This window comes from Salmo salar, chromosome ssa06 (genome assembly GCF_905237065.1).
Source record: "Salmo salar chromosome ssa06, Ssal_v3.1, whole genome shotgun sequence".
NCBI lineage: Eukaryota > Metazoa > Chordata > Actinopteri > Salmoniformes > Salmonidae > Salmo > Salmo salar.
Window position 1 is genome coordinate 3,886,093 of NC_059447.1, and position 72,089 is coordinate 3,958,181.

General features: G+C 41.4%; 2 protein-coding genes across 2 annotated transcripts; both read left to right on the forward strand.

Moving 5' to 3' along the window:
- Window positions 1-16,064: 16,064 nt before the first annotated feature.
- LOC106583737 (uncharacterized) lies at window positions 16,065-39,397 on the forward strand. Its single transcript, XM_045721267.1, has 6 exons — window positions 16,065-16,836; window positions 31,614-31,685; window positions 35,024-35,140; window positions 35,444-35,528; window positions 38,753-38,863; window positions 39,377-39,397. Exons 2-6 carry the CDS (start codon window positions 31,630-31,632, stop codon window positions 39,395-39,397), a joined length of 390 nt encoding a protein of 129 aa, XP_045577223.1. The 5' UTR covers window positions 16,065-16,836; window positions 31,614-31,629.
- A 762-nt stretch (window positions 39,398-40,159) lies between these two features.
- On the forward strand, window positions 40,160-55,356 carry LOC123743368 (NACHT, LRR and PYD domains-containing protein 12-like). The gene is made up of 6 exons (XM_045719563.1): window positions 40,160-41,147; window positions 46,699-46,872; window positions 47,808-47,981; window positions 53,179-53,352; window positions 53,611-53,657; window positions 53,984-55,356. Exons 1-6 carry the CDS (start codon window positions 40,216-40,218, stop codon window positions 54,535-54,537), a joined length of 2,055 nt encoding a protein of 684 aa, XP_045575519.1. The 5' UTR covers window positions 40,160-40,215; the 3' UTR covers window positions 54,538-55,356.
- Window positions 55,357-72,089: the final 16,733 nt, after the last annotated feature.

Genomic DNA, 72,089 nt, shown 5'->3' on the forward strand with positions numbered 1-72,089 from the left:
CTGCCCCCTAGCCCCAACAGGTTAATAATGTTTAAATACTGCTTTACTCATTTCATATGTATATACTGTGTTCTATTCTACTGTATTTTAGTCAATGCCACTCCAACATTGCTCATCCAAATATTTATATATTTCTTAAATCCATTATTTTACTTTTGGATTCGTGTGTATTTTTTTTTGAATGGTTAGATATTACTGCACTGTTGGAGCTAGGAACACAAGCATTTCGCTACAGCCGCATTAACATCTGCTAAACATGTGTATGTGACCAATAACATTTGATTTGATTTAATTAATCTTGAGGTAGCTAGGTGAGACAACCACATATCACAGTCAAGTATAAAGGATACAAACATTCCATTCCAGCTAAACAACGGATAAATAGCATTTTGCAAAAAAACTAACATTTTCATACACATCTACAATCTGGTACAGAACTATTGAAGGTACCAATAAGCAATCATGTCTGATGAAAAAAGACAAATGTGAATTTTCTTTGTATATCGTTTTGGTGTATAAATTCTTAAACAATATTGTCAGCTCACCTCTTAGTTTTGGTGTCACGTCCCTCAGAGATACTCATTTTAGAGGCAGGGCCCCCCTCCTCTCTCTCCCCAGAGAGACTCATTTTAGTGGCAGGGACCCCCTCATCTCTCTCCCCAGAGAGACTCATTTTAGAGACAGGACCCCCCTCCTCTCTCTCCCCAGAGAGACTCATTTTAGAGACAGGACCCCCCTCCTCTCTCTCCCCAGAGAGACTCATTTTAGAGACAGGACCCCCCTCCTCTCTCTCCTCAGAGAGACTCATTTTAGAGCACTGACCCCTAAACAGAGATCCAGCATGTTGGTTGTGGTTAACACAGTGACAACTAAACAGAGATCCAACATGTTGGTTGTGGTTAACACAGTGACAACTAATTATTGAAGGTCAATTGTTCTCTTTTATTCATTATTCATTCATTATCTCTTAGAAATAAAAAATGTACTAACAGACAAATCCAAACAGTCAGGTGATTTAATTACTTTTTGTTGCCCAATGACTACTCAAAACCTGAAAACTAGGCCAAAAAGTGTGCCCCTGATGGGCCTACATGTTATTTCAGATAGCCTACAGTAGTCTGGGCAAGAAGTAGGCAAGATGTAAGCTGAATGATTTAGCAGCTTGCTTAATTCAAATTGACAGATTCATTTATTTAACATGAATAGCAAGGTGATTTTGAGGTAAGAAGTGCTTCTGTTGCCCAGTAGCCTGCTGCAATAGGCTACTGAGGATGGGGTCATAATTTCAATCAATTAATCTAATATTAATACTATGGTAATGAACTGAACAGGTCTATGAATCTAATATTAATACTATGGTAATGAACTGAACAGGTCTATGAATCTAATATTAATACTATGGTAATGAACTGAACAGGTCTATGAATCTAATATTAATACTATGGTAATGAACTGAACAGGTCTATGAATCTAATATTAATACTATGGTAATGAACTGAACAGGTCTATGCATCTAATATTAATACTATGGTAATGAACTGAACAGGTCTATGAATCTAATATTAATACTATGGTAATGAACTGAACAGGTCTATGAATCTAATATTAATACTATGGTAATGAACTGAACAGGTCTATGAATCTAATATTAATACTATGGTAATGAACTGAACAGGTCTATGAATCTAATATTAATCCTATGGTAATGAACTGAACAGGTTTATGAATCTAATATTAATACTATGGTAATGCACTGAACAGATCTATGAATCTAATATTAATACTATGGTAATAAACTGAACAGGTCTATGAATCTAAAATTAATACTATGGTAATGAACTGAACAGGTCTATGAATCTAATATTAATACTATGGTAATGAACTGAACAGGTCGATGCTTGTCAACAACAGCCAGTGTTTTATTACCTGTAACCTGATCTGACTGTTACCTTCAATCTAATGTATTCTAACATCTGATCAGCCATTGAGACAGAACTGTTACCTTCAATCTAATTCATTCTAACATCTGATCAGCCATTGAGATAGAACTGTTACCTTCAATCTAATGCATTCTAACATCTGATCAGCCATTGAGATAGAACTGTTACCTTCAATCTAATGCATTCTAACATCTGATCAGCCATTGAGATAGAACTGTTACCTTCAATCTAATGCATTCTAACATCTGATCAGCCATTGAGATAGAACTGTTACCATGGTCACACCTGATAACTTCCAATTGAATTAACTCAACATGGACATTAATGGTTGCATAATAACACAAGGCTACAACAACAATAAACTAAAGTTACAGGCTTACTTTAATGACAATCTAAATAGTCTACCTTACAACATGTAGGCCTACTGATTAGTTTCCACTTTGAAAACTGCTGTCTGTCAGCAACTCAGTTCACGTAGTTGTTGTATTAACTAGTTATATATCATTCCAGTTATTCATTCACATACTCTGTCCTTTAGAATAGATTATTGTTCAGAAATACTTAGAAATACTTACTTTATTTTTTAGTTCTCTCCATATAGTGTTTTCAGCTCTGTCGTTTCAAAATGGATCCTGTACAAAATAACAACTTTACTTTCTGTTTCATTCAGGCATCTCTCCACGCTGATAATAAAACGTTTTATTGGCATGTTCCACTAGATGGCAGTAAACACCTGCTGTAACTAGACTTCACGTTACAACGGTGTTTAGTTTATTGGTCCTGGTGACTCCTGGGAAGTGTCTCAGAGGAGGAGTGCTGATCTAGGATCAGGCCCCCCCTCTCCATGTAATCTGATTCATTATGATCTAGGATCAGGTCCCCCCTCTCTGTGTAATCTGATTCATTATGATCTAGGATCAGGTCCCCCTCTCCATGTAATCTGATTCATTTAATCTAGGATCAGGTCCCCCTCTCCATGTAATCTGATTCATTATGATCTAGGATCAGGCCCCCCCTCTCCGTGTAATCTGATTCATTATGATCTAGGATCAGGTCCCCCTCTCCATGTAATCTGATTCATTATGATCTAGGATCAGGTCCCTCCTCTCCATGTAATCTGATTCATTATGATCTAGGATCAGGTCCTCCTCTCCATGTAATCTGAATCATTATGTTCATGGATCAGGTCCTCTTCTCCATGTAATCTGATTAATTATGATCTAGGATCATGTCCTCCTCCATGTCATCTGATTCATTATAATCTAGGATCAGGACCCTCCTCTCCATGTAATCTGATTCATTATGATCTAGGATCAGGTCCCTCCTCTCCATGTAATCTGATTCATTATGATCTAGGATCAGGTCCCCCTCTCCATATAATCTGATTCATTATGATCTACAAGGCTAAACTGATCCTAGATCAGCTCTCCTACTCTTATGAATACTGTCACAAGTGACTCCTCAAGATGAGGTTCATGATTTAGAAGTTATATTCTTTAAGAATCAATTAGTATCACTCATTGAACTGCTTTTCCATGAACTGATCTGTGAGGTCTTAATTTAAAGGTACTATATAGACCTTATGGTGATTTTAATGTGGTTGAACATCCATCCCATCAGATTGTATCAAGGATTTTATGAGTTCAGAAAAATACTGACTTTTAGTCTGATGGGCCACAGTGTCTCCTGACCCCTCCTGTCTCAGCCTCCAGTATTTATGCTGCAGTAGTTTATGTGTTGGGGGGCTAGGGTCAGTCTGTTACATCTGGAGTATTTCTCTTGTCTTATCCGGTGTCCTGTGTGAATTTAAATATGCTCTCTCTAATTCTCTCTTTCTTTCTTTCTCTCTCTCGGAGGACCTGAGCCCTAGGACCATGCCTCAGGACTACCTGGCATGATGACTCCTTGCTGTCCCCAGTCCACCTGGCCGTGCTGCTGCTCCAGTTTCGACTGTTCTGCCTGCGGCTATGGAACCCTGACCTGTTCACCGGACGTGCTACCTGTCCCAGACCTGCTGTTTTCAACTCTCTAGAGACAGCAGGAGCGGTAGAGATACTCTCAAAGATCGGCTATGAAAAAGCCAACTGACACTTACTATTGAGTTGCTGACTTGTTGCACCCTCGACAACTACTATGATTATCATTATTTGACCATGCTGGTCATTTATGAACATTTGAACATCTTGGCCATGTTCTGTTATAATCTCCACCTGGCACAGCCAGAAGAGGACTGGCCACCCCTCATAGCCTGGTTCCTCTCTAGGTTTCTTCCTAGGTTTTGGCCTTTCTAGGGAGTTTATCATAGCCACCGTGCTTCTACACCTGCATTGCTTGCTGTTTGGGGTTTTAGGCTGGGTTTCTGTAAAGCACTTTGAGATATCAGCTGATGTAAGAAGGGCTATATAAATACATTGGATTTGATTTGATTTGAATGAAGAGGTCTTATAACTTATTCCATTCAACAGGTCCATTGTTTTGTCTCATGTCTTTATATTCATATAGTCTGGGGGCTATGTAGCTGTATTGAAATGACCTTGTTTTATAACCTTCTTTGTTGCTCAGGGGTACTTCAGTTGTCCTGACCGTGCCCAATTCTTTCACACAGTAATGCTCCAGCATCCACTCAGAGCTGATCCATCTAATGCATTCCTCAAATACTGCAGAGTTGTTCAGCAAGTCCCTGAGATTGTTATGTTCAACCACATTTATTTGCTTATTTGTCAGATGGAACCTGAGGGGATCACTGTAGTGGGTCATAATGCATCAACAATGGTTCTGAAGTCCTCAACAATGTTATTCTGTACCGTAGCTGGGATTCTTTATTTTATTTATTTTATTTCACCTTTATTTAACCACGTAGGCAAGTTGAGAACAAGTTCTCATTTGCAACTGTGACCTGGCCAAGATAAAGCAAAGCAGTTCGACACATACAACAACACAGAGTTACACATGGAATAAACAAACATACAGTCAATAATACAGTAGGAGAAGTCTATATACAGTATCTGCAAATGAGGTAGGATAAGGGAGGTAAGGCAATAAATAGGCCATGGGGGTGAAGTAATTACAAAATAGCAATTAAACACTGGAATGGTAAATGTGCAGAAGATGAATGTGCAAGTAGATATACTGGGGTGCAAAGGAGAAAGATAAGTAAGTAAATACAGTATGGGGATGAGGTAGATTGGATGGGCTATTTACAGATGGGTTATGTACAGGTGCAGTGATCTGTGAGCTGCTCTGACAGCTGGTGCTTAAAGCTAGTGAGGGAGATATGAGTCTCCAGCTTCAGTGATTTTTGCAGTTCGTTCCAGTCATTGGCAGCAGAGAACTGGAAGGAAAGGCGGCCAAAGGAAGAATTGGCTTTGAGGGTGACCAGTGAGATATACCTGCTGGAGCGCGTGCTACGGGTGGGTGCTGCTATGGTGACCAGTGAGATATACCTGCTGGAGCGCGTGCTACAGGTGGGTGCAGCTATGGTGACCAGTGAGCTGAGATAACGCAGGGCTTTACCTAGCAGAGACTTGTAAATGACCTGGAGCCAGTGGGATTGGCGACGAGTATGAAGCAAGGGCCAGCCAACGAGAGCGTACAGGTCGCAGTGGTGGGTAGTATATGGGGCTTTGGTGACAAAACGGATGGCACTGTGATTGACTGCATCCAATTTGTTGAGTAGGGTGCTGGAGGCTATTTTGTAAATGACATTGCCGAAGTCGAGGATCGGTAGGATGGTCAGTTTTACGGGGGTATGTTTGGCGGCATGAGTGAAGGATGCTTTGTTGCGAAATAGGAAGCCGATTCTAGATTTAATTTTGGATTGGAGATGCTTAATGTGACTCTGGAAGGAAAGTTTACAGTCTAACCAGACACCTAGGTATTTGTAGATATCCACATATTCTAAGTCAGAACCATCCAGAGTAGTGATGCTGGACAGGCGGGACGGTGCGTGCAGCGATCGGTTGAAGAGCATGCATTTAGTTTTACTTGCATTTAAGAGCAGCTGGAGGCCACGGAAGGAGAGTTGTATGGCATTGAAGCTCGTCTGGAGGTTAGTTAACACAGTGTCCAAAGAAGGGCCAGATGTATACAGAATGGTGTCGTCTGTGTGGAGGTGGATCAGAAAATCACCAGCAGCAAGAGCGACATCATTGATGTATACAGAGAAGAGAGTCGGCCCGAGAATTGAACCCTGTTGCACCCCCATAGAGACTGCCAGAGGTCCGGACAACAGGCCCTCCGATTTGACACACTGAACTCTATCAGAGAAGTAGTTGGTGAACCAGGCAAGGCAGTCATTAGAGAAACCAAGGCTGTTGACCAGGGATGCAGTGAAACCAGGGAAAACAGGGATGCAGTGTTCTTTCCTGATTTTCTAAATAAAAATATATTGTTTTAGTGACCTTCAATTAGCTGCTCAGTGTTGATCTCTGTGGCTTGAACATATTCAGCCTCTGGCAGACTCTCTACATCACTCATGTCATCTTCAATGGGATCAGTCCCAGTCTCAAATTCATCATGAGGGCAATTCTCATCTAAGTTGTCTCTTAAAAGCTCTGTGTGGTTTTGGTAGATGTGTGACATGTAATCTTTATAACATGTGGTCTACTCCAGTTTACGAGCTTTAACCATCTTTATAAAAAAAATACTATTCAACCTGCTAAAATTGCGGGAATAAGTCAATTATAAGAAATGCATGGCATACACTTGACAACAGTTAGTAAAATAATGCATTAATATTAACCATCTTTATAACATGTGTCCGTCATTCAGTTTAGGAGCTGTAACGATCTTTATAGCATGTGTCCGTCATTCAGTTTAGGAGTTGTAACCATCTTTATAACATGTGTCTGTCATTCAGTTTAGGAGCTTTAACCATCTTTACAACATGTGTCTTGCATTCAGTTTAGGAGCTTTTGTCATAATCGTCGTAATGGACTGACCAAGGCACAGCGGGTAAAGTGCTCATCTTCTTAATTTAAAGAAAACACTTAAACAAAATAAACAAACGACGAAAACCAGTTCCATAAGGCTCCCAGGCTGCACAGAAAATAACCACCCACAAAACACAAGTGAAATTAACACAACTAAATATGGCCTCCAATTAGAGACAACGACAACCAGCTGCCTCTAATTGGAGGTCCTACCAAAAACCCAACATAGAAATAGAAAACTAGACTAAAACATAGAAATAGAAAACATAGAACATAAACAAAAAACACACAAACAAACACCCCCTGCCACGCCCTGACCATACTACAATGACAAATAACCCCTTTTACTGATCAGGACATGACAGCTTTAACCATCTTTATAACATGTGTCCGTCATTCAGTTTAGGATCTTTAACCATCTTTATAACATGTGGTCTTCATTCAGTTTAGGAGCTTTAACCATCTTTATTACATGTGGCCTTCATTCAGTTTAGGAGCTTTAACCATCTTTATAACATGTGGTCTTCATTCAGTTTAGGAGTTTTAACCATCTTTATAACATGTGGTCTTCATTCAGTTTAGGAGCTTTAACCATCTTTATAACATGTGGCCTTCATTCAGTTTAGGAGCTTTAACCATCTTAATAACATCTGTCTGTCATTCAGTTTAGGCGCTTTAACCATCTTTATAACATGTGGCCGTCATTCAGTTTAGGAGCTTTAACCATCTTTATAACATGTGTCCTTCATTCAGTTTAGGAGCTTTAACCATCTTTATAACATGTGTCCGTCATTCAGTTTAGGAGCTTTAACCATCTTTGTAACATGTGTCCGTCATTCAGTTTAGGAGCTTTAACCATCTTTATAACATGTGTCCGTCATTCAGTTTAGGAGCTTTAACCATCTTTATAACATGTGTCCGTCATTCAGTTTAGGAGCTTTAATTAACCATCTTTATAACATGTGGCCGTCATTCAGTTTAGGAGCTTTAACCATCTTTATAACATGTGGCCGTCATTCAGTTTAGGAGCTGTAACCATCTTTATAACATGTGTCCGTCATTCAGTTTAGGAGCTTTAACCATCTTTATAACATGTGGCCGTCATTCAGTTTAGGAGCTGTAACCATCTTTATAACATGTGTCCTTCATTCAGTTTAGGAGCTTTAACCATCTTTATAACATGTGTCCTTCATTCAGTTTAGGAGATTTAACCATCTTTATAACATGTGTCCGTCATTCAGTTTAGGAGCTTTAACCATCTTTATAACATGTGTCCGTCGTTCAGTTTAGGAGCTTTAACCATCTTTATAACATGTGTCCGTCATTCAGTTTAGGAGCTTTAACCATCTTTATAACATGTGTCCTACCCCACTATGAGATTTGTAGTTCATCCCAGTTCTTCAACTGGAGTTGAATTTTGTTCCTCCTTGAGGACTGTCATAGACTGTTATTGTTATTATTGACATACCTAGATAGTTATCTTTGTTATGCTACACTATTCTCACTCAATCATTTAAATCTATATGGAGGTCTGGCAGTTATCTTTGTTATGCTACACTATTCTCACTGAATCATTTAAATCTATATGGAGGTCTGACAGTTATCTTTGTTATGCTACACTATTCTCACTCAATCATTTAAATCTATATGGAGGTCTGGCAGTTATCTTTGTTATGCTACACTATTCTCACTGAATCATTTAAATCTATATGGAGGTCTGGCAGTTATCTTTGAGTGAGAATAGTGTCAGCATAACAATAATTTAAATCTATATGGAGGTCTGGCAGTTATCTTTGAGTGAGAATAGTGTCAGCATAACAATCATTTTAATCTATATGATGTCCAGCTCTGGTTTCTTCTCAGCTTTACTGGAGGTTGTAATTGTTGTTTAGCTCGTAGTACTTTCTGTTCTATATTCCACTTTGTCGTTGTCTATAGTTTCACTCAATGCTAGGGGGTTAAGAAATAATGTATAGCGCAATGACTTATTTTTATATTGCCAAACAGATTTACGTCAACTTCTGCAGATGTCAGTGGGGAAATGATTTCTGTCTCATGGTTCTGAACTCTCTGCTGGAGTCACCACTCTAAAAATAATACAATTCAGTAATGAAATATGACCGGTCTCATCAGAGATGATCCCACATTAACTGGAAGAACCTAGAAAGGTATGTTCGACAATTTAACTAAATAAATTGAATGAGGCAATGATACCCAAGCAATTCAGATTGTGGGGTTATCATAACAGTAATGTAGTAAATGTTTAGGGTACATTCACCGCTATACTTTCCCTTAAGGCCGAAGCCACATGGGATTCACTCCCGTCAGTAATGGGTTTTACTGAATGTGCTTTGCTAAAGCAGATTTTACTGATTAATCTATTTTTGATAAATCAAACCTGTATAGGCTATCTGGGAATTAACTTTCAATTAACCTGAGAGCATTGCTTCATCTAAGTTAAGTTTGGAAAAAGTTAATCATGTCTCATTGTAGACGCCCAATCAATTTGGGATATTATTTAAAAGATCCACTTGAAAAGGTAAATCTGGCAATTTCACTTGTTAGTTAAATTGAATGAGACGTCATATCCAGTCAATTGCGATTGTCTGGATATCTTACCGTGATCCACGTTTGGATTTCCCCTAGAGATGTACTGGAAATTCTTCACCACCAGGGTATAGAATGCTGGAATTAAACGGAAGTACAAAGGTCGGGACTTCCGTCGCACTAGCGGACGTGGTACGGGGAGGGTAAAATGTTCCCTCTTTGTTAGCTTGCAGTAATGCTAAGCTCTTCCTAACTTTGTTCAGGAGTATCACTTCCAAGCACCAAAATAGGGTCCTCTCACAATGGAAAGGGTGGGTTTTCTAGTGACGTCTCACCTTAACCCCATTCAGCATATTCTGCTAGCGTTTATGTTGACCGGAGCGACACGGTACTTAAATACAGATACGCATATCGGTCTGTCCACACTGCCTTAGTGCGGTAGACAAATTTTTCGGCTCGGTCACCGGACAGTTATCTTCTAATTTCTAACCTTACTCTAGAAGTTAATATTGACCGACAGAAATAGTACCGTTTGGCCTAACGGACTAAATCTGGAATTTATCCCTCACTGCTATCGACGTACGACCGGAGCCACTCTAAATAGCTTCTCCCAATGGAAAATACACAATCACTTTGTTTAGATAGCAGGCTGTTTGTACAATTTTGTTCGCACAATTGATATATAGAATTTCACAGCAAAGTCCAATTCTATCTTAGATTCCTCACACGGGGGCTCCATAAATGTCGTGTCTTTGGGGTACCATTAAACTGAAGACATGTTTATCAATTAACTCCCTGCAATTATTATCATGCGATTAAACTGATTAATCGTTTAATTGTAATTAACTAGGAGATCGGGGCACCAAGGAAAATATTCAGATTACAAAGTTATAATTTTCCTAATATAACTTTCCTATATTATAACATTATATATTATATTCTATTATAGTATAGGCCGATTATCTTCTGGTTTAAATGATGTATTTTACCTCGCGTCCAGTCTCATTCCAAACGTCGTAAATTGTTGTATCTGCACGAACCCAGTCTTTACTAAAGTCATCCATACATCAATTGTCTTAAAATCATTTATTTACTAAACTAAGTAATTCACAGAAAGCATACAAACAGTAATTATCATCACAAAGAATCGGTAGAGTAATGTGCCCTAGTGGGCTAAACAGGCATGGCGGCCTGTTGAACAAAGGGTCATAAACGGTCAGCTGAGGAGGCACACAGAGTTCATTAATATTAACAATTGATATGCTAATCCTTTGTACATGAACGCTCACTCATTCGGGAACAACTGCAATCAATATATATTTACGCTCAGTGTGTCGTCGGGATCCTTGTTGGAGCGTCGTTCTGCTGGAGAGTTCTCTCTCTCTCTCTCTCTCTCGGTTAGAATGGATCTTTCAAAGCGACATTCATTAATGTCGTTATAGATGGATGTTTCGTCGGTCTTCGCGTTCAATGATATAATTTCTAGCTGCAGACTATTAATTCATATCAAAGACTTGTTCTTATTCTGTCGGTATCGATAGTCTAAAAGTTAACCTGTTAGGGCTAGGGGGCAGTATTGACACGGCCGGATAAAAAACGTACCCGATTTAATCTGGTTACTACTCCTGCCCAGTAACTAGAATATGCATATAATCATTGGCTTTGGATAGAAAACACCCTAAAGTTTCTAAAACTGTTTGAATGGTGTCTGTGAGTATAACAGAACTCATATGGCAGGCCAAAACCTGAGAAGATTCCATGCAGGAAGTGGCCTGTCTGACAAGTTGTGTTTCATCTTGGCTCTTTTTATTGATGACTGAGGATCTTTGCTATAACGTGACACTTCCTACGGCTCCCATAGGCTCTCAGAGCACGGGAAAAAGCTGAACAATATCGAGGCAGCCTCTGGCTGAAACACATTATCACTTTTGGCAAGTGGCCGTGCCCGAGTCGACCCCATGCTTTATTTTCTTTCGTCTGTTTACCTAAACCCAGATTCCCGGTCGGAATATTATCGCTTTTTTATGAGAAAAATGGCATAAAAAATTATTTTAAACAGCGGTTGACATGCTTCGAAGTACGGTAATGGAATATTTAGAATTTTTTTGTCACGAATTGCGCCATGCTCGTCACCCTTATTTACCCTTTCGGATAGTGTTTTGAACGCACGAACAAAACGCCGCTATTTGGATATAACGATGGATTATTTGGGACCAAACCAACATTTGTTATTGAAGTATAAGTCCTGGGAGTGCATTCTGACGAAGACAGCAAAGGTAATAACATTTTTCTTATAGTAAATCTGACTTTGGTGAGTGCTAAACTTGCTGGGTGTCTAAATAGCTAGCCCTGTGATGCCGGGCTATCTACTGAGAATATTGCAAAATGTTCTTTCACCGAAAAGCTATTTTAAAATCGGACATATCAAGTGCATAGAGGAGTTCTGTATCTATAATTCTTAAAATAATTGTTATTCTTTTTGTGAACGTTTATCGTGAGTAATTTAGTAAATTCACCGGCAGTGTTCGGTGGGAATGCTAGTCACATGCTAGTCACATGCTAGTCACATGCTAATGTAAAAAGCTGGTTTTTGATATAAATATGAACTTGACATAATCTAATGTTTTGCTTTCGTTGTAAAGCCTTTTTGAAATCGGACAGTGTGGTTAGATTAACGCGAGTCTTGTCTTTAAAATGCTGTAAAATAGTCATATGTTTGAGAAATTGAAGTAATAGCATTTCTAAGGTATTTTATAACGCACCACAGGATTCCACTGGCTGTTACGTAGGTGGGACGATTTGGTGCCACCTACCCTAGAGAGGTTAACCACGTGATATAGTTCACTTTCAGTAGAGGAATTGGATGGTCAAACCTATTGGCCAACTCGCAAATTGGAGGCCTGGTCCGAAGAAAGTAAATCAGGGTGGGGTTTTATAGTGAACACAGAACAGGCTTGTCACATGACGCCTGGTCCTGTCTGTGTCCCTGGGGGCGTGCCGATGACTGATTTAATCTTTGAACATAAATACATTCTATCACATTAACATCAGTACACAGCATCTCAATGTATAACAAAATAGCTTTATCCTTATTAACCTCTATGGGACCGGCGGGACGAATTCGTCCCACCTACGTAACAGCCACTGCCAGCCTGTGGCGCGATTTTCAAAATCTTCAAAATCCTATTACTTCAATTTCTCAAACATATGACTATTTTACAGCCATTTAAAGATAAGACTCTCGTTAATCTAACCACACTGTCCGATTTCAAAAAGGCTTTACAACGAAAGCAAAACATTAGATTATGTCAGCAGAGTACCAAGCCAGAAATAATCAGACACCCATTTTTCAAGCCAGCATATAATGTCACCAAAACCCAGAAGACAGCTAAATGCAGCACTCACCTTTGATGATCTTCATCAGATGACAACCCTAGGACATTATGTTATACAATACATGCATGTTTTGTTCAATCAAGTTCATATTTATATCAAAAACCAGCTTTTTACATTAGCATGTGACGTTCAGAACTAGCATACCCCCGCAAACTTACGGGGAATTCGCTAACATTTTACTAAATTACTCACGATAAACGTTCACAAAAAGCATAACAATTATTTTAAGAATTATAGATACAGACCTCCTCTATGCACTCGATATGTCCGATTTTAAAATAGCTTTTGGTGAAAGCACATTTTGCAATATTCTAAGTACATAGCCCAGGCATCACGGGCTCGCTATTTAGACACCCGGCAAGTTTAGCACTCACCATAATCATATTTACTATTATAAAAATGTCATTACCTTTTGTTGTCTTCGTCAGAATGCACACCCAGGACGTCTACTTCAATAACAAATGTTGGTTTGGTCCAAAATAATCCATCGTTATATCCGAATAAGCGGCGTTTTGTTCGATGCGTTCCAGACACTATCCGAAATAGTAAAGAAGTGTCGGCGCTTGGCGCAATTCCTGACAATAAAATTCAAAGTATTCCATTGCCGTACGTCGAAGCATGTCAACCGCTGTTTAAAATCAATTTTTACGTCATTTTTCTCGTAGAAAAGCGATAATATTCCGACAGGGAATCTCCTTTTCGGCAAACAGAGGAAAAAATCCCAAAGGCGGGGGCGGTCGGGGTCACGCGCATAAGCTAGTGTCTCTTGATGGGCCACTTGAGAAAGGCGATAATGTGTTTCAGCCTGGGGCTGGAATGACGACATTCTCTTTTTTCCCGGGCTCTGAGAGCCTATGGACGACGTGGGAAGTGTCACGTTAGAGCAGAGATCCTTAGTAAATGATAGAGATGGCAAAGAAGTTCCAGAAATGGTCAGACAGGCCACTTCCTGTAAAGGAATCTCTCAGGTTTTGACCTGCCATTTGAGTTCTGTTATACTCACAGACACCATTCAAACAGTTTTAGAAAATTTAGGGTGTTTTCTATCCATATGTAATAAGTATATGCATATTCTAGTTACTGAGTAGGAGTGGTAACCAGATTAAATCGGGTATGTTTTTTATCCAGCCGTGTCAATGCTGCCCCCTAGCCCTAACAGGTTAATACATTCTATACAACCATTTGGATGCCAGTCCCACAGCTGAGGCTCTTATATCAACAGTTTTATGGTAATATTGCAATATTGTCTCTTCTGAGTATCACAAAGTTGTATCAAGCGGACCAGTTCGTAGCTGGATTCTTCACCAATCTTCCATACCTTCTCCAGAACATAAATGTTGTTCGGTTCCCCAATTCTGTGAGTTGGAAGAATTTCATGTGTGTCTCTATGGGCCATGTGGCAAGAGATTCTCCTCTGGAATTTTACCACCCCTTCACACAGGGACTGGGTGGGGGGAGGTAGGTTGGGGGATGGTGCAAGGGGGAGGGGGAGGGGGTCAACTGTCCTCCCTGTACTCAAAGAGGCCAACGTCATGACACCATGTGCAGTTGCAAACTGTAGTCCAGCTTTTTAATGGCGGTTTTGGAGCAGTGGCTTCTTCCTTGCTGAGCGGCCTTTCAGGTTGTGTCGATATAGGACTCGTTTTACTGTGGAAATACATACTTCTGTACCTGTTTCCTCCAGCATCTTCACAAGGTCCTTTGCTGTTGTTCTGGGATTGATTTGCACTTTCCGCACCAAAGTACCTTCATCTCTAGGAGACAAAACGCGTCTCCTTCTTGAGCGGTATGACGGCTGCGTGGTCCCATGGTGTTTGGAAATTGCTTCGAAGGATGACCAGACTTAGGGAGGTCTACATTTTTTTCTGAGGTCTTGGCTGATTAATTTGATTTTCCCATGTGTCAAGCAAAGAGAGTTTGCAGGTAGGCCTTGAAATACATCCACAGGTGCACCTCCAATTCACTCAAATTATGTCCATTAGCCTATCAGAAGCTTCTAAAGCCATTACATAATTTCTGTAATTCTCAAAGCTGTTTAAAGGCACAGTCAACTTAGTGTATGTAAACTTCTGACCCACTGGAGTTGTGATACAGTGAATTATAAGTGAAATAATCTGTTTGTAAACAATTGTTGGAAAAATTACTTGTGTCATGCACAAAGTAGATGTCTTAAACAACTTGCCAAAACTATAGTTTGTTAACAAGAAATTTGTGGACTGGTTGAAAAACGAGTTTTAATGACTCCAACCTTAGTGTATGTAAACTTCTGACTTCAACTGTATCTGTTTGACAGTAACCCTGGATGATGAATGTGTGAACGATCTTGACATCTTTTTGGGTGACCACATTGGAACATTCTAGTCTTTAAGGACACGAACTGGCAGAACAGGTTTCAGCGAAGTATGGTGTCATTGTTTTCAGGAAGGTGTACCCATGACGATAGGAGTGACTGGTGGCAGACTAAGTGCAAGGGCTGGAATGTTGTATTGTAGTATCCCTCAAATGTTGTGAATGTTGTATTGTAGTAACCAACTGTTTTTAATGGTGTTACGTAGTTGTGTTGTCATGTTGTGAATGTTGTATTGTCGTAACCAACTGTATTTAATGGTGTTACGTAGTTCTGTTGTCATGTTTTGAATGTTGCATCGTAGTAGACCTTACCCTCACCTATTTTTCAGGTGACGGAGAGACACCAGACAAGACACAGAGACAGCAACAGAAGAAAAGGATATGATGGAGAGACACCAGACAAGACACAGAGACAGCAACAGAAGAATAGGATATGATGGAGAGAGACACCAATCAAGACACAGAGACAGCAACAGAAGAAAATAAAATGATGGAGAGAGACACCAGACAAGACACAGTGACAGCAACAGAAGAATATGATATGATGGAGAGACACCAGACAAGACACGGAGACAGCAACAGAAGAATAGGATATGATGGAGAGAGACACCAATCAAGACACAGAGACAGCAACAGAAGAATAGGATATGATGGAGAGACACCAGACAAGACACAGAGACAGCAACAGAATAATAGGATATGATGGAGAGACACCAGACAAGACACGGCGACAGCAACAGAAGAATAGGATATGATGGAGAGAGACACCAGACAAGACACGGAGACAGCAACAGACGACACAGAGAAAGTGATGGAGAGAGGCAGAGGGGAGAGCACACAGCAGACTGTATCAGTAAGCTGCTATAGGGATTCTAATTACTGCACTGTGTGTGTGTGTGTGTGTGTGTGTGTGTGTGTGTGTGTGTGTGTGTGTGTGTGTGTGAGAGAGAGAGAGGGTGGTTAGGTACTGTGGGATTCTTTCATCAGTTTGGTTCATTGGACAGGTCAGAGTCTATGTTTGAAGTGGTGGAGTGGGTTTTGGCAATACAATTTAGATGTATTCATGGATTTAGCTGTTGAAATTTCGTCCCAGACCCCCCTACTGGCTGTAGGCTAAGCCACCAATGTCTTCAAATCCTGGGGGAGAGAGGAGCTACTACCCCTGGGGAGAGAGGAGCTGCTACCCCTGGGGAGAGAGGAGGTGCTACCCCTGGGGAGAGAGGAGCTGCTACCCCTGGGGAGAGAGGAGGTGCTACCCCTGGGGAGAGAGGAGCTGCAACCAGGAGAGACTGCGACCATGCTCTATAAGAGCTTAACGTTTGTTGATTGTTGTGGAACGTTTGTCAGGAGCTTCAGTGATGAAGACTGCTGAACTTGCTGATGTTTCACAATATGCCATGGCCGTCTCAGTCACCAGGTCTCAACCTAATTGAACACTTACCACCAACAAAACACCAAATGATGGAATTTCTTGTGGAAGAATGTGTCACATCCCTCCAATAGAGTTCCAGACAGTTGTAGAATGTATGCCAAGGCTCATTGTAAGAGCTGTTAAGAGAGAGGGAGTGGAGAGAGAACAGGCAGAACCTGATATGTAAATGAGCAGAGTAAACGAAAGCAACTTCGACGACCTAATGATCATTCCAGACTCTGTTTCTATTGAGAGATAAAAGGTAAGACAACAAATGTGTATTCATGTAGTTGATGATATTGTTATGTGTATTCATATAGTTGATGATATTGTTATGTGTATTCATATAGTTGATGATATTGTTATGTGTATTCATATAGTTGATGATATTGTTATGTGTATTAATATAGTTGATGATATTGTTATGTGTATTCATATAGTTGATGATATTGTTATGTGTATTAATATAGTTGATGATATTGTTATGTGTATTAATATAGTTGATGATATTGTTATGTGTATTCTTATAGTTGATGATATTGTTATGTGTATTAATATAGTTGATGATATTGTTATGTGTATTCATATAGTTGATGATATTGTTATGTGTATTCATATAGTTGATGATATTGTTATGTGTATTAATATAGTTGATGATATTGTTATGTGTATTAATATAGTTGATGATATTGTTATGTGTATTCATATAGTTGATGATATTGTTATGTGTATTCATATAGTTGATGATATTTTCGATATAAATTAGATGCGTGGGGTGAATTCGTTCTGTGCCCATCTGTGTGCCCCAGGGTGATCGCTCCTACACTATCGAGAATCTAAAAAGGTTATTTGGCTGTCCCCACAGGAGAACCCTTTGTAGAACCCTTTTTGGTACTAGGTAGAACCCTTTTGGGTTCCATGAAGAACCCTTTCCACAGAGGGTTCTACACTGAAGCCAGAAGGGTTCTACCTGGAACCCCAAATAATCTCTTATGGGGACAGCCGGAGGACCCGTATGGAACCCTTTATTCTAAGTGTGTACTGTATCATAGGTCTATAGACTTGTCTTCTCAAAACAGGCTTAAAACACAACAAGCAACAAACATTTTCTCTTTCTAGTCTAAAGTTTATGCTTTTCACTCAGGAAGGTATGTTGTGTGAAAGAGAGACAGATAAATATTGTGGAAAGACTAACAACAAATTACACTTCCTCAAAACAGATTGTGTGTATTCATTAGTGCCCACCGTAGCAAAACGTTTGGCAACAGAAACCGTTTAGTCCACATTGTACAGTGTTTGGAGTAAACTGTTAATTTAAGTAACATTTAAAACTGCTGGCTGTGGAGTAAACTAATGAATACAACCCAGGTTGTAGCCAACAACTTGGCTGTTGATGCCTACCTGATGCTGAAACCTGAACGTAGCCTGAGGGGTATATATGATGCAAGCTAGATATACTGGTTTTCTAAAGTTAGCCAGCTTCAGTTAGCTTCACATTCCAGCTCAGGCCTCATCCATCAGAATATACAGAGCTCTAGTCATCAGGAAGCTGCTCTCTCATCAGAACAGAAAATATCTCAATGACTTGACATGTTCTGGTTGTTAATTCAGGCTACTAGGTGAGAATCCTGATACTAATACTGGGTTAACCTTGTTAATACTGATACTGGGTTAACACTATTTATACTGATACTGGGTTAACCCTATTGATACTGATACTGGGTTAACACTATTTATACTGATTTCTGGGTTAACACTATTTATACTGATACTGGGTTAACACTATTTATACTGATACTGGGTTAACCCTATTGATACTGATACTGGGTTAACCCTATTTATACTGATACTGGGGTAACCCTATTGATACTGATACTGGGTTAACCCTATTTATACTGATACTGGGTTAACACTATTTATACTGATATTGGGTTAACCCTATTTATACTGATACTGGGTTAACACTATTTATACTGATTTCTGGGTTAACACTATTTATACTGATACTGGGTTAACACTATTTATACTGATACTGGGGTAACCCTATTGATACTGATACTGGGTTAACCCTATTTATACTGATACTGGGTTAACTCTATTGATACTGATACTGGGTTAACACTATTTCTACTGATACTGGGTTAACACTATTTATACTGATACTGGGTTAACACTATTTGTACTGATGCTGGGGTAACACTACTGATACTGATACTGGGTTAACACTATTGATACTGATACTGGGTTAACACTATTTATACTGATACTGGGTTAACACTATTTATACTGATACTGGGTTAATACTATTGATACTGATACTGGGTTAACCCTATTTATACTGATACTGGGTTAACCCTATTTATACTGATACTGGGTTATGTGGTGGCTAATTTAGGAACGGCTCACAAAGAAAGACTGTTTACTTTAGAAAGGAGTATCTACAGCCAGATAGCTTTCGCTATAAATTATCGTTCAGTTTGATCCCTAATGACGAGGTTCTAATCTCGTCCCTGGTACTTCATAGAACAAAAACACAACTTCATCCAATGGCATATATCAATTGTCAACTCTAGATACTTCCATCTCAAGCAAACCCCCTCTTGACCCCACTCCTGGACAAGCTCACTGAGGGGAGTGACCTGTGCATAGACATTGTAGAGACAAATAATTGGTTCCCCATTAATCACGCCATCCCTTCACATGGTTTAAGAATAGGTAAAGACATTCACATATGAAGACAGTTTCATTCTGTCCTCCTCTCTTGCTGATATTCAGCATAGCAACAGAGACATGTAAAAAACAAGTCTGACCTCTCCCCTCTCTGGGCCCCAGGTGATTGAGCCCCAGCTTAGGGAAACGTGCAACTGAAAGACACCAGAGTCCAAAGGACACTTTCTAATGACAAGTATCTCACATAAGCATATTATAATAATAAAACATCTTAATTATCTATGTTACCCAACTAATTCTGATTCATCCACCACAGTTAACACTATTGTTGCGATGCATAGGGTGTTTGCCTTTTTCACCAGCAACCTGGGTTCACTGCCCTGCCCCACTGTTTTCTACAATTTTAATAGCATAGGCTACCTGTTGAACAAAGAGACACAATAATATGAGGGAAAGTATTTTAGGATAATATTGGTAAGTTTTGATTAAGACTTGTCTTCTGTGTTCAGAATTTGGAGATAACCAGTCCCAGTTTAAATCACCATGAGAACCATTTCATTATTTCTCCAGAGCAGCAAGGGAATCTAGAGACTCAACCTTTGGAGAATTAGAATCACCTTTATTCACAAAGTACATTTTCACATACATATGTTGGATCTTAATTTGAGTCAGTTTGCTACAGCAGGAAAATGTGAATTATTATGTGAATTATAATTAATGGACGTTATTGTAGGGGTTGATACAAGTCTGAAGTCTGAAATTTCTAAGTGAGAATTACAAACTTCAGAAGCCTTTTTAAACCTCAAATACACTACAAGTGTATATGCTGCTGCTATTGACAGACAACATTTATAGAGAGAATACAGGCAGAAGAGTTTACTCAACGTTTCCATACTACATTATAAACAACTATGTAGAGTGAGCATAGAGCTATAAGAGAATGAACAGTGGATATACACATATACAGTAAAGTGGCTATACAGTGGATATACAGTAAAGTGGATATACAGTTGATATACAGTACAGTGGCTATACAGTTGATATACAGTACAGTGGATATACAGTTGATATACAGTACAGTGGCTATACAGTTGATATACAGTACAGTGGATATACAGTTGACATACAGTACAGTGGCTATACAGTTGATAAACAGTGGCTATAGACTTGATATATATATATGCATGTTAACATTAGAAGCCTCCTCCCTAAGTTTGTTTTATTCACTGCCCTAGCACACTCTGCCAACCCGGATGTCGTAGCCGTGTCTGAATCCTGGCTCAGGAAGACTACCAAAAACGTTGAAATTTCCATCCCTAACTATAACATTTTCCGACAAGATAGAACTGCCAAAGGGGGCGGTGTTGCAATCTACTGCAGAGATAGTAAGACAGAACTCTGCAGGCTATCCAGGTCTGTACCCAAACAATTCGAGCTTCTACTTTTAAAAATCCACCTTTCCAGAAACAAGTCTCTCACCGTTGCCGCTTGCTATACACCACCCTCGGCCCCCAGCTGTGACCTGGACACCATATGTGAACAGATTGCCCCCCATCTATCCTCAGAGCTCGCCTGGTACCCTGGGACATGCTTAACACCGCCAATCTAAGCTTGATGCCTAATTCTATATAACCCAATACAACCCCAATCCGTAACACGGGCACCCTCATAGATTCATCCTAACCAACTTGCCCTCCATATATACCTCTGCTGTTTTCAACCAAGATCTCAGCAATCACTGCCTCATTGCCTGCATCCGTAACGGGTCTGTGGTCAAATGACCACCCCTCATCACTATCAAATGCTCCCTGAAACACTTCAGCAACCAGGTCTTCCTAATCGACCTGGCCCGGGTATCCTGGAAGGATATTGACCTCATCCTGTCAGTAGAGGATGCCTGGTCATTCTTTAAAAGTGTCTTCCCCAACATCTTCAATAAGCATGCCCATTTCAAAAAATGTAGAACCAGGAACAGATATAGCCCTTGGTTCTCTCCAGACCTGACTGCCCTTGACCAGCACAAAAACATCCTGTGGCGTTCTGCATTAGCATCGAATAGCCCCCGTGAAATGCAACTTTTCAGGGAAGTTAGAAACAAATATACACAGGCAGTTAGAAAAGCTAAGGCTAGCTTTTTCAAGCAGAAACTTGCATCCTGTAGCACAAACTCAAAAAAGTTCTGGGACACTGTTAAAGTCCATGGAGAATAAGAGCACATCCTCCCACCTGACCACTGCACTGAGGCTAGGAAACACTGTCACCACCGATAAATCCACTATGATTGATAATTTCAATAAGCCTTTTTCTACGGCTGGCCATGCTTTCCACATTGCAACCCCTACCCCGGTCAACAGCCCTGCACTCCCCACAGCAACTCGCCCAAGCCTCCCCCATTTCACCCAAATCCAGATAGCTGATGTTCTTAAAGAACTGCAAAACCTGGACCCCTACAAATCAGCCGGGCTAGACAATCTGGACCCTCTCTTTTTAAATTATCTGCCGAAATTGTATCAACCCCTATTACTAGCCTGTTCAACCTCTCTTTCGTATCGTCTGAGATTCCCAAAGATTGGAAAGCTGCCGCGATCATCCCCTCTTCAAAGGGGGAGACACTCTAGACCCAAATTGCTACAGACCTATATCTATCCTACCCTGGATTTCTAAGGTCTTTGAAAGCCAAGTCAACAAACAGATTACCGACCATTTCGAATCATTTCGAATCCTTGCAGTCTCTATGTGGGTGCTACAGGGTTCAATTCTCGGGCCGACTCTCTTCTCTGTATACATCAATGATGTCGCTCTCGCTGCTGGTGATTCTCTGATGCACCTCTACGCAAACGACACCATTCTGTACACTTCTGGCCCTTCTTTGGACACTGTGTTAACTAACCTCCAGATGAGCTTCAATGCCATACAACTCGCCTTCCGTGGCCTCCAACTGCTCTTAAATGCAAGTAAAACTAAATGCATGCTCTTCAACCGATCACTGCCCGCACCTGCCCGTCCATCCAGCATCACTACTCTGGACGGTTCTGACTTAGAATATGTGGACAACTACAAATACCTAGGTTTCTGGTAAGACTGTTAACTCTCCTTCCAGACTCACATTAAGCATCTCCAATCCAAAATTAAATCTAGAATCGGCTTCCTATTTTGCAACAAAGCATCCTTCACTCATTCTGCCAAACATACCCTTGTAAAACTGACCATCCTACCGATCCTCGACTTCGGCGATTTCATCTATAAAATAGCCTCCAACACCCTACTCAACAAATTGGATGCATTCTGTCACAGTGCCATCCGTTTTGTCACCAAAGCCCCATATATCACCCACCACTGCAACCTGTACGCTCTCGTTGGCTGGCCATCGCTTCATACTCGTCGCCAAACCCACTGGCTCCAGGTCATCTACAAGTCTCTGCTAGGTAAAGCCACACCTTATCTCGTCTCACTGGTAACCATAGCAGCACCCACCCGTAGCACCCGCTCCAGCAGGTATATCTCACTGGTCACCCCCAAAGCCAATTCCTCCTTTGGCCGCCTTTCCTTCCAGTTCTCTGCTGCCAATGACTGGAATGAACTGCAAAAATCACTGAAGCTGGAGACCCATTTCTCCCTCACTAGCTTTAAGCACCAGCTGTCAGAGCAGCTCACAGATCACTGCACCTGTACATAACCCATCTGTAAACAGCCCATCCAACTACCTCATCCCCATACTGTATTTATTTATTTATCTTGCTCTTTTGCATCCCAGTATCTATACTTGCACATTCATCTTCTGCACATCTACCATTCCAGTGTCAAATTGATATATTGTAATTACTTCGCCACCATGGCCTATATATTGCTTTACATCCCTTATCTTACCTCATTTGTACTCACTGTAAATAGATTTTTCTTTTTTCTACTGTATTATTGACTGTATGTTTGTTTATTCCATGTGTAACTCTGTGTTGTTGTATGTGTCAAACTGCTGTGCCTTATCTTGGCCAGGTCGCAGTTGTAAATGAGAACTTCCCTGGAGTGCCTACCTGGTTAAATAAAGGTGAAATAAAAATACAAATAATAATAAATACAGAACCGTGGATATACAGTTGATATATATTATAGTGGATATACAGTTGATAAACAGTACAGTGACTATAGAGTTGATATGCAGTACAGTGGCTATGCAGTTCATAAACAGTACAGTGGCTATACAGTTGATATACAGTACAGTGGCTATACAGTTGATAAACAGTGAATGTCCACATTTACAGTATCAGTATAAATATATCTAAGAGAGATGAACAGAGATTTAATGCAGTATAGTTCAGTTATTTAGTGTCCAGTTGGCTTGATGTGGTGTGCATTGTAGAGTGCATAGTCCTTTAGTCTCTATGGGCCAGGTGGCCAGTTGGTGAGGGCCACAGCATAGTCCTTTAGTCTCTATGGGCCAGATGGCCAGTTGGTGAGGGCCACAGCCTAGTGCTTTAGTCTCTATGGGCCAGATGGCCAGTTGGTGAGGGCCACAGCATGGGGAAAGAAACTGTTCAGATGGGGGTCTATAACATCCAATCACAGAGGTTTACATTATTGCTAATAACTCAAACTGACTTATTCAGATAAAGACATAATCTCTATACCGATGTAGGATCTAAGTTTGATCACCCTGTTGCAGGAAAACGAAAATGTGTAGTGCGTTTGAGTGTATTTAAGCTTTAAAAAAAAAATCTGAAGATGATAAATTCCACTTTTCCATTTTAAAATGTTTAATTATAATCCACATAATATTTAAAAGGTCTTGTTGCTGTAGGATTATTTTCCTGCTGTAGCAAACTGGCTCAAACTAAGATCCAACGTCTTTAACCTGTTAGGGTTACACGGCTGGATAAAAAACGTACCCGATTTAATCTGGTTATTACTACTGCCCAGAAACAAGAATATGCATATAATTATTGGCTTTGGATAGAAAACACCCTAAAGTTTCTAAAACTGTTTGAATGGTGTCTGTGAGTATAACAGAACTCATATGGCAGGCAAAAACCTGAGAAGATTCTGTACAGGAAGTGCCCTCTCTGACCATTCCTTGGGCTTCTTGGCTCTGTTTATTGAAAACTTAGGATCTTTGCTGTAACGTGACACTTCCTACGGCTCCCATAGGCTCTCAGAACCCGTGAAAAAGCTGAATGATGTAATTCCAGCCCCTGGCTGAAAAACATTAGCGCCTTTGGTAAGTGGTCTATCAGAGGGCCATCAGACTGAGGCGCGTGCACGGGGCGACACCATGTTTTTATTTTCTCTCTCTTTGTACTAAAACACGATTTCCCGGTTGGAATATTATCGCTTTTTTACGAGAAAAATGGCATAAAAATTGATTTTAAACAGCGGTTGACATGCTTCGAAGTACGGTAATGGAATATTTAGAATTTGTTTGTCACGAAACGCATCGGGCGCGTCACCCTTCTTTACCCTTTCGGATAGTGTCTTGAACGCACGAACAAAACGCCGCTATTTGGATATAACTATGGATTATTTTGAACCAAACCAACATTTGTTATTGAAGTAGAAGTCCTGGGAGTGCATTCTGATGAAGAACAGCAAAGGTAATAACATTTTCTTATAGTAAATCTGACTTTGGTGAGGGCTAAACTTGCTGGGTGTCTAAATAGCTAGCCCTGTGATGCCGGGCTATCTACTTAGAATATTGCAAAATGTGCTTTCACCGAAAACCTATTTTAAAATCGGACATAGCGAGTGCATAGAGGAGTTCTGTATCTATAATTCTTAAAATAATTGTTATGTTTTTTGTGAACGTTTATCGTGAGTAATTTAGTAAATTCACCGGAAGTTTGTGGGGGGTATGCTAGTTCTGAACATCACATGCTAATGTAAAAAGCTGGTTTTTGATATAAATATGAATTTGATTGAACAAAACATGCATGTATTGAATAACATAATGTCCTAACATTGTCATCTGATGAAGATCATCAAAGGTTAGTGCTGCATTTAGCTGTGATTTGGGTTTATGTGACATTCTATGCTAGCTTGAAAAATGGGTGTCTGATTATTTCTGGCTGGGTATTCTGCTGACATAATCTAATGTTTTGCTTTCGTTGTAAAGCCTTTTTGAAATCGGACAGTGTGGTTAGATTAACGAGAGTCTTGTCTTTAAAATGGTGTAAAATAGTCATATGTTTGAGAAATTTAAGTAATAGCATTTCTAAGGTATTTGAATAACGCGACACGGGATTCCACTGGCTGTTCCGTAGGTGGGACGAAATCGTCCCACTGGCCCTAGAGAAGTTAACAATATACCTCTCTCTAATGTATATGGCTATATCAGGATTCACTTTTGACCATTTGACATCTTTTATTTAATGAGTTGCCTGTGAAAGATACTTCATCTGCAAGAAAACAGGCAGCTGCAACAGTGACTTTCAGAAGTTATATGATTTCCTCACATGAATGTGAAAGGAAGTGTGTAGCCTACGCAGTTACAAAACGGCTGTTGAAACTGTGTAGCACATGTCTCGGATGATGGCTAGATGCGTTGATATGTAGGAAAGACGGGCAGACTCTCGTACTGTAGGTCTAGGCTACCTACAAACTATTATAAGGTTAGATCGACGTCAGGCATTCAAAAGTCAGAGTAGGTTTGAGCTATGATCACTTACCATGCCGACCGACCTGATGGCCTCCATTGAAAATGTAAAACATATCAGGTCTAGCCTCTTAGTGACCCTTTAACACGCGAATCCCGTTAGCGGGATTGGTTTGACAACAGCCAGTGAAATAGCACAGCGCCAAATTCAAAAAACAAAAATCTCATAATTCAAATTTCTCACACATACAAGTATTATACATCATTTTAAAGATAAGATTCTCGTTAATCTAACCACAGTGTCCGATTTCAAAAAGGCTTTATGGCAAAAGCAAAACATTAGATTACGTTAGCACATCATTGAGCAGGCTTTCTTTCATGATTTGTTTTATTTTGACTGGAGCAAGATTGAGCTTATCCCTGATGTGGAAACTGCCTGGAAATTCTTTCATGATGGTTTTCTCCAAATAGTAAACAGACATGCTCCATTCCGCAGGTTCAGGGTTAAAGGGAGGGATAATCCATGGTTTTCGTCTGAGCTTTCTTGCATTGTTCACGACCGTAATCTAGCCTGGGCTAAAGCAAGGAAATCGTGTTCTGATGCTGGTTGGCTTGTTTTTAGGCAGTTACGAAACAAGTGTTCTTTTCTTCTTAGGAAGGCCAAGTCTGAATATTTTATGTCTGTTACCACTGATAACCTGAATGACCCTACAAAGTTTTGGAAGGCTATTAAGTCTATGTCTGGTAACAGTAATGTTAATGAATTACCGTCATGTGTATTGAAGGACTCTGTTGCTATATATGACAAAACTGAAATGCTGAATTGTTTCAATGAGCACTTTGTATCATCTGGTAGGCTGTTTGATTCAGTGTCCTCTGTCTCTGTACAACCTTGTGTGGATGAACCAGTGAGAGCTGGTCAAACTTTTAGCTTTTTGCCATTCTCAGTGCAGGTGGTACATAAAGCCCTGAAATCCTTAGATCAGAGAAAGCCTGCAGGTCCTGATCTTCTTGATCCCTGCTTTTTAAATCTGGCAGCTGATTTCATAGCTGAACCACTTACATATCTGTTTAATCTAACCCTGGAATGTAATGAAATACCAAAGATCTGGAAATCAGCATTTGTCCTGCCACTTTTAAAAGGGGGAGATCCAACTCTTTTAAATAATTATAGGCCAATCTCAAAGCTGTCACCCCTGGTGAAAATACTTGAAACCCTTGTGAGTGAACAGCTAAAATATTTTTTATTTACTAACTCTATTTTGTCAATGTACCAATCGGGTTTCAGGAAGAAGCATATCACAATTACAGCAGCCATAAAGGTTTTAAATGGTATCACTGAAGCTCTTGACAAAAAACAGCATTGTGTCTCACTTTTTATTGATCTCGCTAAGGCTTTTGGTACAGTTGATCATGCTATACTAAGGCAGAGATTGTCGAGTGTAGGTCTTTCAGAGCATACATTTGCATGGTTTGTTAACTATCTGTCTGATAGAACTCAGTGCACTCAATTTGATGGGCTTAGGTCTGTTAAATTGTCTGTCTTAAATTGTGTGCCCCAAGGCTCTGTACTTGGTCCTCTCTTATTCACTATTTATATAAATAATTTAGACAAAAATGTCCAAAATGCACAACTTCATTTTTATGCTGATGATACTGTTATTTACTGTTGTGCTTCATCTCTTACAAAAGCTTTCCAGAACTTGCAAACTGCTTTTAATACTGTTCAACATACCTTGTCTCAATTGAAGCTTATCCTCAATACTGACAAAACTAAACTACTGGTGTTTTCTAAAGCAAGAAATAGACCTCTGAACCTTTCACCTATTACTACCTGTCAGGGCAAGGAGATTGAGGTTGTAACCTCATATAAATATCTTGGAATTTTGATTGATGATGGCCTCTCTTTTAAAATGCATATTCAACAACTTAGAAAAAAATTGAAGCTGAAATTAGGATTTTATTTTAGGGATAAGGCTTGTTTTTCTTTTGAAGCCAGAAGGAGGCTAGTATCAGCTACATTTATGCCTTTACTAGACTATGGGGATATTTTATATATGAATGCTTCCGCTCAGTGTTTGAGATCAATTGACACCCTTTACCATGGCACTCTGAGATTTATTTTAAATTGCAAAACCCTTACGCACCACTGCACTTTGTATACCAGGGTTGGCTGGCCTTCTCTAGTCTCTCATAGGCTCATTCACTGGTATACTTTTATTTACAAAGCCATTTTGGGTTTACTACCTTTTTATTTGGGCATTTTTATTGTTCAGAAATGTGGTGGGTACTCTCTTCGTTCGCGGGACTTTATCCTGCTAACTGTTCCAAATGTCCAAACTGAATTTGGTAAAAGGGCTTTTATGTACTCTGCGCCATCGTCTTGGAACGCCTTACAAAATACTTTTAAACTGGAAGAACTTGTCCCGATTGGTATTTTTAAATCACTGATGAATGATCTTCAGACCGATTCCCTGACATGTCAATGTTTTTAATTTGCTGTTTTTGACTTTTGTTATATTCTTTGTGAATTCTATGGTTTTTACTAGATTACTTGTAGTTTTTCATGTTGTTTTTCTGTAATTTTTGTAATGACTTGGCGCTGGCTATCTTGGCCAGGACGCTCTTGAAAAATAGATTTTAAATCTCAATGAGCCCTTCCTGGTTAAATAAAGGTTAAATAAAATAAATAAAATAAAAACATCACCTAAACAAGAAAAGCCAAACAGCCATTTTGCAAGTAAGGAGAGGCGTCACAAAAACCACAAATACAGCTAAAATGAATTACTAACCTTTGACGATCTTCATCAGATGACACTCCCAGGACTCAATGTTAGACAATACATGTATGTTTTGTTAGATAAAGTTCATATTTATATCCAAAAACCCCATTTTACATTGGCGGGTGAAGTTCAGAAAATGTATTGCCACCCAAAACTTACGGTGAATGAGCACATCAATTTACAAAAATACTCATCATAAACGTTGATAAACTTTACAACAGTTATTGAAAGAATTATAAATATACTACTCCTTAATGCAACCGCTGTCTCAGATTTTAAAATAGCATTTCGGCAGAAGCACATTTGTCAATATTCTGATTACATAGATCAACCATCAAAGGAAGCTATACAGTTACCCGCCAAGTCATGGCATCAATAAAACTCAGAATTAGTATTATAAATCTTCCCTTAGCTTTGCTGATCTTCATCAGAATGCACTCCCATGGCTCCTAATTCCACAAGAAATTTTTGTTTTGTTTGAAATACTCCATATTTATGTCCAAATACCTCCGTTTTGTTCGTGCGTTCAGATCACTATCCAAAGGCATAACGTGCGAGTGTAAATCCAGACACGAAACGTTAAAGTGTTCCATTACCGTTCGTAGAAACATGACAAACGTTGTTTACAATCAATCCTTAGGGTCTTTTTAACATAAAACATTGATAATATTCCAACCGGACAATAGCGTATTCATTCAAGAAGAAAAAGAAGGAACGGCGCCCTCGCGGGCTCGCTCATAACCAAGTCCTTTGTCCTCAAACAGGCCACTGATTGACTGAGCTCCTATTTTCTGCCCAGTAACAGGAGACGGATGAAACAAGTTTCTAAAGGCTGTTGACAGCCAATGGAAGCCTTAGGAAGTGCAACGTGACCCCACAGACACTGAAGTTTCGATAGGGATTCAAAAGAAGAACTACAATTCTCAGATTTCCCACTTCCTGGTTGGATTTGTCTCAGGTTTTTGCCTGCCATATGAGTTCTGTTATACTCACAGACATCATTCAAACAGTTTTAGAAACTTCAGAGTGTTTTCCATCCAAGTCTACTAATAATATGCATATCCTACCTTCTGAGTCTGAGTAGGAGGCAGTTTAATTTGGGCACGTTTTTCATCCAAACGTGAAAATACTGCCCCCTATCTTTAACAGGCTCCATTCTCTGTCCTGCTACTGGTAGTCCTATAACATTATGTTGATCTGAACAGGTTTAGGCTGGTCATCTATGATATGTAGGTTATATTCAGTACATTCTCTGTCCTGCTACTGGTAGGACTATAACATTATGTTGATCTGAACAGGTTTAGACTGGTCATCTATGATATGTAGGTTATATACAGTACATTCTCTGTCCTGCTACTGGTAGTCCTATAACGTTATGTGAACTGATCTGAACAGGTTTAGACTGGTCATCTATGATATGTAGGTTATATACAGTACATTCTCTGTCCTGCTACTGGTAGGACTATAACATTATGTGAACTGATCTGAACAGGTTTAGACTGGTCATCTATGATATGTAGGCTAAAGCCAAGGTATAGACCTCGATCTTCATATCACTAACAAACCTCTATTATACATTATAACCTAGTCTACTTTACATAATATAAAATCTCTTACTTGTTGCAAATAAACTTTCTGAATGGATCAATGATTTCCCCCTCAGATCAATTAGCCCTTCTGACTATATTCTCAGATATGTTTAAAAAATAACAGATTGAAAGACAATAAATAGTCTACTGTTAATGAATACAAATAATTGTGAGACATGGCCTTGTGTTGCTGTACTGTCTATAACTACCTTAACAAACAGTGACTTATTATTATTATTATTATTATTGTTGCTGTACTGTCTATAACTACCTTAACAAACAGTGACTTATTATTATTATTATTATTATTGTTGCTGTACTGTCTATAACTACCTTAACAAACAGTGACTTATTATTATTATTATTATTATTATTGTTGCCGTACTGTCTAGAACTACCTTAACAAACAGTGACTTACTAGTATTATTATTATTATTATTATTATTTTTATTATTATTATTGTTGTTGCTGTACTGTCTATAACTACCTTAACAAACAGTGACTTATTAATATTATTGACAGTTACCATGGAGATGAAATGTCACATCTACATGTTCACGTGATTGCATTAAATCACCTGACTGCTTCTATGTCTGTTAGTAAATGTTTTATAAGAGATAATTAATAAATGATAACAATTGACATTCAAGAATAACTGTGTTAACCACAACCAACATGCTGGATCTCTGTTTAGTTGTCACTGTGTTAACCACAACCAACATGCTGGATCTCTGTTTAGTTGTCACTGTGTTAACCACAACCAACATGCTGGATCTCTGTTTAGTTGTCACTGTGTTAACCACAACCAACATGCTGGATCTCTGTTTAGTTGTCACTGTGTTAACCACAACCAACATGTTGGATCTCTGTTTAGTTGTCACTGTGTTAACCACAACCAACATGCTGGATCTCTGTTTAGTTGTCACTGTGTTAACCACAACCAACATGCTGGATCTCTGTTTAGTTGTCACTGTGTTAACCACAACCAACATGTTGGATCTCTGTTTAGTTGTCACTGTGTTAACCACAACCAACATGTTGGATCTCTGTTTAGTTGTCACTGTGTTAACCACAACCAACATGCTGGATCTCTGTTTAGTTGTCACTGTGTTAACCACAACCAACATGTTGGATCTCTGTTTAGTTGTCACTGTGTTAACCACAACCAACATGTTGGATCTCTGTTTAGTTGTCACTGTGTTAACCACAACCAACATGCTGGATCTCTGTTTAGTTGTCACTGTGTTAACCACAACCAACATGCTGGATCTCTGTTTAGTTGTCACTGTGTTAACCACAACCAACATGCTGGATCTCTGTTTAGTTGTCACTGTGTTAACCACAACCAACATGCTGGATCTCTGTTTAGTTGTCACTGTGTTAACCACAACCAACATGTTGGATCTCTGTTTAGGGGTCCGTTCTCTAAAATGAGTCTCTCTGGGGAGAGAGAGGAGGTTGGGGAACATGACACCAAAGCTAAGAGGTGAGATTACAATTTTGTTTTGGAATTATTAAGAATTTATTTCAAAAATGCTATTTATAAAAATGTTCACATTTGTTTTTTAATCAGACATGGTTGCTCTTGGCTACCTTCAATATTAGTGTCCTCAGATTATTTATTAATAGATTTTAGATGTATATAATATTTTTTTTTTCTTCTTCAAAACGCTATATATCAATTGTTTAGCTGGAATGGAATATTCGTATCTGTATTTTTGACTGTATTATGTGGTTGTCTCAGCTAGCTATCTTAAGATGAATGCACTTACTGTAAATCGCTCTGTATAAGAGCATCTGCTAAATCAGGGGTTCTCAATCCGGGGTCTGTGGAGGTACTGCAGGGGTTCCACGGCACCCTGACTGTACTCGTTGCAATGTAAGACATTAGATAGAATTTTCACATGACACGACCACTTTGCCTACTCCTAAATATTGACTAATAGGTTGGCATGCATGTATTTTTTTTACCAGTTCTGATGGTTCTTACAAGCGGAATTTTGACCATATTACCGCTATATCAAAATACTCTTCACTCCCATTTAACAACTCTAAATAGCTTTGGCATAGTAGGCATCAAGTCCCTTGCCAATAAGGTTGCCTACAACGTTGCATACAATGTTCATTTTCATCTAACACATATTACGCCCTAGATGCCTGCAATTGCCCAATTTATAGCCATGTCCAATTTAGGAATATTTTTTTAACAACGTGATGTTCCGCTCCACTCTACACGCAGAGTGGCTTGAGGTGATCTTGGGGAATAACGACGGAATTTGTTACAGTGTTGAGACGCCAAAGTTTATTGTTCAATTTGCTTTTTGCTTTACGGTCAGGGACAGTATGTGTCACCAGATCCTTTTCACTCTCTATCCTTGTTGCATTTTGTGGTTAACCGGATTCGTCATTATCCTCGAGACGAGGGACAGATGAACGAGCTGCTAGCTAACCAAGCTAGTCAGTACAGCTAGGTAATTTTTTACTATTTTTTACATTTATTTAACCTTAACCAGGCAAGTCAGTTAAGAACAATTTGTTATTTACAATGACGGCCTACCAAAAGGCAAAAGGCTTCCTGCATGGACAGGGGGCTGGGATTATAAATAAATAAAATATAAATATAGGTTTCACGGCTGTCTGAAGAATGGGACCAAAGCGCAGCGTGTGTATCGTTCCACATTTTATTATAACTGTGAAAGTATGCAAGACATACAAATAAACTCATAAACAAAACAACAAACCGTGACGAAGAGGTGCAACATACACTAACTCAAAATACAATCTCCCACAAACCCAGGTGGGAAAAACACCTACTTAAGTATGATCTCCAATTAGAGACAATGATGACCAGCTGCCTCTAATTGGAGATCATCCCCAAAAAAACAAGAAATCCAGAAACAAGAACATGACAACATAGAAAATCTAAACTAGACACAACCCCGTCACACCCTGACCTACTCTACCATAGAAAATAAAAGCTTCTATTGTCAGGACGTGACAATAGGACAAAACACACATCACAACAAGAGAGACAACAGTACATACATGTTAAGCTAGCTACTCTACCAGCAGCATCCTAGTTATTCTAGCTAGTCGGTACAGCTAGGTAAGCTAGCTAGCTACTCTACCAGCAGCATCCTAGTTATTCTAGCTAGTCGGTACAGCTTGGTAAGCTAGCTAGCTACTCTACCAGCAGCATCCTAGTTAACCTAGCTACCACTACATCATCACCGGCTGCCTGCATTTCTTGTGGACCGATGGAGCTCCCCGGTTGTTTCTTCCACCTGTTAAATCCCGTGGAGGGCTTCTCCCTCTCTCATTGACGGATGCTGGCTACCTCTGTCCGGTTCTCCTCTCTTCACTAGATGGACGGTAACTTTAGTATTTAACCCTTCTATGTCCAAGGACCGAACTTTTGAATATTATTTTTGTGGTGCCTCAAGTAGGCTGGACACATTCCATTTTTAACAAAGTTTTTTTTTTTCTGATAAAAACTACTTAATTGCATCCACCATGGAGCCCAGTTTCATAACACTAACTTATGTCTCTAGTTGTGAAGTAATCGCGAAACAACATGCCATATTTTAGGTGATTTTTCACCCTGCCATCTCCTATTAGTTCTATTGAGCACCGTGGCACCAACTCACCTTCTGAACGTTCTATTCCCAGCCCATTGTTCTGCATCACAATGGCAGCATCGCTATTGGCATCAACGAGAACTGCCTGCATTCACATTGTAGGCTTACCTCAGGTAACTTATTATTAACAGGTTTACGGCTACTTTGTGAGGATGCTCCCTGTTCTCCTCAGTACAAGTTTTTATGACCTACAGTGCTAGGGATGGCTTAATAGCCATCAAACATTAAACATTTTCTGGTCATGGTTAACCATATTTGTTTTCAGAAAAAGGTATACAACCTAAACAAAACCCATGTCCCTGTCCTCTTTTTCAAGATGTGGCCGATTTAAACGGCGAAGAATAGCTTTTTTTATTAAGAAATAATTTTGACGACTTGTTGTTTCTAAATGGCTGCTGGGTAATTTGATATCCATCAAAATCTTTGTTCGTAGACATCGAATTGAGTGAATAATGAAAAAAAACTAAAAACTGTTCATTATACCACTTACAACCATAAAATAACAATTTATTACATAACAAACAATGAAACTGACATAAATCAAAAACAACATACATTTAGTTAATTATATAAAGTAAAATAGATATTTAGAAGGGTGACATTATCTGCCAAAGTAACAGCCCTGTAGACAAATAAGAGCTCTCCAGTAGGTGCCAAAAAATTCAAAGGCCATTTTCTCAAAAGTGAGGGTACAAGTTCATCAAAGTTTATTAAAGCAGATTTACTTTCCCACTGATCCTCAACTGTAGTGTATGCTATACAATTTCTAGCGCTGAGTATCTGCATATATCCAAAGTGAAAACACTATTTCGAATTTTGCTACATAAGACCGAATCGAGCCGGTCTATCACATTTGACTGTATAAAACCTAGCAGTAATACTGATTTCTCTGAGAGTAAGGCAGATATATAGCATTTAGCAAGAAAACATGATTATTTGTCTCTCTGAAATGAAACCATCAAGTGATAGATTTTAAACAAATACATGTCTGTCATTGAACAACCCCATGCCATGATTAGATAGTGAAAAAACACACCAATCTCTTTCAAAATGTCTTTAAGAAATAAAAGCTTATTAACAAACATTTCTGAAAAGTGATATATAGCGTTTTGGAATGAAACTCTTGTTTCCCCATCTGAGCTCAGAGTAGATGAGAGATGTAATGTTTTTCTCTGTTGTGTTGAAGACCAATAAAGCGGAAGAGACCAGCCTCCCCTGTTCCCAGCTGTGTGTCCATGAAGAGTGACTGCTCTATGGAACCTCCTATATTCTTTAGAGAGGGAGACTTTTCTACTGAACAAAGGTAAGAAGAACTCATGGGTCATGGTCAGTGAGTTAAACACCACTGTCTCTAGTCATTTCTCCTCTCCCATTTTCCCATTTATTTTGTTGTTTTCATAATCCATAGGCTAATCCTTTTTCCCATTTTCATAGTCCTAAAACAATGTTAAAGAAACACAACATTTCCTCCCTGTGTGTGTGTGTGTGTGTGTGTGTGTGTGTGTGTGTGTGTGTGTGTGTGTGTGTGTGTGTGTGTGTGTGTGTGTGTGTGTGTGTGTGTGTGTGTGTGTGTGTGTGTGTGTGTGTGTGTGTGTTTTGTCCACAGAAACCAACAGGAGAGATCCGAGTCAGATATTGTCAGTGGTCAGTCTCCCCCAAGTCATCAAACAGACCTGGACTCCATATTCAGTGTATGTGGTCCTGTTACGTACATTTGTTTTTGTTTACCTCAAGTAAAGTTGATCTGTCAATTATTCATTAATGTGTTAATGAGAAATCAAATCAAATCAAATTTATTTATATAGCCCTTCTTACATCAGCTGATATCTCAAAGTGCTGTAGAGAAACCCAGCCTAAAACCCCAAACAGCAAGCAATGCAGGTGTAGAAGCACGGTGGCTAGGAAAGGACAAAACCTAGGAAGAAACCTAGAGAGGAACCAGGCTATGAGGGGTGGCCAGTCCTCTTCTGGCTGTGCCGGGTGGAGAGTATAACAGAACATGGCCAAGATGTTCAAATGTTCATAAATGACCAGCATGGTCAAATAATAATAATCATAGTAGTTGTCGAGGGTGCAACAAGTCAGCAAATCAAGAGTAAGTGTCAGTTGGCTTTTTCATAGCCGATCTTTGAGAGTATCTCTACCGCTCCTGCTGTCTCTGGAGAGTTGAAAACAGCAGGTATGGGACAGGTAGCATGTCCGGTGAAAAGGTCAGGGTTCCATAGCCGCAGGCAGAACAGTTGAAACTGGAGCAGCAGCACGGCCAGGTGGACTGGGGACAGCAAGGAGTCATCATGCCAGGTAGTCCTGAGGCATGGTCCTAGGGCTCAGGTCCTCCGAGAGAGAGAAAGAAAGAAAGAGAGGAAGAGAGAATTAGAGAGAGCATATTTAAATTCACACAGGACACCGGATAAGACAAGAGAAATACTCCAGATGTAACAGACTGACCCTAGCCCCCCGACACATAAACTACTGCAGCATAAATACTGGAGGCTGAGACAGGAGGGGTCAGGAGACACTGTGGCCCCATCTGATGATACCCCCGGACAGGGCCAAACAGGCAGGATATAACCCCACCCACTTTGCCGAAGCACAGCCCCCACACCACTAGAGGGATATCTCCAACCACCAACTTACCATCCTGAGACAAGGCTGAGTATAGCCCACATAGATATCCGCCACGGCACAACCCAAGGGGGGTGCCAATTCAGACAGGAAGACCACGTCAGTGACTCAACCCACTCAAGTGACGCACCCCTCCAAGGGACGGCATGGAAGAACACCAGTAAGCCAGTGACTCAGCCCCTGTAATAGGGTTAGAGGCAGAGAATCCCAGTGGAGAGAGGGGAACCGGCCAGGCAGAGACAGCAAGGGCGGTTCGTTGCTCCAGAGCCTTTCCGTTCACCTTCACACTCCTGGGCCAGACTACACTTAATCATAGGACCTACTGAAGAGATGAGTTTTCAGTGAAGACTTAAAGGTTGAGACTGAGTCTGCGTCTCTCACATGGGTAGGCAGACCATTCCATAAAAATGGAGCTCTATAGGAGAAAGCCCTGTCTCAAGCTGTTTGCTTAGAAATTCTAGGGACAATTAGGAGGCCTGCGTCTTGTGACCGTAGCGTACGTGTAGGTATGTACGGCAGGACCAAATTGGAAAGATAGGTAGGAGCAAGCCCATGTAATGCTTTGTAGGTTAGCAGTAAAACCTTGAAATCAGCCCTTGCCTTAACAGGAAGCCAGTGTAGGGAGGCTAGCACTGGAGTAATGTGATCAAATTTTTTGGTTCTAGTCAGGATTCTAGCAGCCATATTTAGCACTAACTGAAGTTTATTTAGTGCTTTATCCGGGTAGCCGGAAAGTAGAGCATTGCAGTAGTCCAACCTAGAAGTAACAAAAGCATGGATACATTTTAATGCATCATTTTTGGACAGAAAGTTTCTGATTTTTGCAATGTTACATAGATGGAAAAATCTGTCCTTGAAACAGTCTTGATATGTTCTTCAAAAGAGAGATCAGGGTCCAGAGTAACGCCGAGGTCCTTCACAGTTTTGTTTGAGATGACTGTACAACCATCCAGATTAATTGTCAGATTCAACAGAAGATCTCTTTGTTTCTTGGGACCTAGAACAAGCATCTCTGTTTTGTCCGAGTTTAAAAGTAGAAAGTTTGCAGCCATCCACTTCCTTATGTCTGAAACACAGGCTTCTAGCAAGGGCAATTTTGGGGCTTTACCATGTTTCATTGAAATGTACAGCTGTGTGTCATCCGCATAGCAGTGAAATTTAACATTATGTTTTCGAATGTCATCCCCAAGAGGTAAAATACATAGTGAAAACAATAGTGGTCCTAAAACGGAACTTTGAGGAACACCGAAATTTACAGTTGAATTAAAATTTTATTTTAAACAGCGTTTGACATGCTTCGAAGTACGGTAATGGAATATTTAGAATTTTTTTGTCACGATATGCGCCGGCGCATCACCCTTCGGATAGTGTCTTGAACGCAAGAACAAAACGAAGCTATTTGGATATAACTATGGATTATTTGTAACAAAAACAACATTGGGTGTTGAAGTAGAAGTCCTGGGAGTGCATTCTGACGAAGAACAGCAAAGGTAATCCAATTTTTCTTATAGTAAATCTGAGTTTGTTGAGTGCCAAACTTGGTGGGTGTCAAAATAGCTAGCCATGATGGCCGGGCTATCTACTCAGAATATTGCAAAATGTGCTTTCACTGAAAAGCTATTTTAAAATCGGACACCGCGATTGCATAACGGGAGGAGAAGAGACCAGAGAAGTCTCGACATCTGACTCCGACTCACTGCTTAATGGGGAGAACCAATTGAAAGTTTCTGTCGGCTGAATAAGCGACACCGGTTGAGCATTCCTACAGCGTTTCCCTCCAGAAGCCATGAGAAAGTTGTCCGGCTGCAGGGACCATGCGAGGGGGTTTATACTAACGTTACTATCTGTACTTACTGGTGGCACAGACGCTGTTTCATACTTTCCTACACTGAAATTACCCTTGCCTAACGATTGCGTCTGAAGCTGGGCTTGCAGCACAGCTATCCTCGCCGTAAGGCGATCGTTCTCCTGTATATTATGAGTACAACAACTGCAATTAGAAGGCATCATGTTAATGTTACTACTTAGCTTCGGCTGTTGGAACTCCTGATGAACCATGTCCAGATAAAACCTCTGGAGTGAAAAAGTTGAATGAAAAAAGTTGAGTGAGGAAAAAACTAAAAATATAAACGGTAATCAGAAAGTAAAAACCGTAAAGTTGTCAGGTAGCAAAGTAGATTGGCAACAAAACGCACAGCAGCACGTAAACAAGTCTGCAAGTTGTGACCGGAAACAGGAAATTAGAAAGCATTTCTTCTCTTGCTTATCTTATTTACTTGATTTATTTCAGTTGCTTGAAGAGAATATTATGACATTTATGAAGAACGAGCTGAAGATGTTCAAGAGGATTCTTAGTCCAGAACTCCCAGAAGGCTTTGAGAGTCAGAAGCAGGATAAGGAAGTGGTGGATGCTGAAGATGAGAAGCAGGAGAGCAGTGCCAGAGAGGGGGCTCTGAAGATCACACTGCACGTCCTGAGGAAAATGAACCAGAAGGAGCTTGCTGACACACTGGAGAAAAGTAAGAGCTGTCTGTCTCATTTTGAATGCTGTTTTATAACATTTAAAAGCTGAAGCTAATGTACAGCTAAAGTAGCTGTGTAACTCAATGATATTGTAGCAGCCTTAAGACAACACCTAGTGACCTCATCAAGTAGCAGCAGGGATGTGTTGTGTTGATTCATTTTTTGAGACAGAGAGAGGGAGAGAGAGAGAGAGACAACATTAATAATACCATCAATAATACCAATAATAATATAATCAGTCACACCAGTCTGTAATGCATTATGAAAACATTTACACATTTATACAGTCAGTTAATAGAATAAATGATTATAATTTAAACTTCATAACAGTCCTACAATAGTGTAGGCATTAAAACAGACCTAATATTAATATCCTCTGTGTTATTTCTAGAGCCAGATGAGCTTGTTGTGATTTGCCAACGTGAACTCAAATCTAATCTAAAGAAGAAGTTTCAATGTGTATTTGAGGGGATCGCTGAACAAGGAAACCCAACACTTCTCAATAAGATCTACACAGAGCTCTACATCACAGAGGGTGGAAAAGGAGAGGTCAATAATGAACATGAGCTGAGACAGATTGAGACAACAACCAGGAAACAAGCAAGACCAGAGACTGCAATCAAATGTAACGACATCTTCAAACCCTTAACTGGACAAGACAAGCATATCAGAACTGTGCTGACAAAGGGAGTCGCTGGCATTGGAAAAACAGTCTCTGTGCAGAAGTTCATTCTGGACTGGGCTGAAGGAAAAGCAAATCAAGATGTCCAGTTTGTATTTTCATTCCCTTTTCGGGAGCTGAATTTGATGAAAGGGGAAAAACACACTTTGGTTAATCTTCTCAATCACTTCTCAATGGAAACCAAACAATCAAGAATCTCCAACTACGACAAGTACAAAGTTCTGTTCATCTTTGATGGTCTGGATGAGTGCCGACTGCCCCTAGACTTCCAGAAGAACAAGATCTGTTGGGACGTCACAGAGTCAACCTCAGTGGATGTTCTGCTGACAAATCTCATCAAGGGAAATCTTCTTCCCTCTGCTCTCCTCTGGATAACTACCCGACCTGCAGCAGCCAATAAGATCCCTTCATGGTGTGTTGACCAGGTGACAGAGGTACGAGGGTTCAATGACCCACAGAAGGAGGAGTACTTCAGGAAGAGATTCAGTGATGAGGACCTGGCCAGCAGAATCATCTCACACATAAAGACATCAAGGAGCCTCCACATCATGTGCCACATTCCAGTCTTCTGTTGGATTTCTGCAACAGTCCTTGAACACATGCTGAAACATAAGAGAGAAGAGATGCCCAAGACTCTGACTGAGATGTACACACACCTTGTGGTGTTTCATACCAAACAGAAGAATGAAAAGTATCTTGGGAAAGAAGAGACAGGTCCACACTGGAATATGGAGAGCATTCTGTCAATGGGAAAACTGGCTTTTCAACAGCTTGTCAAGGGCAATCTGATTTTCTATGAAGAAGACATTAGTGAAGCTGGCATTGATGTCAATGAAGCCTCGGTGTACTCAGGATTGTGCACACAGCTCTTTAAAGAGGAATGTGGGCTGTACCAGGTCAAGGTGTATTGCTTCGTGCATCTGAGCATTCAGGAGTTTCTGGCTGCTGTATATGTGTTCCTCTCATTCATCAACAACAATGAGAATCTCATGGACAAACTGCAAACAAAAGACGAGCCTGAAGTTACTTTCTACAAGAGTGCTGTGGATAAAGCCTTACAAAGTGAGACAGGAAACCTGGACCTGTTCCTCCGCTTCCTTCTGGGCCTCTCACTGGAGTCCAATCAGAAGCACTTACGAGGTCTACTGACAAAGACAAGAAGCAGCTCACAGAACCATGAAGAGACAGTCAAGTACATCAAGGAGAAGATCAGGGAGAATCCCTCTCCAGAGAGGTGCATCAATCTGTTCCACTGTCTGAATGAACTGAATGACCATTCTCTAGTGGAGGAGATCCAAAGCTACCTGAGATCAGGAAGTGTCTCTAGAGCCGGCCTATCACCTGCACAGTGGTCAGCTCTGGTCTTTGTGTTGCTGACTTCAGAAAAGGAGCTAGATGTGTTTGACCTGAAGAAATACTCCAGATCAGAGGAAGGTCTTCTGAGGCTGCTACCAGTGGTCAAAGCCTCCAGAGCTGTTCTGTGAGTACATAAAATGACATATAAGAATTAATCATCACAACAAAATATTCAGTTTAAAGAAAAGTATGTATTATAATATGTATATAATATTATATTGAAAAACATATTGAATCAATGCATTGATTTTCACATTGGTATAACATTGTGACCATACAATTCTAGGAGACAGAAGGTGAATCTATATGTTGTTTGAGAGAATAAACCAAATGCATCTGCCATTGTCCATCTACACTACTCGTTAAATTAACAGTTGTTACATTTTTTATTTCACCTTTATTTAACCAGGTAGGCTAGTTGAGAACAAGTTGTCATTTACAACTGTGACCTGGCCAAGATAAAGCAAAGCAGTGCGACAAAAAGACAACAACACAGAGTTACACATGGAATAAACAAGCGTACAGTCAATAGCACAATAGAAAAATCTATATACAGTGTAAGCAAATGAAATAAGATTTGGGAGGTAAGGCAATAGATAGGTCATAGTGGCAGAATAATTACAATTTAGCAATAACACTGGAGTGAATAGATGTGCAGATGATGATGTGCAAGTTGAAATACTGGGGTGCAAAAGAGCGAAAAAAACAATATGGGAATGAGGTAGGTTGTTGGATGGGCTATTTACAGATAGGCTGTGTACAGCTGCAGCGATCGGTAAACTGCTCTGATAGCTGATATTTAAAGTTAGTGAGGGAGATATGTCTCCAACTTCAGTGATTTTTGCAATTCGTTCCAGTCATTGGCAGCAGAGAACTGGAAGGAAAGGCGGCCAAAGCCCGTGTTGACTTTGGGGATGACCAGTGAAATATACTTGCTGAAGTGCGTGCTATGGGTGGGTGTTGTTATGGTGACCAGTGAGCTGAGACAATGTGGAGCTTTACCTAGCAAAGACTTATAGATGACCTGGAGCCAGTGGGTTCAACGAATATGTAGCGAGGGCCAGCCGATGATAGCATATAGATCGCAGTGGTGGGTAGTATATGGGGCTTCGGTGACAAAACGGATGGCACTGTGATAGACTACATCCAGTTTGCTGAGTAGAGTGTTGGAGACTATTTTGTAAATTACATCATTGATATATACAGAGAAAAGAGTCGGCCCGAGAATTGAACTCTGTGGAACCCCATATAGACTGCCAGAGGTTTGGACAGCAGGCCCTCCGATTTGACACACTGAACTCTGTCTGAGAAGTAGTTGGTGAACCAGGTGAGGCAGTCATTTCAGAAACCAAGGCTGTTGAGTCTGCCGATAAGAATACGGTGATTGACAGAGTCAAAAGCTTTGGCCAGGTCGATGAAGACGGCTGCGCAGTACTGTCTTTTATTGATGGGGGTTATGATTTAATTTAGGACCATGAGCGTGGCTGAGGTGCACCCATGACCAGTTCTGAAACCAGATTGCATAGCGGAGAAAGTATGGTGGTTTTCGAAATGGTCAGTGATCTGTTTGTTAACTTGGCTTTCGAAGACTTTAGAAAGGCAAGGCAGGATGGATATACAGTTGAAGTCGAAAGATAAAATATACTTAGGTTGGAGTCATTAAAACTCCTTTTTCAACCACTCCACAAATGTATTGTTAACAAACTATAGTTTTGGCAAGTCGGTTCCTTTTAGGGCTGGGCGTCCCGCTTGCTCGTTCAAACTGCAGAGAAAGGAATCCTAAAATCTACTCCTAAACTTTGTTTCAACAAGTCAAAACAAGTTTCTATTTACTCCTCAGATACCCTAAAATGTAATCAAACTATAATATTTCTTCAGATAGAAGTATGTTCAATAGGAAACCGATTTTAGCAGGTGAGTCCTGCCTTCATAGTGCGCGCAAACACGAATTTCCAAGACTGTGTCCCTGTACTAAAACTGATATTTCTTATTCGTACTTTTTGGAGAAATGTCCTCTGGCCTGATTAAACAAAAATAGAACTATTTGGCCATAATGACCATCGTTATGTTTGGAGGAAAAAGGGGGAGGCTTGCAAGCCGAAGAACACCATCCCAACCGTGAAGAACAGCGCTGGCAGCACCATGTTGGGGGGGTGCTTTGCTGCAGGAGGGACTGGTGCACTTCACACAATAGACAGCACCATGAGGCAGGAAAATTATGTGGAAATATTGAAGCAACATCTCAAGACATCAGTCAGGAAGTTAAAGCTTGGTCGCAAATGGGTCTTCCAAATGGACAATGACCCCAAGCATACAGTACTTCCAAAGTTGTGGCAAAATGGCTTAAGGACAACAAGGTCAAGGTATTGGAGTGGCCATCACAAAGCCCTGACCTTAATCCCATAGAAAATGTGTGGGCGGAACTGAAAAAGCATGTGTGAGCAAGTAGGCCTACAAACCTGACTCATTTACACCAGCTCTGTCAGGAGGAATGGGCCAAAATTCACCCAACTTATTGTGGGAAGCTTGTGGAAATCTACCCGAAACATTTCGTGATACGAATAAGAGGTTGAACAGACTAGTAATAAGGGTTGCAAAATTGCGGTGGATAATTTTAGAAAGAGAGGGTCCAGATTGTCTAGCCCAGCTCATTTATAGGGGTCCAGATTTTGCAGCTCTTTCAGAACATCAGCTATCTGGATTTGGGTGAAGGAGAAGCTGGGGGGGGGGCTTGGGCAAGTTTCTGCGGGGGGTGCAGAGCTGTTGGCCAGGGTAGGGGTAGCCAGGTGGAAAGCAAGGCCAGCTGTTGAAAAATGCTTATTGAAATTCTCGATTATCGTAGATTTATTGGTGGTGACAATGTTTCCTAGCCTAAGTGCAGCGGGCAGCTGGGAGGAGGTGCTGTTATTCTCCATGAACTTTACAGTCTTTTGGAGTTAGTGCTACAGGATGAAAAATTCAGTTTGAAAAAGCTAGCCTTTGCTTTCCTAACTGACTGTGTATATTGGTTCCTGACTTCCCTGAAAAGTTGCAAATCGCGGGGGCTATTCTATGCTAGTGCAGTACGCAACATGATGTTTTTGTGCTGGTCAAGGGCAGTCAAGTCTGGAGTGAATCAAGGGCTATATCTGTTCTTAGTTCAATTTTTTTTGAATGGGGCATGCTTATTTAAGATGGTGAGGAAAGCACTTTTAAAGAACAACCAGTCATCCTCTACTGACGGGATGAGGTCAATATCATTCCAGGAAACCCGGGCCAGGTCGATTAGAAAGGTCCTGCTCGCTGAAGTGTTTTAGTTTGACAGTGATGAGGGGTGGTCGTTTGACGGTGGACCCATTACGGATGCAGGCAATAAGGCAGTGATCGCTGAGATCCTGGTTGGAGACAGCAAAAGTGTATTTAGAGGGCAAGTTGGTCAGGATGATATCTATGAGTGTCACGTCCTGACCAGTAAAGGGGTCATTTGTAATTGTAGTATGGTCAGGGCATGGCAGGGGGTGTTTGTTTTTTGTGTATTTTTTTTTTTTTGGTTCTAGGGGATTTTGGTTCTAGTTTTCTATTTCTATGTTTCTTTTTCTATGTGTGGCCAAGTATGGCTTCCAATCAGAGGCAGGTGTCTTTCATTGTCTCTGATTGAAAGCCATACTTAGGCAGCCTGTTTTTCCTGTGCTTTTGTGGGTGGTTGTTTTCTGTATAGTCTATGTACCTTACAGAACTTTACAGTGCACTCTCTTTAAATAAATACACGAAGATGAGCACTATACCCGCTGCGTTTTGGTCCCCTTTTATCGACGCCTGTGACAATGAGGGTGTCCATGTTTACGAATTTAGGCTTGTACCTGGTAGGTTTCTTGATAATTTGTGTGAGATTGAGGGCATCTATCTTAGATTGTAGGACGGCCGGGGTGTTAAGCATATCCCAGTTTAGGTCACCTAACAGTACGAACTCTGAAGATAGATGGTGGGAAATCAACTCACATATGGTGTCCAGGGCACAGCTGGGAGCTGAGGGGGGTCTATAACAAGCGGCAACAATGAGAAACTTGTTTCTGGAAAGATACATTTTTAAAAGCTCGAACTGTTTGGGCACAGACCTGGATAGTATGACAGAATTCTGCAGGCTATCTCTACAGTAGATTGCAACTCCGCCCCCTTTGGCAGTTCTATCTTGACGGAAAATGTTGTAGTTGGGGATGGAAATTTCTGAATTTTTGGTGGCCTTCCTAAGCCAGGATTCAGACACGGCTAGGACATCAGGGTTGGCGGAGTGTGCTAAAGCAGTGAATAAAACTAACTTAGGGAGGAGGCTTCTGATGTTAACATGCATGAATCCAAGGCTTTTCCGGTTACAGAAGTCAACAAATGAGAGCGCCTGGGGAATGGGTGTAGTACTCGGGGGTAACCTCTACATTACCAGAGGAACAGAGGAGAAGTAGGATAAGGGTGCGGCTAAAGGCTATAAGGACTGGTCGTCCAGTACGTTGGGAACAGAGAATAAAAGGAGCAGATTTCTGGCCGTGGTAGAATAGATTCAGGGCATGATGTACAGACAAGGGTATGGTAGGATGCGAGTACAGTGGAGGTAAGCCTAGGCATAGAGTGACAATGAGAGAGGTTGCATCTCTGGAGGCCCCAGTTAAGCTAGTTAAGGTCTCCGCATGTGTGGGGGGTGGGACAAAAGAGCTATCTAAGGCATGTTGAGCGGGACTGGGGGCTCCACAGTAAAATAAAACAATAACAATAAACAGCAGTAGACAAGGCATATTGACATTAGAGAGAGGCATAAAGCAAACACAGGTGTTGATTTGGAGAGCTAAGACAACTGCGGGTAAGACAACAACAACAATGGGTAAACAGCTAAGGCAACAACAACGGGTAAAAGGCGATGAATGGGCAGAGAGGGTCAGTTAGGTACACACAGGACCTGAGTTTGAGGCTGGGGCCGACAGTTAAACAAAATGAAGTACCGTGTTAGTGAACAGTCCAGGAGGCATCAGCTGTGTAGCCGAGTGATCATAGGGTCCACTGAGCAGCAATAGGTGAGAAAGGGAGCCGTTCAGTAGTCGCTACTACGGTAGGCGAGCAGTAAACACTGTGTTCAGAAAGCTAGCGGGCCGGGAGACACGGCGTTCAGAAAGCTAGCGGGCCAGGGCTAGCGGATGGCTCTTCTGCAACATCGCAATGGAAAAGCATGTTGAAAACCATCGGACGATTACGCCGGCAGACCAGTCGTGATGGATCGGCTGGGCTCCGTGTCGACAATAAAGGGTCCAGGCCAATTGGCAAAAGAGGTATTGTAGCCCAAAAGTTAGCTGGTATACTTCGTTGGCTAGCCGGGAGATGGGCCTAGCTTGAGGCTAGCTGGTGCTAGCTTCGGGGCAGAGCCACTCGGTAGCAGCTAGCTAGCTGTGATGATCCGGTATAATGGTCCAGAGCTTGCGGAAGGAATCCGGTTATGTAGCGGAGAAAAGCAGTCCGATATGCTCAGAGTTGATATCGCGCTGTGCAGACTAGCAGGTATTATCCGGGATAAAAGCAGCTGGAGTTTGAGCTAAAGGTAATTGGGTGAGGCTGGTTGCAGGAACGTATATTTAATTTGAAAAATGAAAAAGAGATTGAAATAAATAGAAATATATGCAAAAAAAACTAACATGTCATGATGATCTCTTTGTCAGAATGTCAGGCTGTGGAGTCACAGAGGAAGGCTGTGCTTCTCTGGTCTCAGCTCTGAGGTCAAACCCCTCACACCTGAGAGAGCTGGACCTGAGTAACAATGACCTGAAGGATTCAGGAGTGAAGCTGCTCTCTGCTGGACTGGGGGATCCCCACTGTAAACTGGAGACTCTGAGGTCAGTATTCCTGTAGTTGGTCAACAAGTGATAACTGTTCACCAGATCCACATGTGTTTACCAGGCGCACATAGTCCACACCATATGTGTTTGGACAGAGAAGATTACAGTTTTAAATGTGGTGCTATACTCCAGCATTTTAGATTTGAGATAGAATGTTTCATATTAGGTGACAGTACAGAATGTTAGCTTTAATTTAAAGGTATTCATACATATCTGTTTTACCGTTTAGATATAAAAGTACTTTATGTATGTAGTTCTCCCATTTGAAGAAGTCCTAATTATTTGTACAAATCATTTAGTCAAAAGTTTAGTGTTTGGTCCAATATTTTTTTCCTGCAGTGATTATATCAAGCTTGTGATTCCACAAACTTGTTGAATGCATTTGCAGGTTGTCTTACTTGTGTTTTGGATGATATTTTTCCTAATAGAAACTGAATGTTGAATAATGTCCTGTCACTTTAGTCCGCTCACTTGAAGAAGTCATAAGTATTTTCACCAGTTCACTCATAGTATATTAAAGTAGTCAAAGTAGTCAAAATCTTATTAAAATATCCTAAAATAAAAACATTTGAAACATCCACAATGTTGGAGTATAGAGCCACATTTAAAACGTTAGCTTCACTGTCCAAATAGATATGGTGTGGACTGTATACTCAATACAATCTAAATCTTATACCTCACTGTCTGTCTTTTGACTGATACTGCTTTTTAAACTGGTCTGGTCAGTCTACTCAAATATTTGTAATATGCATTTTTCTCTCTACAAGCAATACCTTGATAATATGTAGTTTATAATAATGATACATTCATTTATGAATAGATATGGAATGTTTCAGGACACTGATATCTGAATATGTTGAAAAAATATACTGCCACTATTTTCACCACCAAAGAATAGCAGTGTGATTTTAATATGATTTGACTCTTTGCAGGCTGTCAGACTGTCTAGTCACAGAGGAAGGCTGTGTTTCTCTGGTCTCAGCTCTGAGGTCAAACCCCTCACACCTGAGAGAGCTGGACCTGAGTAACAATGACCTGAAGGATTCAGGAGTGAAGCTGCTCTCTGCTGGACTGGGGAATCCCCACTGTAAACTGGAGACTCTGAGGTCAGTATTCCTGTAGTTGGTCAACAAGTGATAACTGTTCACCAGATCCACATGTGTTTACCAGGCACACATAGTCCACACCATATGTGTTTGGACCGTGAAGATTACAGTTTTAAATGTGGTGCTATGCTCCAGCATTTTGGATTTCAGATCGAATGTTTCATGTTAAGTGACAGTACAGAATGTCACCCTTTATTTGAGGGTTTTCATACATATCTGTGCTACCGTTTAGAAATGAAAGCATTTTCTATATCTAGATCTCCCATTTGAAGAAGTCTTAATTATTTGGATAAATTCACTTATATTGTATTAAAGTAGTCATCATTTAAGTATTTGGTCCCATATTCCATTCCTGCAGTGATTACATTGAGCTTGTGATTCTACTAACTTGTTAAATGTATTTGCAGTTTGTCTTGGTTGTGTTTTGGATGATGTTTTTCCTAATAGAAACTGAATGGTGAATAATGTCCTGTCATTTTGGAGTCACTTCACTTGTATTGTCAGTAAGAATAGAAGATGTTTCTGAACACTTCTACATTCATGTGGATGCTACCATGATTATGAATAATCATGAATGAATCGTGAATGATGATCAATGAGAAAGTTACAGAGGCACAAAGATCAGAATAAATGCTAACCTCTCATGTTATTGGTAATGGTGAGAGGTTAGCATGTTTTGGTGTAGCCTCTGTTGTTGGTAATGGTGAGAGGTTATCATGTTTTGGTGTAGCCTCTGTTGTTGGTAATGGTGAGAGGTTATCATGTTTTGTTGTAGTCTCTGTTATTGGTAATGGTGAGAGGTTAGCATGTTTTGTTGTAGCCTCTGTTATTGGTAATGGTGAGAGGTTAGCATGTTTTGTTGTAGCCTCTGTTATTGGTAATGGTGAGAGGTTAGCATGTTTTGTTGTAGCCTCTGTTATTGGTAATGGTGAGAGGTTAGCTGTTTTGTTGTAGCCTCTGTAACTTTCTCACTCATCATTTTTCATGATTGATTTATGATTTGTATTAATCATGGCATCATCAGGATCAATTTAGTAGTGTTTAGAAACATGTTATCTACACACTTAAACAGACAATTACCCCAGTCATCATCCAGCATTCAGTTACTTTTGGGCAAAACATAACCCAAAACAAACTGCAAATTCAACCATATTTACAACCAAATACTCATCTGTTGACTACTTTAATACTCTATAAGAAAATGTTTCAGAATACCTATGACTTCTGCAAATGGGCGGACTAAATCAAATCAAATATAACAATTGCGCCTAATACAACAGGTGCAGACCTTACAGTGAAATGCTTACTTACAAGCATTAAGGATACTCCCCTTTTTTTAAATGTTGCCTAAAACGACACATCTAACTGCCTGTAGCTCAGGACCTGAAGCAAGGATATGCATATTCTTGATACCATTTGAAAGGAAACACTTTGAAGTTTGTGGAAATGTGAAATGAATGGAAGAAAATATAACACATTAGATCTGGTAAAAGATAATACAAAGATAAACCAAGCGTTTTTTTTGTACCATCATCTTTGAAATACAAGAGAAAGGCCATACTGTATTATTCCAGCCCAGGCACAATTTAGATTTTGGCCACTAGATGACAGCAGTGTATGTGCAAACTTTTAGGCCGATCCAATGAACCATTACATTTCTGTTCAAAATGTGTGTGTCAAGACTGCCAAATGTGCCTAATTGGTTTATTAATAACTTTTCAAGTTCATAACTGTGCACTCTCCTCAAACAACAGAATGGTATTATTTCACTGTAATAGCTACTGTACATTGGACAGTACAGTTAGATTAACAAGAATTTAAGCTTTCTGCCAATATCAGATATGTCTATGTTCTGGGAAATTGTCTTGTTACTTACATCCTCATGCTAATCACATTAGCCTACAACAATTAATTCGTATTTTTTATTTAACCTTTATTTGACTTGGCAAGTCAGTTAAGAACAAAATGACGGCCTACCCCAGCCAAATGCAGACGACGTTGGGCCAATTGTGCGCTGCCCTATGGGACTCCCAGTCACTGCTGGATGTGATGCAGCCTGGATTCGAACCAGGGACTGCATTGACACCTCTTGCACTGAGATGCAGTGCCTTAGACCGATGCGGCACTGGGAAGCCCTAACAATGCAGTTTTAAGAAAAATACGTTTTAAGTAAAAAATAGATACGTAAGTAAAAATAACAAATAATTAAAGAGCAGCAGTAAAAAAACAGCAGCGAGGCTATATACAGGGGCTACCGGTACAGAGTCAATGTACCGGTACCAGAGTCAATGAGCACAGGTTGGTTGAGATAATTGAGGTAATATGCGCATGTAGGTAGAGTTAAAGTGACTACGCATGGATAATAAAAAGAGAGTAGCAGCAGCATAAGAGTAGCAGTAGCCATTTGATTAGCTGTTCAGGAGTCTTATGGCTTGGGGGTAGAAGCTGTTTAGAACCCTCTTGGACCTAGACTTGGCGCTCCAGTACCGCTTGCCGTGCGGTAGCAGAGAGAACAGTCTATGACTAGGGTGGCTGGAGTCTTTGACAATTTTAGGCCTTCCTCTGACACCGCCTGGTATAGAGGTCCTGGATGGCAGTAAGCTTGGCCCCAGTGGTGTATTGGGCCATTCGCACTACCCTCTGTAGTGCCTTGCGGTCGGAGGCCGAGCAGTTGCCCTACCAGGCAGTGATGCAACCAGTCAGAATGCTCTCGATGGTGCAGCTGTAGAACGTTTTGAGGATCTGAGGACCCATCCTAAATCTTTTCAGTCTCCTGAGGGGGAATAGGCTTTGTCATGCCCTCTTCACGACTGTCTTGGTCTGTTTGGACCATGATAGTTTGTTGGTGATGTGGACACCAAGGAACTTGAAGCTCTCAACCTGCTCCACTACAACACCATCGATGAGAATGGGGGCGTGCTCGGTCCTCCTTTTCCTGTAGTCCACAATCATCTCCTTTGTCTTGATCATGTTGAGGGAGAGGTTGTTATCCTGGCAACACATGGCCAGGTCTCTGACCAACTCCCTATAGGCTGTTTCATCGTTTTCTGTGATCAGGCCTACCACTGTCGTGTCGTCGGCAAACTTAATGATGGTGTTGGAGTCATGCCTGGCCATGAAGTCATGGGTGAACAGGGAGTACACGAGGGAACTAAGCACGCACCCCTGAGGGGCCCCCGTGCTGAGGATCAGCATGGCAGATGTGTTGTTACCTACCCTTACCTCCTGGGGGCGGCCCGTCAGGTAGTCCAGAATCCAGTTGCAGAGGGAGGTGTTTAGTCCCAGGGTCCTTAGCTTAGTGATGAGCTCTGAGGGCACTATGATGTTAAACGCTGAGCTGCAGTCAATGAATAGCATTCTCACATAGGTGTTCCTTTTGTCCAGGTGGGAAAGGGCAGTGTGGAGTGCAATAGAGATTGCGTCATCTGTGGATCTGTTGGGGTGGTATGCAAATTGGAGTGGGTCTAGGGTTTCTGGGATAATGGTGTTGATGTGAGCCATGACCAGCCTTTCAATGCACTTCATGGCTACAGATGTGAGTGCTACGGGTCGGTAGTCATTTAGGCAGGCTACCTTAGTGTTCTTTGGCGCAGGGACTATGATGGTCTGCTTGAAACATGTTGGTATTACAGACTCAGTCAGGGACAGGTTGAAAATGTCAGTGAAGACACTTGTCAGTTGGTTAGCACATGCTCGGAGTACACGTCCTGGTAATCCATCTGGCTCTGCGGCCTTGTGAATGTTGACCTAATTAAAGTTGTACTCACAACAGCTACGGAGAGCGTGATCCCACAGTTGTCCAGAACAGCTGATGCTCTCATGCATGCTCCAGTGTTGCTTGCCTTGAAGCGAGCATGGAAGTAACTTAACTCATCTGGTAGGCTCGTGTCACTGGGCAGCTAGCGTCTGTGCTTCCCTTTGTCTGTAATAGTTTGCAAGCCCTGCCACATCCGACGAGCATCGGTGCCGGTGTAGTATGACTCGATTTTAGTCCTGTATTGAGGCTTTTCCCGTTTGATGGTTCGTCGGAGGGCATAGCGGGATTTCCTATAAGCTTCCGTGTTAGAGTCCCGCTCCTTGAAAGAGGCAGCTCTTTAACTCAGTGCGGATGTTGCCTGTAATCCTTGGCTTCTGGTTGGGGTATGTACGTACGGTCACTGTGGGGACGACGTCATCGATGCATTTATTGATGAAGCCAATGACTGATGTGGTGTACTCCTCAATGCCATCGGAAGAATCCCGGAACATATTCCAGTCTGTGATATCAAAACAGTCCTGTAGTTTAGCATCTGCTTCATCTGACCACTTTTTTATTGATCTAGTCACTTGTGCTTCCTGCTTTAGATTTTGCTTGTAAGCAGGAATCAGGAGGATGGAATTATGGACAGATTTGCCAAATGGAGGGTGAGGGAGAGCTTTGTATGCATCTCTGTGTGTGGAGTAAAGGTGATGTAGAGTTTTTTTTTCTGGGTGTCCTGTTAGGTTATGGCCGTATACAGCTCATTGAGTGCGGTCTTAGTGCCAGCATCGATTTTTGGTGGTAAATAGACAGCTACAAAGAATATAAATGAAAACTCTCTTGGTAAATAGGTCGATAGCTTATCATGAGATACTCTACCTCAGGCGAGAAACACCTCAAGACTTCCATACTATTAGATTCTGTTCACCAGCTGTTGTTTACAAATATACACAGACCGTCATTCCTTGTCTTACCGGAGGCGGCTGTTCTACCTTGCCAATGCAGCGTAAAACCCGCCAGCTGTATTTTATCCATGTCATCGTTCAGCCACGACTCGGTGAAACAATAGATATTCGTGATCGTAGTTCGTCTATTTTGTTATCCAATGATTGTACGTTGGCTAATAGGACTGATGCTAGAGGCAGATTACCCACTCACCGTCGGATCCCCGACCTACGTCCCCGATATCTCTGTCTCTTTCTCATGTGAATCACGGGGATTTGGGCCTTGTCGGGTGTCAAAAGTACATCCTTCGCGTCCGACTTGTTAAAGAAAAAATCTTTGTCCAGCACGAGGTGAGTAATTGCTGTCCTGACATCTAGAAGCTATTTTTGGTCATAAGAGACAGTGGCAGAAACATTATGTACAAAATAAGTTACGAATAAAAAAAAATGTACTGCAGCTATTTTCACCACAAAGAATAGCAGTGTGATTTTAATATGATTTGACTCTTTGCAGGCTGTCAGGCTGTCTAGTCACAGAGGAAGGCTGTGCTTCTCTGGTCTCAGCTCTGAGGTCAAACCCCTCACACCTGAGAGAGCTGGACCTGAGCTACAATCACCCAGGAGACTCAGGAGTCAGGCTGCTCTCTGCTGGACTGGAGGATCCACACTGCAGACTGGAGAAACTCAAGTATTTATAGGGTTTATGTCAATGTTCATATCAGACATGTTTGACTTATCAGGCTAGTTAAGACAAACATTCTGACCACCACTTGGACAAAGTTATATGCTGTGTGTGTGTGTGTGTGTGTGTGTGTGTGTGTGTGTGTGTGTGTGTGTGTGTGTGTGTGTGTGTGTGTGTGTGTGTGTGTGTGTGTGTGTGTGTGTGTCCTGTGTGAGTTTAGGTGTATCACTCAATGACTGTCTGTTCTTCTGCTTACCGCTACAGTGTGGAACATGGTGGAGAGAACACAATGAAACCTGGGCTTAGAAAATGTGAGTGTTGACTGCTGTTAAGAATAAGTCTTAATTCAAGTTAAGTCAAAGACCACCATCATTACTTACTTGGTCATATTAAATATCAGCTGTAGTTCTACAGAAGCAGGAATCAGGGACATCAAAGTTTACAAAGAGTTGCTTTGAATATGTGAGTGTGTCTGTGTATGTGTGTATGTGTGTATGTGTGTATGTGTGTGTGTGTGTGTGTGTGTGTGTGTGTGTGTGTGTGTGTGTGTGTGTGTGTGTGTGTGTGTGTGTGTGTGTGTGTGTGTGCGTGTGTGTGAATGATGATTTCTAATATTGTGTCTGGTTTCATCCATCAGATGTCTGTGATCTCACACTGGACCCAAACACAGTAAACAGACACCTCTCTCTGTCTGAGGAGAACAGAAAGGTGACATGTAGGAGAGAGGAGCAGCCGTATCCTGATCACCCAGAGAGATTTGAGGACTGTAGACAGGTGCTGTGTAGAGAGGGTCTGACTGGGCGCTGTTACTGGGAGGTAGAGTGGAGTGTGAGAAGGTCTGATATAGGAGTGACATATAAAGGAATCAACAGGAGAGGAGTGGTTGAGGAATGTGGTCTTGGATACAATGACAAGTCCTGGAGTCTGGACTGCTCTGACAACAGTTACATTGCCTGTCACAATAATAATGACACTACCATAGACGTCCCCTCCTCCAGCTCCCACAGAGTAGGAGTGTATCTGGACTGGCCAGCCGGAACTCTGTCCTTCTATAGAGCTTCCTCTGACACACTGACCCACCTGTACACATTCCACACCACATTCACTGAGCCCCTCTATCCAGGGTTTAGGGTTTATGATGACTCCTCAGTGTCCCTGTGTCAGGTTGTCCCTGTGTCAAACACAACATGATGTTTCACTCTAATCAGGGTCATGTTCAGTAAGACACACTAGAGCAACAATGTAGAATATCTCTCTAGTCATGTTCAGTAAGACACACTGGAGCAACAATGTAGAATATCTCTCTAGTCATGTTCAGTAAGACACACTGGAGCAACAATGTAGAATATCTCTCTAGTCATGTTCAGTAAGACACACTGGAGCAACAATGTAGAATATCTCTCTAGTCATGTTCAGTAATTGATCGCAATATGACAGTACAGTTCAGTTGAACAGGAAGCTTTTATGATCACACACACACTCACTAATCATTCTGTTTCTACTACTGTATGATGCTGTAAACACACACACTCACTAATCATTCTGTTGCTACTACTGTATGATGCTGTACACACTCACTAATCATTCTGTTACTACTACTGTATGATGCTGTACACACTCACTAATCATTCTGTTGCTACTACTGTATGATGCTGTACACACACACTCACTAATCATTCTGTTTCTACTACTGTATGATGCTGTACACACACACTCACTAATCATTCTGTTGCTACTACTGTATGATGCTGTACACACTCACTAATCATTCTGTTACTACTACTGTATGATGCTGTAAACACACACGTACACATGGATTTAGTGTTGTAGATACAGTTGAAGTCGGAAGTTTACATACACCTTAGCCAAATACATTTAAACTCAGTTTTTCACAATTCCTCACATTTAATCCTAGTCTTAGGTCAGTTAGGATCACCACTTTATTTTATGAATGTGAAATGTCAGAGTGATGGTAGAGAGAAGGATTTATTTCAGCTTTTATTTCTTTCATCACATTCCCAGTGGGTCAGAAGTTTACATACACTCAATTAGATTTGGTAGCATTACCTTTACATTTTTTAACTTGGGTCTCATATTTTGGGTAGCCTTCCACAAGCTTCCCACAATAAGTTGGGTGAATTTCGGCCCATTCCTCTCGACAGAGCTGGTGTAACTGAGTCAGGTTTGTAGGCCTCCTTGCTCGCACATGCTTTTTCAGTTCTGACCACAAATTTTCTATAGGCTTGAGGTCAGTGCTTTGTGATGGCCGCTCCAATATCTTGACGTTGTTGTCAAACTTTGGAAGTATGCTTGTGGTCATTGTCCATTTGGAAGACCCATTTGCGACCAAGCTTTAACTTCCTGACTGATGTCTTGACATGTTGTTTCAATATATCCACATAATTTTCCTGCCTCATGATGCCATCTATTTTGTGAAGTGCACCAGTCCCTCCTGCAAAGCACCGCCACAACATGATGCTGCCACCCCCGGGCTTCACGGTTGGGATGGTGTTCTTTGGCTTGCAAGCCTCCCCCTTTTTCCTCCAAACATAATGGTGGTACTTATGGCCAAACAGTTCTTTTTTTGTTTCATCAAACCAGAGGACATTTTTCCAAAAAGTACGATCTTTGTCCCCATGTGCAGTTGCAAACCGTATTCTGTTTTTTATATGGCATTTTGGAGCAGTGGCTTCTTCCTTGCTGAGCGGCCTTTCAGGTTATGTCGATATAGGACTCGTTTTACAGTGGATATAGATACTTTTGTACCTGTTTCCTCCAGCATCTTCACAATGTCCTTTGCTGTTGCTCTGGGATTGATTTGCACTTCTTGCACCAAAGTACGTTCATCTCCAGGAGACAGAACACGTCTCCTTCCTGAGCGGTATGACGGCTACGTGGTCCCATGGTGTTTATACTTGAGTACTATTGTTTGTACAGATGAACGTGGTACCTTCAGGCATTTGGAAATTGCTCCCAAGGATGAACCAGACTTGTAGAGGTCTATCAGAAGCTTCTAAAGCCATGACATAATTTTCGGGAATTTCCAAGCTGTTTAATGGCACAGTCTACTTACTGGATGTAAACCTCTGACCCACTGGAATTGTGATACAGTGAATTATAAGTGAAATAATCTGTCTGTAAACAATTGTTGGAAAGTAGATGTCCTAACCGACTTGCCAAAACGATAGTTTGTTAACAAGAAATTTGTGGAGTGGTTGAAAAACTAGTTTTAATGACTCCAACCTAAGTGTATGTAAACTTCCGATTTCAACTGTATGTGGTAGTGGAGTAGGGGCCTGAAGGCACACATTGTGTGTTGTGAAATATGTTGTGAATGTATTGTAATGTTTTTAAAATGTTGCCGAACCCCAGGAAGAGTAGCTCCTGCAGTAGCTAATGGGGATCCATAAATAAATATATCATAAATACAATTACTTCTAATACCTCTGGGATGTTGTCCTCTTTTTTCTCTGACTCTGATCACGGACTTCTAATACCTCTTGGATGTTGTCCTCTTTTTACAGACTTCTAATACCTCTTGGATGAAGTCTTCTTTGCAGGCGAGGACCATGTACTTCTTCATGTGACCTCATCAAAAACCTGAAAGAGTGGAGGTATTAGTTTCCATCCTAGCCAGGGGACCAGACCCATAGACTGGAGGTATTGGTTTCCATCCTGGCCAGGGGACCAGACCCATAGACTGGAGGTATTGGTTTCCATCCTAGCCAGGGGACCAGACCCATAGACTGGAGGTATTAGTTTCCATCCTAGCCAGGGGACCAGACCCATAGACTGGAGGTATTGGTTTCCATCCTGGCCAGGGGACCAGACCCATAGACTGGAGGTATTAGTTTCCATCCTAGCCAGGGGACCAGACCCATAGACTGGAGGTATTGGTTTCCATCCTGGCCAGGGGACCAGACCCATAGACTGGAGGTATTGGTTTCCATCCTAGCCAGGGGACCAGACCCATAGACTGGAGGTATTAGTTTCCATCCTAGCCAGGGGACCAGACCCATAGACTGGAGGTATTAGTTTCCATCCTGGCCAGGGGACCAGACCCATAGACTGGAGGTATTAGTTTCCATCCTGGCCAGGGGACCAGACCCATAGACTGGAGGTATTGGTTTCCATCCTAGCCAGGGGACCAGACCCATAGACTGGAGGTATTAGTTTCCATCCTAGCCAGGGGACCAGACCCATAGACTGGAGGTATTGGTTTCCATCCTAGCCAGGGGACCAGACCCATAGACTGGAAGTATTAGTTTCCATCCTAGCCAGGGGACCAGACCCATAGACTGGAGGTATTAGTTTCCATCCTAGCCAGGGGACCAGACCCATAGACTGGAGGTATTAGTTTCCATCCTAGCCAGGGGACCAGACCCATAGACTGGAGGTATTAGTTTCCATCCTGGCCAGGGGACCAGACCCATACACTGGAGGTATTAGTTTCCATCCTAGCCAGGGGACCAGACCCATAGACTGGAGGTATTGGTTTCCATCCTGGCAATGGGACCAGACTCATAGACTGGAGGTTTTAGTTTCCATCCCAGTGTTGCTGTGGACACTGGGTAATCTGACTAACACACACAACAGTTTGACCTCTCTGTGATACTGTAGGATTACTTATGTTACTATTCTGAGTCAATTCAGGTAGCACTTAATGTCCTGTGTTTGTGTTAACCATGGCAACCAGCATTGTAAATAAAGAGATGTGCAGAAAGATAATCAGACTCTGTGTCTGTGGATCCTTTCCCCTTGTATGTATGTTTCATATCAGACTCTGTGTCTGTGGATCCTTTCCCCTTGTATGTATGTTTCATATCAGACTCTGTGTCTGTGGATCCTTTCCCCTTGTATGTATGTTTCATATCAGACTCTGTGGATCCTTTCCCCTTGTATGTATGTTTCATATCAGACTCTGTGTCTGTGGATCCTTTCCCCTTGTATGTATGTTTCATATCAGACTCTGTGGATCCTTTCCCCTTGTATGTATGTTTCATATCAGACTCTGTGGATCCTTTCCCCTTGTATGTATGTTTCATATCAGACTCTGTGGATCCTTTCCCCTTGTATGTATGTTTCATATCAGACTCTGTGTCTGTGGATCCTTTCCCCTTGTATGTATGTTTCATATCAGACTCTGTGGATCCTTTCCCCTTGTATGTATGTTTCATATCAGACTCTGTGGATCCTTTCCCCTTGTATGTATGTTTCATATCAGACTCTGTGTCTGTGGATCCTTTCCCCTTGTATGTATGTTTCATATCAGACTCTGTGTCTGTGGATCCTGTCCCCTTGTATGTATGTTTCATATCAGACTGTGTCTGTGGATCCTTTCCCCTTGTATGTATGTTTCATATCAGACTCTGTGTCTGTGGATCCTTTCCCCTTGTATGTATGTTTCATATCAGACTGTGTCTGTGGATCCTTTCCCCTTGTATGTATGTTTCATATCAGACTCTGTGTCTGTGGATCCTGTCCCCTTGTATGTATGTTTCATATCAGACTCTGTGTCTGTGGATCCTTTCCCCTTGTATGTATGTTTCATATCAGACTGTGTCTGTGGATCCTTTCCCCTTGTATGTATGTTTCATATCAGACTCTGTGGATCCTTTCCCCTTGTATGTATGTTTCATATCAGACTCTGTGGATCCTTTCCCCTTGTATGTATGTTTCATATCAGACTCTGTGGATCCTTTCCCCTTGTATGAATGTTTCATATCAGACTCTGTGGATCCTTTCCCCTTGTATGTATGTTTCATATCAGACTCTGTGTCTGTGGATCCTGTCCCCTTGTATGTATGTTTCATATCAGACTGTGTCTGTGGATCCTTTCCCCTTGTATGTATGTTTCATATCAGACTCTGTGTCTGTGGATCCTTTCCCCTTGTATGTATGTTTCATATCAGACTCTGTGTCTGTGGATCCTTTCCCCTTGTATGTATGTTTCATATCAGACTGTGTCTGTGGATCCTTTCCCCTTGTATGTATGTTTCATATCAGACTCTGTGTCTGTGGATCCTTTCCCCTTGTATGTATGTTTCATATCAGACTCTGTGTCTGTGGATCCTGTCCCCTTGTATGTATGTTTCATATCAGACTCTGTGGATCCTTTCCCCTTGTATGTATGTTTCATATCAGACTCTGTGGATCCTTTCCCCTTGTATGTATGTTTCATATCAGACTCTGTGTCTGTGGATCCTTTACCCTGGTATGTATGTTTCATATCAGACTCTGTGGATCCTTTCCCCTTGTATGTATGTTTCATATCAGACTCTGTGGATCCTTTCCCCTTGTATGTATGTTTCATATCAGCCTCTGTGTCTGTGGATCCTTTACCCTTGTATATATGTTTCATATCAGATTGTGTCTGTGGATCCTTTCCCCTTGTATGTATGTTTCATATCAGACTGTGTCTGTGGATCCTTTCCCCTTGTATGTATGTTTCATATCAGACACGCCCATCTTTTCAAAGAAACACCATTTCATTCAGTCGCTAATTGACTAAAATAAGGAGTGCTTCAGTCCTTGTTTCGTTTTCACTTGTTATTACCAGGTAAAAAACCAACAACCATGGATAACCACAAGGAGAATAAGGTGAGGAAACAGTCCATTTCAGCCAGGTCCATCTTTTTAAAGAAACACAATTTATTTACATCTCTAGGGCTCCCGAGTGGCGCAGTGGTCTATGGCGCTGCATCTCAGTGCTAGAGGTGTCACTACAGACACCCTGGTTCGAATCCAGGCTGTATCACAACAGGGGCGGAGCCAGAGGGGTGTCCGGGGTGGCATTCAGATGCCAGGGGTGTCCAGTGCCACCCCGGACACCCCTCGGGCTAGGTGCTGATTTGCCACCCTGGGTGCAACCCCAAAATGTAATTTGCTACTGACAGTTGATCTCATTTCACCTCTTGTTGAAATAAGCATTTACAGTGTTGTAAGTTACAGTATACGAATGTTTAGCTAATGTGGGGTAACTAGTAGGCTACAGCTGTCAGTGTTCAGCAAGTTAACATTCAGCAATTTGAAATCCATTAACTCAGTTAGATTTTCGTACTTGACCTCAAAACGAACAATTATTATTATCAATCTGGTAACGTTACTCAACAGATTACCACAATATGCAGATAGCTTGTTTGCTATCGGAAAGGTGTAAGACATTATAGCTAGCTAAGTTACTTACTGCAGAGTAGGGCCATGATCTAACAAGTAACTTAGGCTGGTAGTTGATTTTAAGGTACAGTTATGATAATGGGGATTTGTAACTAAGATTGAGATTGGACTAAAATGTGGGTAATTGGATGCTTAGATGTAACCACAGACTGACGTATTTATGCATAGGGTCAATTAAACATGAAAAGAAAGGGAGAGATATCAGACTTCTTTTTAAAGAAGCACAAACAGGCAGATCAGGTGCAAACAGACCCAGTCTAGCATCACCAGGGGATCCCAGAGCAGCTCCCTACCTGAGGCTAGTCAGAGTCAGTGTGGTCAGACTTCACAAGGACCCAGTCTACCACCACCAGGTCAGAGCAGCTCCCTACCTGAGGCTAGTCAGAGTCAGTGTGGTCAGACTTCACAAGGACCCAGTCTACCACCACCAGGTCAGAGCATCTACCAGGCAGTCGGTCACATGCCCAGTTCAGAATTTAAGTTGAGCTTCAGCTTGTAATAGATGATTTTGTCAGATTAAGCCTCACTTTAAAATGTTGGTTGTTGATTCATGTGTGTTCTTGTTCTGATAGCTGTGTCATTTTTATTGTGATTATACACTAATGGTTGTTGTGTTATTGTAATGTAATAGATGTATCAAGGGATGACACAGAGACCTCTGGCTCTGAACAAGACAGTGAGCCAGAGCTGCCAGGAGATGTCATCGAGCCCCTCCCAACTGCATCAAGCACCATATATGCTGCTCCAAAAGGACCCAATGGTAGGCCAGGCCTATACTTTAAACTACACATTTTAGTTAGCAGCTGTTAGTATCTAATCTTGTGGATCCCTTATTAATGATACATTTCCATGGAGATATGACACATTATTTAACGTGTATTTCAGACATTTCAAGATCCAGAGAAGAGGGTCCTGTACAGCCGTGTTTGAAAACATTTCCCATAACTCAGCATTGTTCTAGGAAAAGGGCTTTCAACAGCTCCTGGTATAAAGACAATTCATGGCTTGAATATTCTGTAAGTCAAGGTTCTACTTATTGTTTCGCCTTCAGTGGATGAGGGTGATGACTACAACAACGATGGTGATATTGATGGAGGAATAGATTAATGAGGCTGATGGTGATGACTACAACAACGATGGTGATGTTGATGGAGGAATAGATGAATGAGGCTGAGGGTGATGACTACAACAACGATGGTGATATTGATGGAGGAATAGATTAATGAGGCTGATGGTGATGACTACAACAACGATGGTGATATTGATGGAGGAACAGATGAATGAGGTTGAGGGTGATGACTACAACAACGATGGTGATATTGATGGAGTAACAGATTAATGAGGTTGAGGGTGTTGACTACAACAACGATGGTGATGTTGATGGAGGAACAGATTAATGAGGCTGAGGGTGTGTTGTTTTTAACATGTGTGGTGGCTAATTTCTGCATTACCAAATGAGGAGAGTTACAAACTTCACACACCATCAGAGTTACACTTAAACTACATCTTTAAAGACAAGACTCTCCTTTATCTAACCACACTGTCCGATTTCAAAAAGGCTTTACAACGAAAGCAAAACATTAGATTATGTCAGCAGAGTACCCAGCCAGAAATAATCAGACACCCATTTTTCAAGCTAGCATATAATGTCACAAAAAACAAAACCACAGCTAAATGCAGCACTAACCTTTGATGATCTTCATCAGATGACACTCCTAGGACATTATGTTATACAATACATGCATGTTTTGTTCAATCAAGTTCATATTTATATCAAAAAACAGCTTTTTACATTAGCATGTGACGTTCAGAACTAGCATTCCCACCGAACACTTCCGGTGAATTTACTAAATTACTCACGATAAACGTTCACAAAAAACATAACAATTATTTTAAGAATTATAGATACCGAACTCCTTTATGCAATCGCGGTGTCCAATTTTAAAATAGCTTTTCGGTGAAAGCACATTTTGCAATGTTCTGAGTAGATAGCCCGGCCATCATGGCTAGCTATTTTGACACCCACCAAGTTTGGCACTCACCAAACTCAGATTTACTATAAGAAAAATTGGATTACCTTTGCTGTTCTTCGTCAGAATGCACTCCCAGGACTTCTACTTCATCACCCGATGTTGTTTTGGTTCCAAATAATCCATAGTTATATCCAAATAGCGGTGTTTTGTTGTGCGTTCAAGACACTATCCGAAGGATAACGAAGGGTGACGCGCCCGGCGCATATCGTGACAAAAAATTTCTAAATATTCCATTACCGTACTTCGAAGCATGTCAAACGCATGTCAAATGTTTCAAATCAATTTTTATGCAATTGTTCTCGTAAAATAGCGATAATATTCCGACCGGGAGTCGTTGTTTTCGTTCAAAGACTAATAAATCTCCTGGGGAGGATGGCTTCCCTCCAGAGTCCTATAAAGAATTTAGGTAGCTGTTGGTCCCCTACCTTATGGAGGTACTTAAAAAAGCCGGGGAAGACAACTGCTTTCCAGAGTCTTTCTCTCAAGCAGTGATTACTGTAATCCACAAGAAAGGGAAAAACCCGCTAAAGTGCGCCTCCTATAGACCAATCTCTCTCCTTAACACAGATTGTAAACTGGTCACCAAGATGCTATCTAAGAGACTGGAGTCATGTCTTCCCCTGCTGGTCAACCCAGATCAGACTGGCTTCATAATTAATAGACTGTCCTCCAATAATCTCAGAAGGTTCTTTGATATAATTCACCTTGCTAACAAAAACAAAATACCTAGTGTCGCAGTCTCCCTCGATGCTGAAAAGGCCTTTGATAGGGTTGAATGGCCATACCTCTATCGCGTCTTGGAAAAGTTTGGTTTAGGTACTGTGTTTGTAAATTTGATAAAATCACTCTACAAATCTCCTAAAGCTAGGATTGCTACCAATGGGATTACTTCCTCCTCTTTCCCTCTCTATAGGGGGAGCAGACAAGGTTGCCCAATTAGCCCCCACCTCTTTGCCCTCGCCATCGAACCGTTGGCTGAGGCTATTAGATCGTGCCCTGACATACATGGCTTTGAGGTGGGCCCCCATACCCATAAATTATCACTCTTTGCGGACGACCTTATCTTATTTCTAACAAACCCAGAACACTCCCTCTCTCACTTGCAGATCCTACTACAGTGTTATAGTTCTTTCTCTGGATATAAGGTTAACTTCGATAAAAGCGAAATCTTACCGTTGTCTGTCTTTGACCATCATACCATCAAGCACAAGTTTCCTTTTCGATGGTCGTCTCTGGGCTTCACATATTTGGGCATAATGGTGGATGGTAACCTGAACAACCTCTATAAACTCAATCTGGCCAGCTTGTTGCAAAAGGTGGAGGGTGACATGTGTAAGTGGATGGACTTGCCTCTCACTCTACTGGGTAGAATCAATGTGATTAAAATGAATATCCTGCCCAGATTTCTATATTTGTTTCAATCTCTCCCTATCCCTGTGCCCGCAGCATTCTTTTCCTCTCTCGACAAGCTGACCAGACGGTTTATCTGGCATGGCAAAACCCCGAGGGTAAGCCTGGACAAACTGACCCTGGATTACGGTCAAGGGGGCTTAAACCTCCCCAATTTAAAATGTACTACTGGGCTGCACAGTCTAGGTTTCTGGCTCAGAGGTTTGACAATGGTCCCTCTCCCTCATGGTTGAACATTGAAAAGCTTGAGGTGAATGATGACACGGGGGCAGAATTGTTTTACAAATGGGACAGAAAATCTATTAAAACCAGGACAGACAACCCTTTAATCATACATTCTGTCCTGGCATGGTGCAAACTGCATGAGCTGTTCAGACGAGAGGGATTTCTTTCCCCTAAACCCCCTCTATGGAACAATAGATTGATCCCTATGTTTTTCCAGAATAGTAACTTTAGACCATGGTCTGATAAGGGGATCACTCTTCTGGAACACTGTTATGAGGAGGGAGTTCTTATGTCTTTTGAACAGCTGAAACAGAAATACCACTTGTCTAACAGGGACTTCTTTAGCTACCTACAACTACGAGACTTTATTAGGGTGACTCTCAAGGGACAATGGAACCTACCTAAGATGTCACTTATTGAACAACTCTGCCACGCAGACCAACCACTATTCAAGACCATTTCCCGTGTTTACGATGCTCTTATGTCAGGACTAACACTGCCTGAGCTAGATAAACCCCTACTTAGATGGGAAAAAGATCTGGGTATTGATCTTGATGAGGGTCTATGGAGTGACCTATGCAGGGATGGTGTTACATCCACATTGAACTCCAGATACAGACTGATCCAGTTTCATTTCCTCCATCAGCTCTATATCACCCCATCTAGACTGCACAAGTTCAACCCTGATATCTCCTCCCTATGTTTTAGATGTGGCTCAGATGAAGGAACTTGGCAGGGGGCACTTGGCAGTGTTCAAAACTACACGGTTTCTGGCAGGGGGTATGCGATACCATATCCTCAATCCACGGGGTTGCATTCCCTTTAGACCCAGAGGTCTGTCTACTGGGTAACTATACTAACACCAATCTTAGGCAAAGTCATACTATAAAGCTAACAGAAATATTGCTAGCGATTGCCAAGAAATGTATTGCCTTGAAATGGAAATCGGATTCCTTCCTACCAGTTGCAATGTGGCTATCGGAAGTTGTATCCCACTGGAGAAAATCACTTACTGCTTGAGGAATAAGTTAAAGACATTTTACAGAATTTGGCAACCTTTTATTGACTATATGGAGAATCTCCCCTCACATCACATTGATTGAATCTCTATATAATTCGTATATAATGTTTAGCACGTAATGTATAATATGTAGCTTACGGCAGGTGACCATATGATTCAATGTCTCATTATTATTATTTTTTATTTTACTCTTTATTATGACTTATGTATCATGTATGGTTTTTATGTATTATGTATGTCCGTATATATAATTTTTATTTTTTATTACGCTCGTCTGTTACCGTCACTTTGTCCTTCGTTGTCTAACATATTTTCACTTTTGTTTTGAATGTTCTTAATTGGAAAATGCAAAAATAAAATATATTAAAAAAAGAAATAAAAAAAAGAAAGTCACTGAGCTCTTCAGTAAGGCCATTCTACTGCTTATGTTTGTCTATGGAGATCGCATGGCTGTGTGCTCCATTTTACATACCTGTGTGGCTGAAATAGCCGAATCCACTAATTTGAAGGGGTGTCCACATACTTTAAATATAGTGTTTAAAGTGGTTGAAACAATTTGTAAACATTATTAAAGTTGCCAGTGTTCAATGACTATTTACTGTACATAGGGCAGCAGTCTCTAAGGTGAAGGGTAAAGTACCGGGTGATAGCCGGATAGTAACAGTGTCTAAGTTCAGAGCAGGTTACTGGGCGGAGGCCGGCAGGTGGTGAATAACAGTCTGATGGCCTGGAGATAGCAGCTGTTTCTCAGTCTCTCGGTCCCAGCTTTGATACACCTGTACTGCCTCCGCCTTCAAGATGGTAGGATTAACTTCAAAGTTCAAGATAAGACTAGGATCTATTTTCATTCATGTAATGACATCCAACAAACCCTCCTAACAGAGCAGCAGGCAGTGAGAGAGCAGTATTTGTAACTGCACTGTGTGTAAATACGTTTGGCCTATTCATTCTCAGTTAGAGATCGACAGTTCATTCCAACTCTAAATGACAGACCACTACTGCCCTCTATGGTTGACTGAGGTTACTACCAGCTGTACCAGTAATACGGAACCATCAGATATACATTTTACATTACATTTTAGTCATTTAGCAGACGCTCTTATCCAGAGCGACTTACAGTAGTGAATACATACATTTCATACATTTTATTTTTGTATTTTATTTTTGTATTTTTTATTTTTTAAATATGAGGTGATTTGAGTCATGCTTCTTCAGTAGTGGAATAAAGACAATTAGCACTTGAATGTTGTAAAGAAATACTGGAGTGATGTAGGATTGTTAATAAAATTGATTATAGACCAATTTATTATACTGCGTCCATGTGTATAGGCTGCAAGTAGGTTGAAATGAAGCTGTTTTCAAGTCATTGAAAAAACAACCCGAAAATGCATCTTTTCCACTTTCACTTTCAACAACAACCAAACATATATTGGACCTCGGGCATAGTCTTATTTTCAACGTCTTTTCAATGACATTTTGCTAAATGAGAATAGTGCAATGTCAAAACACAGTTTTAACGTGTCCAAATCAATAACCAATATGTAGACAGTTTGTGATAAATTGAAAACCTAAACATTTTGAAGTGTTGCATTTTGATTCAAGTGGGTCACCAACATGGTAAGTGTAACACATTTTTTTTGTCACTTTTTGTTAAATCTCATAAATAGTAACTCTTCCAACTCAGAGCCTGGATTTTCCCCCTGAGGCTAATATCCATATCATGTTGAAATCAATAGAACAGGGGACAAACGTTCAGGTTCTACATTGTGACATCATTAAAATACTCCTACTACAATGTTAAAACACTCTACATTGTGACATCATTAAAATACTCCTACTACAATGTTAAAACACTCTACATTGTGACATCATTAAAATACTCCTACTACAATGTTAAAACACTCTACATTGTGACATCATTAAAATACTCCTACTACAATGTTAAAACATTTTACATTCTGACATTATTTCATCGATATCATGAAACAACTCCTTCATGTATTTTCTGATGTTTAATCAGAGATCTTTTATCAGAGTATCGCTTCCCACATTTATCACAGCCATAAGGTTTCTCTCCTGTGTGTGTTCTCTGGTGTTTAGTTAGACAGCTAGATGTAGTAAAACTCTTCTCACATTGATCACAGCTAAAAGGTTTCTCTCCAGTGTGTGTTCTCTGGTGTTTAGTTAGACAGCTAGATGTAGTAAAACTCTTCTCACATTGATCACAGCTAAAAGGTTTCTCTCCAGTGTGTGTTCTCTGGTGTTTAGTTAGACAGCTAGATGTAGTAAAACTCTTCTCACATTGATCACAGCTAAAAGGTTTCTCTCCAGTGTGTGTTCTCTGGTGTTTAGTTAGACAGCTAGATGTAGTAAAACTCTTCTCACATTGATCACAGCTAAAAGGTTTCTCTCCAGTGTGTATTCTCTGGTGTGATTTCGGGGTTTGTAGCCCAATAAAACTCTTCCCACAGTGATAACAGCCATAAGGTTTCTCTCCAGAGTGTATTCTCTGGTGTATAGTTAGACAGCTAGATGTAGTAAAACTCTTCCCACATTGATCACAGCCATAAGGTTTCTCTCCTGTGTGTGTCCGCTGGTGTACTATCAGGTTGTTTAGCTGAGTAAAACTCTTCCCACATTGATCACAGCCAAAAGGTTTCTCTCCAGAGTGTATTCTCTGGTGTGATTTCAGGGTTTGTAGCAGAATAAATCTCTTCCCACATATATATAGGTTTGTTCTGTCTCTTTATCTGCATCCTGGATGGCACCCTGTTCCCTACCACAGGTGGTTGGTGGCACCTTAATTGGGGAGGACGGGCTCCTGGTAATGGCTGTAGTGGAATTAGCGGCATGGTATCAAATACACCAAACACATGGTTTCCATGGATTCCATGTGTTTGATGCCATTCCATTTGCTCCTTTCCTACCATTATTATTATGAGCCGTCCTCCCATCAGCAGCCTCCACTGCACCCTAGATATAGACCCTGGTCAAATGTAGTGCACTATATAGATAATAGGGTGCAATACTAGTGTGCTTCTGTTCTGTCTCTCTAGTCCCTATATGTTACAGGACAGTGAGGCTGTGTTCTGTCTCTCTAGTCTCTATATGTTACAGGACAGTGAGGCTGTGGTGTGTTCTGTCTCTCTAGTCTCTATATGTTACAGGACAGTGAGGCTGTGCTGTGGTCTGTCTCTCTAGTCTCTATATGTTACAGGACAGTGAGGCTGTGCTGTGTTCTGTCTCTCTAGTCTCTATATGTTACAGGACAGTGAGGCTGTGCTGTGTTCTGTCTCTCTAGTCTCTATATGTTACAGGACAGTGAGGCTGTGGTGTGTTCTGTCTCTCTAGTCTCTATATGTTACAGGACAGTGAGGCTGTGCTGTGGTCTGTCTCTCTAGTCTCTATATGTTACAGGACAGTGAGGCTGTGCTGTGTTCTGTCTCTCTAGTCTCTATATGTTACAGGACAGTGAGGCTGTGCTGTGTTCTGTCTCTCTAGTCTCTATATGTTACAGGACAGTGAGGCTGTGCTGTGTTCTGTCTCTCTAGTCTCTATATGTTACAGGACAGTGAGGCTGTGTTCTGTCTCTCTAGTCTCTATATGTTACAGGACAGTGAGGCTGTGCTGTGTTCTGTCTCTCTAGTCTCTATATGTTACAGGACAGTGAGGCTGTGTTCTGTCTCTCTAGTCTCTATATGTTACAGGACAGCGAGGCTGTGTTCTGTCTCTCTAGTCTCTATATGTTACAGGACAGTGAGGCTGTGTTCTGTCTCTCTAGTCTCTATATGTTACAGGACAGTGAGGCTGTGTTCTGTCTCTCTAGTCTCTATATGTTACAGGACAGTGAGGCTGTGGTGTGTTCTGTCTCTCTAGTCTCTATATGTTACAGGACAGTGAGGCTGTCGTCTGTCTCTCTAGTCTCTATATGTTACAGGACAGTGAGGCAGTGCTGTGTCATTGAGTCCACATAGGAATAGAACAGAACAGAACATTGGATTAATTTAACCCACCTGGAAAGGTTAATGCTTTTACACTAACCTGGATGTGTGGCAATCAATCCAAATATATTCTGACACACACACACACACACACACACACACAGACGCGGACGTACACACACACATATGCACGTACACACAAACAGATGGACGTACGCATGCACACACACACACACACACACACTCACTATATTGTCCGTCATTCCTGGTGTTTTCTAGCACCTGGGTTCACCATCTAGTCGTCAGGTTAGATGTTTAACTCAAGTGTGGAGTGGAGATGACACTAACTGCCTCTGGGCAGACCACCACCACCAGGACCAACACCACCAGGACCAACACCACCAGGACCAACACCACCAGGACCACATCCACCAGGACCACCACCACCAGGACCACATCCACCAGGACCACCACCACCAGGACCACATCCACCAGGACCAACATCCACCAGGACCACATCCACCAGGACCACCACCACCACCAGGACCACCACCACCAGGACCACATCCACCAGGACCACCACCACCAGGACCACCACCACCAGGACCAACACCACCAGGACCAACACCACCAGGACCACATCCACCAGGACCACCACCACCAGGACCACCACCACCAGGACCAACACCACCAGGACCACCACCACCAGGACCACATCCACCAGGACCAACACCACCAGGACCACCACCACCAGGACCACCACCACCAGGACCAACACCACCAGGACCACCACCACCAGGACCAACACCACCAGGACCACCCTCACCAGGACCATGTCCACCAGGACGACCCCCACCAGGACCACCCACACCAGGACCACCCCCACCAGGAACTAGTCCACCAGGACCACCCACACCAGGACCACCCCCACCAGGACCATGTCCACCAGGACCATGTCCACCAGGACCACCCTCACCAGGACCATGTCCACCAGGACCACCCTCACCAGGACCACCCCCACCAGGACCACCCTCACCAGGACCACCCTCACCAGAACCACCCCCACCAGGACCACCCTCACCAGGACCACCCTCACCAGGACCATGTCCACCAGGACCACCCTCACCAGGACCACCCTCACCAGGACCATGTCCACCAGGACCACCCTCACCAGGACCACCCTCACCAGGACCACCCTCACCAGGACCATGTCCACCAGGACCACCCTCACCAGGACCACCCTCACCAGGACCATGTCCACCAGGACCACCCTCACCAGGACCACCCTCACCAGGACCATGTCCACCAGGACCACCCTCACCAGGACCACCCTCACCAGGACCACCCTCACCAGGACCACCCCCACCAGGACCATGTCCCATGATGCTAAATCAGAGCCTGGCTCTGAGGCTTTAGCAGAGTGGTTCCATGTTTTCAACAGTAGCAGCAACCATTCTATTATCATCATTTAGATCAGAGGCCTCATGTTCAGGGAAAGAGTTAGGATACAAATATACACAGAATCAATGTAAAGGAATTGAATTTGATGTCATCATCAAGGTGAACATCTTGATAGTCATTGTGACACATTGTAAAGACTGTTCTAAGAGAAGTACTGTACTCCTGTTGTTGATGGAGGACAGAGTTGAAGAGACTCCTCTCCTGAGAGAGCCCCTGGCTAACAAACACCTGTACACTACACCTGTTCACTACACCTGTACACTACACCTGTACACTATACCTGTACACTACACCTGTATACTACACCTGTTCACTACACCTGTACACTATACCTGTACACTACACCTGTTCACTACACCTGTACACTACACCTGTTCACTACACCTGTACACTATACCTGTACACTACACCTGTATACTACACCTGTACACTATACCTGTACACTACACCTGTACACTACACCTGTATACTACACCTGTACAGTACACCTGTTCACTACACCTGTACACTACACCTGTACACTACACCTGTTCACTATGCCTGTACACTACGCCTGTATACTACGCCTGTACACTACGCCTGTTCACTACGCCTGTACACTACACCTGTACACTACACCTGTACACTACACCTGTACAGTACACCTGTTCACTACACCTGTACACTATACCTGTACACTACACCTGTATACTACACCTGTTCACTACACCTGTACACTATACCTGTACACTACACCTGTATACTACACCTGTACACTACACCTGTATACTACACCTGTACACTACACCTGTATACTACACCTGTACACTACACCTGTTCACTGCACCTGTACACTACACCTGTACACTACACCTGTACACTACACCTGTACACTATACCTGTACACTACACCTGTACACTACACCTGTTCACTACACCTGTACACTACACCTGTACACTACACCTGTACACTACACCTGTTCACTACACCTGTTCACTACACCTGTACATTACACCTGTATACTACACCTGTACACTACACCTGTTCACTACACCTGTACACTACACCTGTTCACTACACCTGTTCACTACACCTGTTCACTATACCTGTACACTACACCTGTATACTACACCTGTACACTACACCTGTACACTACACCTGTTCACTACACCTGTATACTACACCTGTACACTACACCTGTATACTACACCTGTTCACTACACCTGTATACAACACCTGTACACTACACCTGTTCACTACACCTGTACACTACACCTGTACACTACACCTGTACACTACACCTGTACACTACACCTGTACACTACACCTGTACACTACACCTGCACCTGTACACTACACCTGTATACTACACCTGTACACTACACCTGTACACTACACCGGTATACTACACCTGTACACTACACCTGTACACTACACCTGTATACTACACCTGTACACTACACCTGCACCTGTACACTACACCTGTACACTACACC

Coding starts and splice junctions, on each gene's coding strand:
- LOC106583737 (XM_045721267.1), top strand. CDS start 31,630: ATGAGTCTCTCTGGGGAGAGAGAGGAGGTTGGGGAACATGACACCAAA. Junction 31,686..35,023: donor CATGACACCAAAGCTAAGAG/GTGAGATTACAA, acceptor GTTGTGTTGAAG/ACCAATAAAGCGGAAGAGAC. Junction 35,141..35,443: donor GACTTTTCTACTGAACAAAG/GTAAGAAGAACT, acceptor TTTTGTCCACAG/AAACCAACAGGAGAGATCCG.
- LOC123743368 (XM_045719563.1), top strand. CDS start 40,216: ATGTGCCACATTCCAGTCTTCTGTTGGATTTCTGCAACAGTCCTTGAA. Junction 41,148..46,698: donor AAAGCCTCCAGAGCTGTTCT/GTGAGTACATAA, acceptor TCTCTTTGTCAG/AATGTCAGGCTGTGGAGTCA. Junction 53,658..53,983: donor GAAACCTGGGCTTAGAAAAT/GTGAGTGTTGAC, acceptor TTCATCCATCAG/ATGTCTGTGATCTCACACTG.